The sequence below is a fragment of the Plectropomus leopardus genome, chromosome 15, assembly GCF_008729295.1.
Source record: "Plectropomus leopardus isolate mb chromosome 15, YSFRI_Pleo_2.0, whole genome shotgun sequence".
Classification (NCBI taxonomy): domain Eukaryota; kingdom Metazoa; phylum Chordata; class Actinopteri; order Perciformes; family Serranidae; genus Plectropomus; species Plectropomus leopardus.
In genome coordinates this window covers 8967791-9039879 of record NC_056477.1, presented here as the reverse complement: position 1 = coordinate 9039879, position 72089 = coordinate 8967791, and the positions used below count along the sequence as shown (strand labels likewise).

The 72089-nt window shown below is 38.7% G+C and overlaps 2 protein-coding genes across 12 annotated transcripts in view; one reads left to right on the top strand and one right to left on the bottom strand.

The window, feature by feature from the left end:
• LOC121954387 (pleckstrin homology domain-containing family A member 1-like) overlaps positions 1–17369 on the bottom strand; it is a 19946-nt gene extending 2577 nt beyond the window's left edge. For 2 of the 8 annotated variants that reach the window (XR_006106571.1, XM_042501857.1), the window contains exons 1-13: positions 17289–17369; positions 12368–12581; positions 11395–11451; positions 11236–11281; positions 8190–8287; positions 7596–7727; positions 6406–6546; positions 5330–5398; positions 4693–4757; positions 4494–4557; positions 4234–4323; positions 2831–2904; positions 1942–2016 (exon numbers count right to left, since the gene is read on the bottom strand). Coding sequence is in view for 7 of the 8 variants with exons in the window: in XM_042501857.1 (XP_042357791.1) it covers positions 1942–2016; positions 2831–2904; positions 4234–4323; positions 4494–4557; positions 4693–4757; positions 5330–5398; positions 6406–6546; positions 7596–7727; positions 8190–8287; positions 11236–11281; positions 11395–11451; positions 12368–12508 (1052 nt within the window). In the remaining variant the exon portion in view is untranslated. Of the gene's footprint in view, positions 1–1941; positions 2017–2830; positions 2905–4233; positions 4324–4493; positions 4558–4692; positions 4758–5329; positions 5399–6405; positions 6547–7595; positions 7728–8189; positions 8288–11235; positions 11282–11394; positions 11452–12367; positions 12582–12663; positions 12765–12887; positions 12923–17288 lie in introns of those variants that run through there. The other 6 variants (XM_042501855.1, XM_042501858.1, XM_042501852.1 and 3 more) reach the window with 4 other exon arrangements.
• A 2677-nt stretch (positions 17370–20046) lies between these two features.
• Positions 20047–65337, top strand: phactr2 (phosphatase and actin regulator 2). 4 transcript variants are annotated; one of them, XM_042501718.1, is made up of 12 exons: positions 20047–20304; positions 46875–47060; positions 48134–48208; positions 49009–49149; positions 52779–53280; positions 54057–54229; positions 57101–57257; positions 57600–57655; positions 60056–60117; positions 60562–60699; positions 62776–62852; positions 64026–65337. In XM_042501718.1, exons 1-12 carry the CDS (start codon positions 20169–20171, stop codon positions 64039–64041), a joined length of 1719 nt encoding a protein of 572 aa, XP_042357652.1. In that variant the 5' UTR covers positions 20047–20168; the 3' UTR covers positions 64042–65337. The 4 variants fall into 4 exon arrangements, with proteins under 4 accessions (XP_042357652.1, XP_042357654.1, XP_042357653.1 ...); XM_042501720.1 differs by lacking the exon at positions 20047–20304 and adding an exon at positions 28335–28362; XM_042501719.1 differs by lacking the exon at positions 20047–20304 and adding an exon at positions 36454–36641.
• Positions 65338–72089: the final 6752 nt, after the last annotated feature.

Genomic DNA, 72089 nt, shown 5'->3' with positions numbered 1-72089 from the left:
CAAATATAAAGCATTAAGACATCAATACAATATCAGTGTGAACTTTAAGATCCTGCATTTTGACACAGTTTCTCCCTAAGCAGCACCGTGATACCTGGCTGCAACTTTGCAGGCTTTTAGGAATTCTGATCTGTAAATCCACAAAGTATCCCTTAAGCATCCCACGATTTAATAATCAGTTTCCTAGCACAACATCCTACTGAGAACCACACGTATTAAGAGATGCTTTGTGCTGAATCCAAAGGTCCAAAACCAAGCTCATGCTGAATTTTAGGGGCCGTTGAACAGAGATTAAATAATAAACCACACTGAACATGTCTCATTAGTCCATTGTTCACTTGAATAGTTCTTATTAACCAAAATATTCACATGTAAATTAGGGATGTTCCAATCAAGGTTTTTGCCCCTAATTCTGATCTTTGTCATTTAATACTGAGTATCTGCTGATACCGAGTCCTGATCTGACACTTATATTTTCCTAGAAAACACAGCTTCACAGTGCACACATAAAAACATTAAAGTTATTAAAATAAAGCCACTATATATTCTTGACAACTAAATGGCTCTGCAATGCATTAAGAAAAAATGCCCACATGCAAGCCTTAATGTTTTTCTGTTTTGTTTCTTAATAACAAGAAATAAAATAAGAAACAATCTAAATTTTCTTTGACCTTTCACTGAACGCCTCCCTCTAAGTGACTATTCTCAGTGTTTGCTGCTTCAGCTTCAGTCTGACTCACCTTAATGAACTGTATGCTATTGAGTGTTTTTCTATTTGTCATCTTAACATCTTTTGCATAGATTATTTTAAGTTTAATAATAAGTCTCATGATTTCTGATGCACTTGCGGGGGCGTGATGGGTGAGGTTGTTGCAAGCTCTGCATCGCTGTCTGTCTGTCCTCCGAGCAGGGCAGTGAAACACCATGCGGCATAGATGAAAGCAAAACCAGTGACTCTCACACTGAAATGGAGTGCACATAAATTAAGTAAATAACATAAACAAACAGTCTTTGTTTAATTTTAACTTTGTTTTGCTGTGGTTTATGGTGTGTGGTTGTCATAGGCGGGGCTCAGCCTCTGCTCTTACACACACACACGGAGTGGGAACAGACAGCAGAGAGTTGGAGAGTTGACGACAGCTACACTCGTTGCATTGCTGTGCGTAAGAGATTCATTAGTAAGAACACCTGTGTGACAGCTGACGTAAAAAAAAAGGTTTGGATTGAGCTCTATATAGTTCAATACAGTCAATACAGATCAGTTAACCCTTTGAAACCTGAGCAAATTGGCTGGATTTCTTTTAAAACATGGGGAGAAGGCAATGAGCAACGAAAGAAGAAATTATCCAAAAACTAAACAAAAAAACCCCCTGAAAATTACCTGAAAGAGAGTAAAAAAATAAACTAACAAGAAAACAACCCACAAAAAGTGTTTGAAAAATTAAAAATAATTATCTAATACAATAACAAATATGTAATTATGATCATTATAGTTTGACATTTTCCCCTAGCTTTATTAATCTTCTAATTTCTTGAAAGTTGTAGAACATTTATGCCAAGTTGCTCATTGCTATTTTTCTCATGTTTTTGAAAGAAATCGCTCCAATTTGCTGAGCGTTCAAAGGTTTAAATACTTATGAAAGGCGTCTGAAAGCAGCTCAAGAAAAGTGATGTTGCTTCAGGTTTCAAAGGGTTCAAAACTGCCTTGATCGACCCTGATACTGATCTCTGAGATTGGATAGGGACATCCCCAATGAAAATAATATATACACATCACCATGAAAACCAAAAGATTGTGACTCTGGACGTGTGGATTCAGCATTGGTGAGTCCTCATTTAAAGCTGTTAAAAAAACATTTAACACACAAAAGGTATAGGAAGTCAACAGCACTGACACAAGTATCTTATTAACGTGTGTATGAGAAAGAGAAATAAACATACAGGCAGCGAACAGGAGGGAGGAGGAGAGACAAGCAGGATGTCACACATCTAAGACAGGTACACAGCTGCAGCAGACTGCAGAGATAACAGAGCATGAAGGGAAGAGAAACAGAAGGTGTGAAAGACACAGGTACCCAGTAATAAAGACAGAGATAGAAACAGGCTTTAGGTATTCATAGCTAAGCTGGTCAGGTAGGTCATGCTGTGAGTGTATGTTTATGCATGATTGTACATGAAATCTTGTATATTTATCTTTTCTGACACTGAAGCATCATCACTAATGGTGATGACAGGTGAAAGCTGTGCAAGTGAAGCTATAAAGGAGAGAAGGAGGCAGTGACTGCAGTTCTTTCCGATGGTAAGATGGTCATATTCCAGCTGTTTAGAGTCATTCTGCACTTGTGCAAAAATATTACTTTTAAGCTTTTAAGGAGTCGAGGTGTTCTTGATTTCAGTTGCCATGCTCGACAGTCACCGCATGCGAGAGAAGCTAAATCAAGCACACCTCAAATCTTAAAATTCCTCAACACATTTTCTTTTCAAAACTAGAACTGTCTGAGCGCACTGAATGAAATGAGCTCAAACTTTGAGCTGAGCTTAAAGTGACAGTGCGGCAAAGAGGAAAGGAAAGCAAAGGAGGAGGAGAAGTGGATGAGAGAAGCAGCGAGGACGAGGGCGTGAAGGGAGGAGCGCTTGTTGGGTTATCACAGCCATACTTAGGATGTGGTTGGTTCTTAGAAAAAAAAAAAGGAGCATCAGATGTGCAGTCAGATCTGATCTGCTCTCATCAGGTCTACAACCACAGAGGGCCAGCCAGTGAGTGGAAAACAGTATTAAAAAAGGTGAACTTATAGTTTAAAGGGGGGGGGATTTAGACGAGCTGACATACGTGCTGCTGCACTCCCCGATTCGAGACGTATACCTCTGTATACAGGGGTTCGACAGCCGTCTGGCCTGCCGCATCTGCAACAACACAGTGCAAAGCAGTATTAGAGCAGATGGGCTGTCTGCCCACAGGGAGGAGAGGAGGAGAGAATGTGACAAAGAAAGAAAGGAGAAAAAGGAGACAGAGAAGAGGCACAGGAGAGGAGAAGGGGGTGAGAGAAAAACAAGCAAGAGAGAGAGAAAGACTCAGAAGGGAAGAAAGAGGGGACTGTAGAGAAACAGACAGCGCAGAGGTGTTGAGAATAATTTCAGTCTAACCAGAAGGGACCAACTGCGTCAGAGGACACGGTCTCCTCTGCAGTCAGGACTAAGGAACTGGCTGATTTCTCTCTCCTCACCTACGAGTCTGGCTGCCTGTCTCTTTGCATGCAGGCTGCTGATTGAGCTTATTTAACAGATTTGGTGGTCTGTGTGAGTGCACCAGTCCGGCATCATTTTGGTGGTGATGACGTATTGGTTATCTTACAAACTGATGACCTACTTTAGTTTAAAATCGGTATAAAGGCACCTGATGGCCTGGGGGTTAAGGCGCCAAACATGGGCTGTCCCCAGTTTGCATCCAGCTGGGGACCTTTGTCTCTCTCTCTCCCCTAAATTCCTGTTATCTGTCAATTCTCTAATAAAAGACACAAAATGGTCAAAAAAGAACAAAAGCCTTCTTTGCTGTTGGGTGGTGACAAGGAGGGATGAGTAAAATGTAGAACAGGCCAAGGTAAATACCACAAAAATAGATTATAAAGTTATTTTATAATCCACTTTCTTTGCAAAATGATGATTTTTCCTTGTGGCCTGGTAACAAATGTTGCCCTGTGCAAGTCCTGTGTGGGGAATTAGGAACTGCTGGTGTCCTGGTGGACTAAAGAGCAGAATTTAGCTTCACCAATCTTGTTTTTGGATTATACAATTACAACTAGAACAGCTGGACTCAGTATATTTCAAACAAAATGAATAGTTCATAGGGAAAGCTCATCTGAAACATACTGCAAAACTGCTGTTTCTGCTACACTGCATCTGTTTAAGATGAAGTCAAAAAAGGTTTTCTCTGCATTCTTTGTATCTTGCTGCTGTATGAAATCTTGTGAGAGCAAGAAACTGACACAAATCAAGAAATGACATGAGTGAAACAACAGAGACAGGTCTTATGAAGAAACTTGACTGGACTCCTCATACTACCAGATGTCACTCAGTAAGTCCGTCTCTAGTTCTGCACATGCAAGTCAAAGATAAGTCATTTTCTTTGTCCACAGGGGCATCTGAGGTCTCTAAATGTATGACTCCAATCAGATATAAGTCTTCTTATAATGACTTGAATCCATATTTTGTTGTAGTGTAGTGCAAGATACATACTGTAGCAGCAGACCTTCCAGGCCCCCGCTGGGCCACAATGGCCCCTGAGACAGCCTTGATCCAGCTGTGCATCTCCTCTGGGCTGTCCGCCTAGTAAAGCCACAAACAGAAAGGACAGTGAGGAACAGAAGAGGACAGTTAGACAGTACAGACCAAATGTAGACAAAAAAGACAGTCAAGAGAGCAACCACAGTGTTTGTCAACATTGTACACATTGTATGACTGACTGTACATTCCTTTTACCACAAAAAATGTCCTACCTGTATGTAAAACGTCCTTGATGTGGTGACAACTTCAAACAGATTATCTCTCATCATAATGTCACTGAAACCAAAGTGGAAAAGTCAGATCATAATAATCTCATCTATATCTTGATCTAAATCAGGAAAGGTAAACACCATCCCCCTGGACAAAAGACATTTTTTGTACAATGGGAAAATGCTGGGACATGTTAAATACCTCTGTTTGCACTCCTGGACTTTGTGAACTTCCTTCAGTGGGATCATTCTCAGAGGCTCTTTCTCCTAAAGGCAAGAAAATACCATATAATAATTAAAGAAGTAAAGATGTCATTGAAATATACAGGATAAACTGCATGTGTATTACAAATGCTTGTCTAGAAACAAGGACATCTTGCTGAGTTCTCCGTTTCACAGGGACAGAAGATAGTGAACTTTCCTAAAAGTAGCAAACTGCAACTAAAAACCCTGATAGTTGTAACTTTCTTGACCTGGCCATTTGATACAGCAGACAGAGAGTCTGTGTCCTTGGGGTCTGTTGATAGCCAAATACACAGATAGAGCTGTCAAATAAGGGCAGAACCGGACAAGGACAGGTTATGGGACGTGAAGTATTATCCTGAGGACAGTCTGTGTGTGTTTTTGTAAGAACGAGTGTTTAGGAGGGGGGGGGGGGGGGGGGGCAAGGCATGATAGGACATGCGAAGTGTAAGCACTGAATTCCACAGACTGCAGATAAAGCATGTTGGAACTCGGGACTCTGTTTCTGCTGATCCTCTGCCTCAGTCTGTGGGAGTACATTCAATTCACAATAAAAAACATTCCTTAAAGGCTTCACATAACTGAAAGTCAATTACCAAATCTGACTTGAAGTAACTCATTGAGTTTTCCTCCAGTAGGAAATAGCGCCGTTTCCAGTTCCTCATCTGGGGGAAAAAAAGGCAAAAAGTGTTCAGAACTTTTGTAGAATTTCCAGGCAAAATAAGACATTTGCCAAATTGCTACAATATTCAAAGCAGTTTTAATTAAATAATTCCTACACAATTTTTTAATTTTTTTTATCACCAATTGTTTATATTATTTTATATTATTATTTTATTCTATCCCTGTTTGTTTTTGTTTACTTTTTCTTTTTTTAAAATTTAATTTATTTATTTTTATATATAGTCTTTATTTATAGAGGGATATATAGGGATATATATCTTTTCTGAATATGGTCTTGACATGTGATGGGACATCAACAAATTATTATATTATTATTATTATTATTATTATTATTATTATTATTATTATTATAACAACAGTGGTTGAATAGGGACAGTGGAAATAAAAGATTATGTAATATCATTGTGACACAGTGTATCCTGAATATAAATGTGTACCTCTCCCTCTTTTATTATTTTGTGCTGTTTTAGATTCTGTACATATGTGTACCTGTATGGATGTAGATGTTTGTCAGAGTTGATTTTAATGTATCATTTTACTTTTTGTTAAAAAGACAATAAATACAGTTTTAAAAAAAATCCTACCCATTTCACAGTGTCTATATATAGAGGGTGGTTGTACATTATCCTGAACACATATAAATTACAGAAATTGTACACACTAGCATTTTCTGAGGCAACTCTTTGTCACAATCATGCTGAAATCACATCATCTGACATTCCACAAGTCACAAGACTTTACATTCCCCATCACATGAAGGTGCTATTTGTGGATGTCAGTTTGATTGCAATAGTGTCATTAATCATAAATGGTGTTGCGTCACTATGGTAAAGCTTGCTGACTGTAATGCATTTCAGAAAAGTATGTTGCTGCACTGTAAGTAGCCAGAAATTTGAAAGAGACAAAATTATGATTGAACTTTCTGAACAGTAGCAAAAGGCAAACTCAACTAGAACCAAATCAACACAACAGAGGGGCAGGTACCCACCACAGCTCCCTGCTTCACGCAGTAGCCTGACTTGATGACGGTGTGCTCCTGAGTCGGCCTGCCCAGGAAGTACGGCAGCTGGCTGTGGGACCGGTGCATTGCCTCACGCTCCGCTCTGTCTGCACCATCACCGCCGTCATGCTTGAGGGGAAAGGGCACCGGAAATATTGTCAGTGCAAGTTTCAAAAACATTTCAAAAAACAGACTAATTTATGTTGTGGATTCAACTACCTCAAAATACATCAGCCACAATCCATGTTAGACTTCTGAGTAAAAGGTAAAGTAATTAGGGAAATTATTAATTGGTTCATTACTGCACATAAAAAAACAGTACATTAGTGACACAAAGGAGATTTTTCCTCAGATGTTAAAATGAACACATACCGCTTACAGTTAAAGTTTCTACAGCTGTAATTTAAGTTCTTTTTCAGGATCGATTAGAGTGTCAGCAATTTGTACTATTATTTACTTGATTATGAGGTGATAATGAAAAAAAATGCCCATTATAATATCTCAGAGCCCAAGGTGATGTCTTCAAACTGCTTGATTTGTTTAACCAACAGTCCAAAATCCCAACAAAATTTACTTACATATGAAATAAAACAGAAGAGTAGCAAGAGTAGCACATTTGTAAACCTGGATCAAACAAATCTGGGGCACTTTTGCTTGATGAATGACCAATCCATTATCTAAAAGTTGCCAAATGGATCAAATATCTCTGCTCTAATAGTTTTACGACAATATAAAGACGGACTATATTATAGCTTGTAGAGCTGCACATTATTTGATTGGCTGTCAAATATTAAAATAATTTGATAATCTACTAATCAGTTTGAGTATTTTTTTTAATTTAAAATAAAAGTCAAAATTCTCTGATTGCAGCTTCTTTAATGTAAACTGAGTATCTTTGGGTCATGGAAAAAAAAAATCAAGATATTCGAGGACATTATCTAAGGCTTTGGGAAACACTGAATGACATTTTTCACCAGTTTATGTCATTTTATAGATCAAGCAACTAATCAATTAATCAAGAAAATAACTGACAGATTAATACACAATGAAAATAACTGTTTGTTGCAGCCTTAACAGTTTGTCACTGTTGTGTTTCCCTGCAGGCATCAAAATCTTTGAATACATTTTTAAACATGCAATGACAGTATATGGTGCACTACGTGTGTGTCAATGTTTACCTGTGTCTGAGTGACAATGGGAACTCCTCCTATGATTTCTGTCTTATAGGAGACTTGTTTTTTGGGCCCTACGACATCTGGCAAAGCCTTTTGGTTCTCTGCATTCTGCTGCCCATCAGGCAACTTTGGCACCTTAGAAAAACACACACATCAGACTCCAGAATTTTGAGGACAATTTTTAATTAAACACACCAATTCTGAACAGAGAGATAAAATAAAATGAGGAATTCAGCTGTCCTTTTTCAATAGTTAAAATACAGTATGTAACCTCTATGTATGCAAAAGTTGACAAGTCTTAAACACGTTTAATTTCCATTTCCTTTCTGAATGGTTGTGGCTTCACAGAGAACAATGGAAACAGCCCTTTATCCCAGCACTTAATACAACAATACAGCATCCTGTTAGTCATGCTCTGACTCACTCCTATCTAGTTTCTTGACAGTCCACTCACTCATTTCGAAGAAGAGGAAGAAATAAAAGTTTCTCCAAGTGATAAAAAATGAGCCAAAGAGAACAAATCGGTGCAGCTGACTCAGAGATGGACTGCGTGTGGTGTGTTTATCTGCACGTGCTGTGTGTTTGTGTTTGACTTACAGTGATCTTGGTGGCTTTATTGAGCGCGTTGACCCAGTCCACTAGATCCTGCTGATCGTTGGCCTGCAGGAAGAACTTCCTCATCCCAGCATTGATGACTAATGAATTATAAAAAAAAAAGCAGTGGGAACAATGAAAAGGGTGAAAGTATATTCATACAGCCAGACTACATTCTCGACACTACATCAATAGTTTCATTCTGAGTCTAATATGAATCACATGCAAATATGGACTACAAGTACAAAGCAGTACTATGAAGTGCGTGCTAACTGTGCTTTTGGCCTTTCTTGTACAGAAAATATGATGAAGTGTCAGTAGAAGAGATCCACAGACTTCTCTGGAAGTGTAAAACAAGTGAGCCAAGAGACTCTCCCACACACTACCAGCAGCATTCCCTCCCCATGTGGATGATGACCCAGCTGTCTCAGTCTGCCGCCATCTACCCACATCTAACCATGACAGAGAAAAAAAAAAGCTCACAGCTACCAACCACCAAATATTCACACCCATGTGAACATGAGCGTACCCCATTTTCAATCACAAAGAAATTTTTGGGTCAAATGCTGATTAGCTATGGATCAGGATTTAGGAGCTGAAAGAACTCAAGTCTCATTCTCTCACTCTCACTCTCTCTCTCTCTCTCTGCCATAAATCCTTCGATTCTGCTGCTCAAACCATCCTTGTGTCTCCTCCATTTCCTTTCGACACCATGGGAATGAATTACATTAAAGCTGGACTGGTAAATCTGGCGGGGGCGAGCTGTAAAAGGCACTGGGAGCTCAAACTCTGTGGCACAATGAGGATCATTCTTCCTCGCTCTGTGTGTTTGGTCCAGCTCTTAGACAGATGCAAGACCTCTCCCTTTCTTTTTTCCACTTCCCTGTAAATAAATCTGTCTGTCTGGTCTCATTTAACCTTCAAATGTGTCCATTGTGTTTTAGGGGGGGGTAAGATCCTCAGTAGTGGCTAAAGGGTAGTAGTCTTCTGGGCACTGGGAGGACAAATCTGGGAGGAGAGGTATCAGATCTGACTCATAGTTACACATTATAAAACAATTTGTGCTGCTGAGAAATGCAACCAAGCACCAAAGTTCACAGGCTACACCACTTTCAATCTCTTTCACCACACACACAAGCCACAGACCCATATCAATCAATCACAGACTGCAATAAAGTCTCTACTGTAAAAAAAAAGATCTCTTAGTGTGACATCTATAACCTAACTTTTCAGAATATTTCTTCGCCCTATGTTTCGTCCGAAGTTGCTAGATGCAGGAAGAGGGGGAGCAGCAGGATTCGTAGATATTAGCAAAACATGTGGCGCACAAACGGCAGTTTAAAAATAACCTCATACATCCCCGAATCAGGTTCCGATTAGGATGCCGACATCCTGTCGAAACCTCAACAAGGCAACTGGTGTGCACACACAGCCTGAAACACACACACACACACAGTCACAGTAGTCCACACACTAGTATTTCCTGCTATTGAAGCGGATGGAAGAGGAGGAGAAGGGCTAGTAAACAATAACAGGGAATGGAGGTTTACTGCTAAATAACCTGATGATGGTTCATATTTATGCAACAGTTTTCCTGCCTGTCTTGACCACACGAGGTGAGAAGACAAGGACAAATGTAAAGATAAAACAATACCTTTGTTGCATACTAATAAGATCACGGGTTCAATGCATTAAAAAGGGTTATAAGCTGCCAGTCTGTTTCATCAGAATAGGTAGCTTCAGAAACATCCTCTCACCACACCTTTCTGATGTCTTAAAGGGGAACACAACTTATGATGTCATCGAGTATAAAAGCCTGGAGCTGCTTCATAGACAATAAATGGGAGACTGATTTTGTGGACCCACAGAATGTTTAATATCCTTAAATGAGCTTTAATTTATTATAGTGTTTTCAGTTGTGAAATGGAAAATGTACCCATATACTCAGAACATCCCCCTCGATGCTCTCAGTGTCATCAACAACATCTTTCTCCATTCAATGTCGAGGAAGCAGCTCTATATACTCTATGACATCAGGTTTGAGTTTAACTTTAGTTTTGGATTTGGGAGAGAGTTGTTCATGTTTACTAACACTTCACTGTCTTATAACATAGAAATAATAAGGAATTTTGAAAAAAGGGCATAGTTTCCCTTTAATTAAGGGGAATGTCTCTCATCATTTCCAAAACTAGCATTTCCAAAATAGCTCTTTTCAAGAAAAAACTGACTCTAAGGTTCAGTATTTCAGTAAGTGTATCATTATTAGTTGACGATAATGTTCCTTTAAAGGTAGTAATGCATCAGTATAACAGAAAAAGGTGTAAACAATTAAGATTTTTTTAAAATTTGTTTTGTGGGGTGGGGAACGCATTTATGCTTCTCTGCAGTGCAATATGACGACAACTGTAAAAACAGGACTGCTGGGAGAAATATCCTTTACATGAGCCTTTTAGAACATGATTCAAGAAAATTTTATCTGGTGCCTACACAACCACCCCAATGATCAGGGTGATAAAATCTGAAAAGGCATAAACAATTCTAAAACAGTTCAACCCAACTGACAAAAAACTCAGATCATCAACTGCTGTGGCCTCCTGCATGTTTGTGTGTTTGCTAAACAGACAATGTTGAGCGAGACTGCCTGGTCAATGGTGGAGAAAGTTATGTGGAGAGCAGTGCTTGACCAAGTTTAGAGGGCAGACAAGGACAGCAAACATTCCTCCCTTAGGTTACATTAAGTGTACTCTCCGCCCAGCCAACATATGATTAATCACACAATCACTGCCAATGTTTGAAGGCTCTGCAGGCAAGTTCTACACTTAAGCGAGATGTTAGTTTATGTAACAAGTTGGGTTGCTGTTTAACGTGACAAACATGTCAATGATGTAGTCCGAGATCGTTTCGGGAAAAAATAAACTGGAGAAAGGTTTAAGATACAACTAAATTCTTTCAAAATAGGTCTATATTCTTCTACTCCTTCAGTAAACTATCAAATTATTATTGTTAATGCAAAGAAATTAAAAACAGATTGTGAAGAGTTTTTTCTTACCGAAGCAGAATTCTGCCTTAGGTCTCAGCTTGGTAGCATCGCTGACCTAAAGAAGGACAAAGCTCACAACTTTTACTAAATACTGTAAATGGATGCTGTTTATACATCATCTTATCGTGTAAGTGTCAGATAAGCTTCAGTGAAAATATTTCTTCTTACCTTAGAGATGTAGGTGAGCTTGAGGGAGCCGACACAGTCTGTACCAACCGGCAGGTTCTGTCAGAAGAACAATATGTGTAAAAATCTAAAGTTAACACTATTAAACATTTGATTACGGCAGACAATAATGTGGTGGGAGTGTGAAGTCAAGTTCTGAAGAGCAAGTCAATATTACGGAGTAAATACAGTATACTTTTAATGATCACCATGATAGTTTATTTCAGTTACTTGCTGTGCTTCTGAAACTGCGGGATCCAGATTTAACATCATTAAAATTTAAGCTTTTTCAATCTATAAAAAGAAAGAGACCTGCTGAATTATTTAAAATTTCTCCTGCACTACATGATTTATGAATACTTCATGTAACAGTGCACTTAAAAACACAGCATCTCCAAACCAGCATGATGTACAAACCAAGTGAAGAGTTACATTGCGATAACTGTGACATCGAGGGGTCATGGAGCAGAAAATCATGACTACTGTGGTCAATGCAAATATCACTGCTCACTACATGGACTCATTGAGACTAGAAGACAAAAAATAATCCCAGATTTAGAGTATAACAAGTTAATTCTAACTAATTCAGGAAAATATCTGCTGGTAGCTAAAACCCAAACACACTATTAGCCCTGACCTACTCCTGTTCCTGTAATATGGCCCTAACTGCCATCAGCTAGTATTACATAATACAAGTTCTCCCATCCTTGTATGGCTGTCTAGCGATGGAAACATTTAGCCTGTACTTAGTTTTGTGTTCATAATGAATGACGACAGTTTAGCTAAAAGTGGCCTGCAGTTACCCTGCAGTTGCATGAGAGCTGATCATCCACACAGTTAACTAACGTCAGCTGGCGTGCCCGTGAACTCTCCAGTGTCCCATCAACAAATTAAACATTAGCCTGTGCAGTTACCTGGATGATGCACTCCCGAAAATGAAGCTAAAAGCTAAGCTAACGCGGCCCTGTGTAATTACCTGTGGGTTGTCCATGAACCACACCAAGCTTCCCTGCTGCGTGTCCAGAATGAAGTAACGACGCAGGAACTTGCCACTGCTCTCGTTCTCCTCTATGTCCAAGAAGCCACAGATGCGGTTCTGTCGGTCCACGTAAGGCATCTCGTCGCCGGGACATTCCCTGGCCTGCTGGGGCCAGGAGAGGAGAGGGGGCAAGCGGGACCGGGAAGAATTCCTGAAGGACGGTGAAAAAAAGAGATGTGTGAGGTGGGAGGGAGTAAATGAAGAATTTCTGTTGTCTGTGTGGTGAGCCTCACTCGCGTGACCCGCTCCCTCTTTCTCCCTGTATCTACTGTATCTGTGGTCTCTCTACCACCTGGAGCTCACTACAGTCTGCCAGGGGATCATGTGACACAAACCAGAACCCCGCCTTTATCCTTTTATATCAGCCTCACCCACTCTCTCTCTCCTTCTTTGCGCTCTCCTCTTTTTTTCTCTTGTTACACTCACTACACACTGTCACTCTCTCTTCTCCACCCACCCCGGCTTGCTCTCTTTTCTCCCTCTTCTTTTGCAGTCTTCTCCTCTCTCACTGTCTGTGCTATCTCCTCCCAACTGCTCTCTCATCCGATTTGGCAAGCCTCTGACCAGCCCCTTTCTACCCCCTCCCTCCCTCCGCAGCTGAGCACCCACTTGGTCCAAAAAAAAAAAAAAGCGCCAGTGAGCTCAGCCATGTTCGACACAAAGAAACAACACAAACACCCTCAGGAGCTGCGTGAGGGAGAGAATGTGCAATATTTAACCTGCTCAGGTCAGACACATTACTGAGGACTACAGCTCTCTAAAAATCAACAAAAAAGTAAATGATCTGTTTAGTCTTACAAGTGCAATGTCAAACCCTGTGTGGGTGGGTGCACCATTACTGTAGGCATATTGTCGCATTAGCCTGTTTAAGCTGCTGTCTTTTTGGGCTGAGCCGAAAATATGTGATTGAGATGAGTCTTTGGAAAGCGACGATAAAGACGCTCTTTCTCCAGGACATTATGAGCACTGTGTGGGCGGATGGGGGCACAGCAGGGACAAAAGGCCTGGTTGTTGTGCATGGACTCTGAGCTGAGAGCATCGCAGTTAGCCCCTGCAACTCCCCGAGTCATCACAGGCACGAGAAAGGAGCAACGCTGTCAGAGGCGACTATCTGAACACTACACAAATAGTGATTGTTATGCGAGAGTGAGAGACGTCTCTGTTGAGTTTAGTGATCCTGTAAATGAGGTGCTGTGAGCGAGTTCATCTGCATGTGTGCTCATGTACTTCAGTGATGCAGAATAGATGTTTGAGATAATGCAAAACAGCATCCACACAAGGTGAAAAGAAAACAATGTAAACTACTTTGGCTTTTAATTCAATGACAATTGTCAACTGTTTGGCTAGTTCCAAAGATTCTTGTCAAAAAATATGTATGCCACGTATAGTAAGACAGACACTGAATTTTTGAGGTTGATACCAATAATTATATTTGACATTTTAAAAATCTGACATTTTAAAAAATCGGACACCGATATGTATAGTGTCAAACATTTTAGGAGGTATAATCAATATTTTTAATGATAAAAATGTACCAAATGACAATATGAAACATAAATGAGAATTATCACTTATAATCTGCAGCTCCTCTTGGCTTTACAGTTAGTTTCAGTCAATTATTTAGCTGTCAGTCCTGCAACTTCACTGTTCTGGTTCACTCTCACTTCTTATAGCTTTGTTTTCTTACTCAGCAGGCAGGTGTTTTCAGTGTAAAAGTGCAAAAAACCCACTGTGCACTTCCTGCTGAGCACCAAACATCAGACAGTTACAGTTAGCGACCAGCTGGTCAACATAGTGAAGCATCTAGCAGCTGAAGCGCCACGTATTTCCCTCAAGAGACCAAAAACAAAGCTGAAAGAGGGTGACTATTGAACTTACACTCTACAAGCTGCCAAAAATATGACTCTAAATGAATGCTAATGTTGATCAGTAATTGCCGGATGTGTAAATAATCAACTGTTTGCAAACAAGTTCGCCATATTAACTTGACAGGTGATGGTTTATGGTTGAAAAGTACACTTGGTAGTGCTTGCTTGTGGACAAACATTCTGACACATTTTCTAAATATTTCTTTCTGTACAGCGATTTATTATGTACTGGCTGTCAAATTAAGTTAAAAATATATATGTTTGCTTATATCGGTGGGCATACATTGTCTGGGCGATATACCTATTGAATGCTAACCCAATTCACATTAACTCAATGAATTCCTGTTACAGCAACTCATACAAAGACAATGAGAAAGAATATACATGATCACAACATTACGCAGGATTACTGATTGTAAATTACTGCAGCAAGTCTTTGACTCCTCCACATCCCTGCAATCTCTGTCTTTCTTTACTGTAATGTTTGAGTTACCTCAGCTGTTAAGGAATGAGCCCAATTTGGTTTCTGGCTGATAAACATAACTGTGTGTATTAATGTGCTGGTTTTGGCTTCTAACTCTTATCACAAAGAAATTGACAATATAATTTATCTCGCAGTATTATCTGATAAAATCTATCTACATAACAGTGTCAAACTTATACATGTATTTTAAGGCATAGAGTACTAATAGATTATTTATGATCACATTTTCCCCACTTTTTACAGACTAATTACTTGTCTAACCCATCCATTGTATTGAGGACAAACACACACAGTATTCCAGTTTCTATTTGAGTACACCAGATAACATATTTGGTTTTCTGAAGCGAGGAAATTATGTTTACGTGCTCAAACACACAACCAGGTTACTTCAAATACAGATCATTGCCAGGATACTAGTGTACATTTACAGATGAACTGTCTGTGATCACCAGTGCAAGGTTACCAAGCAGGGTCTCCTGTGTGATGCAAATAATATTGTCAATGAATTATGCTTCATACGAAGCAGCACAGACTAAGTTTAAATGTCTAACAACAAAGAAGGACTAAGGTAGTGTGACATAAGTCAAACATTCCCACGGTAAACGTACTCTTTGCATTTGCTGCAAAGCTTTGTCCACATCACATGGCAGCCAACTGGTCACACAGGACAGGTCATAAAACAACAGTAGGGACCAGCTGGATAGCCCAGTAGAGGTCAATATTATCTTTTCATGATTTAAGGGTTAGAAAGCCACACAACAGCTGGTGATAGTAACTGTGGAGCAGAAAGCTTGTGCTGCTTTAACACTTAACTATTAAATCATTAATCTAGGTGTTGAGGAGATCAAATATTAGCAGTGCACCATGAAGTAATAAAACTTTGTTACAGTATTTTTGTAGTGCTTTACTTGAGCTTTTGTATTTCTTTCAACTTTCACTTTTACTCCACTACATTTCCTAAATAAAATGTAGACTTTTACTTCACTATTTTTCCTCTAAGCATATTTATTACTTACTATAAAATAGGGAAGGAAGGTAGAAGGGGATGGACGGACAGACAAATTAAGTAATAGAAGGGAAGGAAAGACCGGTTTTTGTTCTTTAAATCCTTTAAGTTGTAACAAAAGACCTTGTTTTTCTTCTATCTTCTAGTCTGTTTTTAGCTCAGTTTTCAAGGTTGTGTATGTTACAAAGATATATTGTCAAAGTTTTCAAAATTCTGAATGCTTTCTATATTAACAGCAAACTTGTAGTGACTAAAATTGAATTTTGTTCTTTAAATCATCTTAATTGTAAAAAAAAAAAAAAATAAAAAAAAAAAGACCACCTTTTTCTTTAAGACTATTGTAGGCTCAGTTTTTAAGGTTAGGAATGTAACAAAGACATATTGTCAAAGTTCTCAAAAATTTGACCACTTTTTTTTTTTTTAATTAATAGCATAATTGTACCTTTTCTTTTAATACTTGGTATATACCAAGAATTGTCAGAAATTAATTTTATGATCATAAAATTAATTCTGACAATAAATATCAGATACTTTAAGACTGTTACATATATTATACTCTAAACAGGTGACTTTAACTTCTACCAAATTCATTTTCTGCTAAGATATCTGTACTTTTACTCAAATCTGGCTTTCAGGTACTTCATCCACCACTGAATGTTAGCGTTCACTGCAATATTCATTTTGCATTTGGTTTCACAAACATCAATGAAGGAAACATTGCATGAGAAAAACATTGGGCTACAAATGCTTGTGGATGAAAGGCAATTTAGGGGGCCGTCTACAGGTCAAAGGTGGGACAGGTCATTCCGGCTGAGCTGAAAAGAGTCATTTCTGAACAAAAAGCAGGACATAAGGCCAGCAGGTTTGACAGGCTTTGGCCTTCACATTAACTCGGTGAGGTATGGTCCTGTTCACTACAGCAATGTGCGACTGTGGGTTTTTGTACATCCAAAGAAGGACAAAATATGGAACTTCACTAGGTCAAATTAACTAGTAACAATGACTATGTCTTGAGTCACTACAACAAACCACTTAACCATCCAAATTTAACGCGAGATGACGTAGAAAATCACATTTATCTTTGAGTACAACCTCAAACAGCTAACGTTTTATTAGCTAGCTAATGTCAAACACGCTGACAACATTTGTGTTAGCAGCATCAGCCACCCTGGCCTGAAGTTAACTGGGAGACACGGCTCACTGTTAGCCTGCAACCAACTTGTAAAATGACTCACAAAACATCTAAAATTATATCATTTCACCACCTTAAAGCTCCCACTTTTACGTTATTGTTGAAGCTGCGCTTTACTAACGTTAGCTAGGTTAACGGCATCAGACGTTACGGTAAAGAAGTTTGGGCATAAACGACAGCCTAGCTAACGCTGTCGACTCGTCCCAGTCTGCCTCGTAAAATATAACAGGTAACTTTAGCTGTACTAAATAACTAATGTGCGTTTAGTGGTGTTAATAAATTTTGTTCAACGTTATGAGTGAGCTTACCCGAGTCTTCCCTTCTGTAACGGCTACACTGAACAGTCTCGGTGTTGTCGAGTGTGTCCTCTCCGCCTCAGCCCATCTCCACTGATCTGCACAGAGCCGCTGCTGCTGGAGAGAGCCGAGCAGAGATGGTATATTATGAAGATGATCACTCTGTGGTGAAAAACAAAAAATGTGATTGGGGAGACACGTCCCAATCATACTAAAAAAGTCCCTATTAATATATGCATGAAAAATATTATTTAAGTGTACGGGGTGAACTTGTGGAATCGGCTGGGTAATGAGTTGAAATAAAACATGATCGCAAATCACTAAAAAAAAATATACAAGATTGTGTTGAGGGTGTTTATATTTTGTAACACTGGGGGATATTTGGATTGTAAATAATCCTGGGGTGGATATTTATTTATTTAGTTTGATGGTAAGTAAACTGGAGATGGTTGTTTGCACACTAAATAAATTTGGGAATATATTGACATAAGAAATGAGTTTGAAGAAAAAAGTGAGAGAGGCAGGAATATATAAGTTTTACTTCTACCTACTCCTTTTCAGACACTGTACTTTTGTTTTGTTTATTTGTTCATAATATATTGTCATTTTTGATTCGTAAATGTGATTTACATTTTTGATTTGTAAATGTAATCATGAACATAAATAAACTTAACAGTTTGTTAAATTTACTTGTTTTCGGAGGCATTAGTCATCCCAAGTCTCAGCTGAGGCTGGCAATCGGACACAGCCTGACTCATTTCCTGCCACTTTGTTGTATTTGGGCCAATGCTGTGCTGGGTCTTTTTTTTTTTAAACGGGCCAGTGATGGCAGTATCGGCACTAGGCAACCAGTTTACTTGACCAGATTCAGGAGTCCTATTCATCCATTTGGGCCGGTGCTGGGCCAGGTCATTTTTGCCCAGTGACAGCAGTATCAGCAACCAGAATCGGGCCAGTTTATTTGGCCTTAATCTGGGGCTTCATTCATCCTGAGTCTTAGCCGGGTGAACGCATGTGGGCCAACTCATTTCATCCGGCATGTAGAGTTCAGGCTGGAGCATTCCCCTTTACTACCCTTAAAGAGCAATGAAGGTTTTAGAAGTGGTAGTTTTGTGCAAAAATGCACAAAATTTTCGAAGGCATGTGCAATTGTTGACAGTACAAAGTATTAAAAATTAATATCCAATGTACAGAGATGTAGTTACAAAGATTTTCCAGACAGTTCATACATGCACAGCTCATCTAGACAGATATGAAGATGTAACGTGTTGTCCCAGTGTCTATGGGAGGGAAGACAAAGACAGCCATCCATGTCCCCATCTTGACTCCACAGCCGCAATATTTGTCATTTGAACCTGATGTGTAGTCTGAATGTGTGCTTCACTCCCTCTGAATGTTGCATCATTCATTATTTTTGTTTTGCTTCAGGAGGAAAAAACACTGCAGCTAAATTTCTCTGTGTAGGCCTACACTGATGCATCATGATAAAGTTCCTCTCATCTTATCGTAGCTATCTCATATGAGGCCCAGTGCAAACAAAACAAACACTGCAATTAAGGGCAGTGTGGGGCATGCATGTGTGCAATAAAACCAATAATAGCTATTGATGTTACCATATGTCCCTTATTGATTACTATCCGCTCCATTGACGTCTGGTGTCTGGAAAAGGAGATCAGAGTGAGAGCTCTTTCACATTTATCACCTCTAGGTGCAAAGTCTGAGACGAGCTCTGGGTGTCAACAGAGCGGTGATTTAGCGACATCTACGGTTTAAAAGCTGCAGCTACATTGGTCTGTCTATTTTCCATGATGTAAAATTGACATTTTGATATTGCATAACTTTTAGGCTATTTGGTAAGCAACTGAACAAATGCTCTCTTCCTGCGAGCAAACGCACTTTATTTTTTTTTGTCCAAATAAGATCATCCTGTTAATGCTGTTGTTCCCCTGCATCTCTTTTTATTTCAAGGATTGAAATAACAAAGATTAGGCCCTACATCCAGATGTTTCAGTGAGTGTTTTGACAATTAGGCTACTTAAAAGGCTCAGGTAATTTCTCATGCAAGCAAAAATAAAATTAAAAAAAAATGGAAGCAAAATCAAGTGACGCAAATTCATATATGCAACCAAAGCTGACCTTACATTGCTTCATATTTTCAGGACCCTCTCACAGAAATTGCTGGGTCCCGGAAAAGGTCCATTGCTTTTTAAAAATCTTTCATTTTCCCCCAACCTTTACGGACAATGAAGAAAAAAGAAAGAAACAAAGAAAGAAAGACTCATACCATTTTCAGGAGAGGGGGTTTTCATTATGAAACACATTTTTCTGAAACAACAATGAATACAATGTTTATTTCTACATTTTACTGAGCTGACAATAATCACAATTTTTATTTTTTTGTTTTTTTATCATGAAACAGGCAATATTTTTACTAAATCAACAATAAATACAAAGTTTATTTTTGTTGTTGTAATAAGTAAAAGTGAATACTTTGGCTCACAATGAAATTAGGTGGTCATTGTTTTTATTTACGATGAACCTGATGCTGGCATACAAGGGCCACTCTTATCCTCAAACTTAACTTAAAATTTTAAAAAGAGCAAGTTTAGCAGTGTGTCAGATAATGGGCACCTTGTAGTCAGATCACATTTCGAAACAGTCACTAAATAAGCAACCTGGCTGTCAGACATGATGGGCGTTAACATAGCCACAAACACACACACACACACACATACACACACACAGTTGTCTGCTGCAGAGGAAAACTTTGAGTGAGCAGATGAGGAGGGGAAGTGAGGCCGCTGCTGATGTTAATCAGGTTCCTGTGCAGTTTTTCTCGACTTCTTGACACGCTGACAGTCCAACAGACCACTGTGGTCCTGACAGAGGACCATGGATGAGGAGGGGGACACCTACCCGGAGATGAGGCATTTTTCTCTGCTGTGGCCTCTCCCCAGGCTCCGCTCCCACAGTGACATCTCCGGATTTCGCTCCAGAGTGCTGTTCAGACTCAGGGGCGCTCACTCAGGTAGGATAAAACTGAACTACAAGGCCGACTTACCAACTAATAATGGAAATCAAGCCATAGGATCTTGAAATTGAGTAAATAAACATTACTAAATGTAACCATAGGATGCTCAGTTTAAAGTAAATTAACCATTCAGGTGACATATTGAACTGACTCTGTCTTTTATCGCCAATTAAAGTATCTCTTATTTCTTTTTGGTGTAGCAAGTTATACTTGTTGCTCCTGGCTAGACAGAATCTCTATATGACTAATAAAGCAGCAATGGCTTCCTGTTTTACACAGAGGAACTTTCCCCATCTCTCTCTTTCACTTTTTGCCACAAAAAAGTTCACAAACTTTCTTTCTTGTCTGTGTCTCCTCTCCTTTTCATGATTGAAATCACAGTGGATGTAATACAGAGTCTTTAACATCGTTAATCATTAAAAGGAATAATTAATGGCATAAATATTTACTTCTTTAGACGTAGTATGACACACCTACATAAATAATCCCTGGTGCACCTGGTTGTCTCATAAAATGGTATTTATGGAGTTAAAGTGTGAAAAGTGATTTCAGATTAAATTTCAGTAACTTAAATACACAACTACTAAATATCCTGGCACAAACCTACATCACCAGTCACATTTCAAACAAATTCACACTAATGAAAAGTTAAAAAAAAAAAAAAAGTGTCCCAAATCTGCTTCTAATACACTTGAATTAGTCCAACTAAAACACAATAAATTTGTGCTCCAGAAGAAGGATAAGCACTCACTGAAGATCTTAGGGTCACTGATCAGCAATTATGACTTAAATATAAAGGCCAGAGAGCAGTAATAGAAAAGAAAGGAAGAGGAGGCAGAGCCAGGGTGGCAGGTCTGAACGGACTAAAAACCACCCCCGCCAGATCGGGCTGAAAGTATATACTATAGTATATAGTAGTATAGTAGTATATAGTTACAGAATGCAGTCAATAATTCTCAATGTCTTACATTTGCACTCAGTTGAAATCACAGTGTATAAATTAGTTGTAACTTTCTGTAAGTGTCAAAAAGTTGTAAAACATTTTTCACACTTTAACACATTGCAAGACTTTGGCAACGTTGTTAACCAACTATGCGTCCTCAGCAATTTGCCTAAATGTCAGTGTCTAAGTTTTGCTGCCTGAAGACTTTGGCTGACAGACATATATATGTTGTGTCAGTGGTTAGAACCACTTCCTATCAGCTCGTCTTCATTGTTTTAGCCTCCATCTCAGCCTGCAGCGGTGCTCTCCACCCAGTTCACACGCCTACACCTGCTTTGACATTCACTGCAGGCATGATTCATATTCTGCTTTTTCAACAGAGCTGTCTTGTTCTACAGTCTGATTAATTTATCATGCATCAGAGTTGCTGCTTTCTTTTTTTGCTCGTCTTCAGCTGCCACAGGAAGTGTTCAGTGTTTATGGTGAAGTTGTAATTACAGGAAATGATCATGGAGGGGAGCAGTTCGGAAATTAGATGTCCGAAGTTGTTTATGTCTCCTGCTAGTTTGGATTTTGAGGTTCATGGCTCAAACTGGCCAAGAGTTACTGGGCTCACTCTGAAAATGAAAGAATTGATTGTTAGATTCTTCACACACAGTCCTTTCATTATCTTTTTAAAAAAATTATAAAGTATTATTATCATTATTATTATTATTTTATTTATTTATTTATTTTCAAAGTCAACGTTATATATAGTATGTATTGGAACCACAGTTCAAGATTTCCCAGTTGACCCAAATTTAAAAAAAAAAAAAAAAAACTTGTAAGATTTAATCTACATATAGCGCTGTGATGTTCAGAAAAATAAACAGTTTGTAAATCAGGCAATAGGGGGAGCTAATTCACCCTTTTACAGAGGAAAACCATGTGCACTGAAAAGGAACCTCACAAAAAGTACGTGGCGACATTACATTTTCCACACAGTATTTCTCTCTGGATAAAAACGATGTGAATACAGCAATCTTTTTTTTTATTATTATTTTTAACTTATAGGGGTGTATTTAACTCCACTGATGAGAAATTTCCCTTGCCCAAGGAAAATGCCCCTGTGGGGAAAATTACCAGAATTAATGGCTGAAGGGAGGGGTGTCTTTTTCATGTCTATGCAGTTTATTAAAACATGAGACTAAAGAGAAAATATAGTCTGCTGCCTTGAGAACAAGTCAAAAGGATGCACAACAAATATAAAGTTTACTATTTTAAATAAAAGTGATCTTTCAGAATTCTTTGATGAGCATCATCAATCCATCCTCACTTTAACCGTTGAGTCACCTCTTCCTTTTATTTTCAGGGTTATGAACAACTTGAACTAAACAATAGCCACATACCACAGCTATAAATACTGTGGTATGTGGCATATTTTTATATAAAATACCTGTCCCTCTACAAATACATATTTAAATCTAAAGAGAATAATTCTGAGTGAAAATAATATGTATTTGCATAATGCACATAAAAACTAGAACTATCTTTTGTTGATTTGACCTCATTGTGATGTCATATATTTAAGGAGGATGGTGAAGCTGTGTAGAGACCCCACCCTGGAGTGTAGACGCAGGTGGTGGTGATGATGAGACGGAAAAGATGCTGAGGATCTCGATGTGAAGGGGGATGGGCTTCTGATGAGCTCTTCCAGGGCCTTGGATACAATCACAGCCTAAACATGACATACTATATTATGGCAGCAAAAAGGGATTTAACAGATTTAAAGTTTGGCAGTAGCAACATGATTGTTTGATAGAGATCCTGGCATAATTGTATTATCTAACTTGAAAAGCAAATGCCCATCAGCTGATTGGAGGAAGTGAGGGGAGTGAGATAGAGAGATTTGTGAATTGTCAGTGATTGAACTTAAATGTATAAATTCACAGATAAATCTTTGATCTTCTGGAAAAAGAATTTAAAGGGAGGCACATTTTTACAGTGATTAGGAGTGGCACTATCACCTCACAGCAAGAGGGTTGAAAGGTTGAAACCTTTACTGTGTGCATGCTCTCCCCGATTTAGCATGGGTTTTCCTCAGGTATTGGTGAGATTTAGTTTGTCAGCTGCAAGGTATGTGAAGACCTTAAGCATTGTTGTTTGTATTTCAAAGATTTTGTTAAATAGCCAGATGTGTTAGTGATTATATGTGATTTTTAGTGATATTTTCAATTACTATTCTAAGGAGTATAAGAATATGATCAATCAGTGCGTGTCTGCTTACAAACTTATGCACTCACACATGTGCATTTGTGTATGTGTCTGTGGAAAACAATCAATTTGGGATGTAGGCCGAGATGCTCTATGCCATCTGTTGTAAATAGCATGCTGTCGTCCGGATGGGCGCTGTATTCTCCTGTAATTACACAGGCAGAAACAAGAAGAAAGGGGAGAGGAATGAAAACAAGAAGAGAAAAGAGGGTGAAAACAGAGAGGAGCAAAAATGGAAAGTGACACCAACAAGTGATATATTAAGACAGAAAAGAACAATAAGAGACAAAAAAGGAGACAGAAGGGAGGCAAACAGTGGAAAGAGAGAAGAGGAGGTCAAAAAGGATGCAGGGACAGGATGATTAAGGAGGAGGAGAGGACAGATGAAAGGCTGAAGAGAAGAAGAGGACAACAGAGGATTGTCAGCTTGCTGGTACTCTGCTCCTTGTGGGTACTCTCCTTGAAATAACATTGATTACATACCCTTTCAGTCTGCAATAAGTACTTGTTAAAATGTACTGTAATGCAGAGAGCAGCCCTTCCCCCTTCACTGCCCACACACAGTCTATCCTGAGTCACAGCGGCAGCTGCTTTAACAGCCGACGACATCCCCAAAAAGTTCTGGTTGGTTTTCCTGTATAATTAAAGGCTCTATCTATTATTTTATCCACACATTGTCACCATTTTCAGCTGTTGCCACAAGTCATTTTCAAACTGAATGTCTTAGTGTACAGTTTTACATGTATTTTGCAGATGGTCTGGTGGTGGTGGTGGGGGGGGGGGTCCTCTATTGACACTTTTTTGATAAACAAGCTCTATTTTGATGGTTTTTATACTTCGGCACTGTATTTATTTTAAAAGAAGAAAAGGAATCCCAGTGTATACAGCAATGTTAGCAGCTCTGTGAGGTGGTCCTTATGCATAGTGGTGCTTTGAACTCAATGCAACGTCAGCATAATAATATACCCTGAATGTAAATGTGCTAACATATAGTAGGTCTAATGTTTCACTACATTAGTTTAGTGGGTTAGCATGCTAATATTTGCTAATTAACACCAAACACAAAATACAGCTGAAGCTGATGAGGACGTCACTAATACTTATAGCAAGGCTGGGGAATATGGAGAAAATCAAATATCACGTTATTGTTGACCAAATACCTTGATATGAAGATATTGCTAATGATAATGATGTAAGGTTGATAATTGCTGCTTTACACAATGAGATTGTTGTTAAATAATTGTCAGTAATGTGGAGACAATGACTAAAAGGCAAATAATAGAGCAGTCTGATAAGACAATTACACCAATTTACCTATATCATATCATATCATATCATATCATATCATATCATATCATATCATATCATATCATATCATATCATATCATATCATATCATATCATATCATATCATATCACAAATAGCCTAAGAGTAAAAAATAAAGTCAATAAGGAGGACTGGCACACAAATGTTCAGCCTGCTTTTTGTGTCTAATTTGGAGAACTTATTGTCCTGCTGTTATCTCATATCAAACATGCCACACAGCACAATAATATTGGCAGGCAAACAACAGGTGATTGTAATCTAATAATTAAGGTGATTGCATGATGACACACAGCTGAGTTGTCTGCATTTATGTTGTCTAGGCTCCCTTCAGTCACCTGAACACATTCATATTTAAACACTTTTGATAACTGACTTAATCGTGATTTGTGATTGGCTGCCTGGTTTTGGGTGGACTGTATGTGTTGTTCTCACATTTAATGGTGAGAAAAGAGGGTTAATACCCCTTGACTTTGTGAGGTACTGGCACTGTCATGGTATTCATCCACCTTGTTTCTTTTGTGTGCGATTGTGTGTTTGTGTGGGTGGGTGAGTGTTGTTAGAGTTGATAAGCCAGTTGTTTTTCTTCTCACTTGTTTGTGAGCCGTTTCATTGGCATGCATAAAAGTTAACGTCTCACTTTCTCAGATTCTGTCCCCCCCTTCCATCTGTCTGTCAGTTACTCTGTGTGGTTACTTGCTAATCCTTTAACTCTATTAATGTTTGTTCAAATGCCTTAAACAGGATGTTAACATTACCCTGGAGAGCATCAAATAATGCTGCGTGTACACAGTCTGTGTATGTGCGTGGTGAAAATTTAACAAAAAACAAGATTTTTTTTTTTTAAATTTTAACACATTAGATAGACTGAGAGAGGATAAAAGAGGACAAGAGGGAAATTAAAAGGGGGAAAAGGAAATGAGAAAGAATAAAATAGGAAACCAGAAGGTATACAGTGCAATTAAATAAACTGAGAAGAGAGAAAAGGATATGGCATGATAGTAGCCGCTCTTATGCGGTCATTAACATAATGGTTGTGGGGACATTATGTCTATTCTCAGTCCTGTTTAGTTGTGCTTACATTAGCTTACATAGACAATCACACACAGAGATCCATGTCTCTTCAGTCCATCAGTGTATTTTATAATGTCCTACTCCACGTATTATTTCCACAGTTGGAACTTCAGCAAAACAAGAAATATAATTTCACAAAGAACAGGAAATTAAATATCAACTGAGCTCAGAACACATTCTGTACCCAAATACCAGTGCGGTGCTATAGAGTGAGCCGCCTCATCCAGCATCAGACAGTCCCTGGCATACAGATGACATATTTACTGTGCTGAGTGGCTCTCCATAACACTTGAAGCATCAAGTGTGTGTGTGTGTGTGTGACAAAAAAACAGAAAGAAAATGACCATCTGTTGGCCCCTTCGTCCTTTTCTCTGTGTACCTGTGTTCTTTCTATCGCTCCTTTCTAAGGGTTTATGTGTATCTATTTATACTGCATTGTGATTATTACTGACGTTACGTTTTATAACCCATTGGTTTAATATTGTTTTTATCATGGAGTAACTGTGGCGCCACGGTCTCCAGGTGTGTTCTCCACTCATCATCTTTGTGTTTAAAGCCCTGGCAGAACAAATAATGAGCTACTTAGCAACGATCAACATAAAAATAAAAAAAATTAAAAAGGAAAATGAATGAATGACAAAATGCAGAAAACTTTAGATTGTATAAAATAATGGACATAGTTAACGTGAGGCCACCCATTGGTGTATGGGCTGCAAAGACTTTAGGAGTGCTGTTTTAAAGCCGAGAGTTTGGCATTATGGCCAAGGCATAAAAGTCAATTCAGGGAAATCACAGCAGTAAGCTAACAAAGTCCATAAATCCGAGCAGAGTCAAAAACCAGATAAGCAAACATGAGAAAAAGGCTGGAGAGCCTGAACACACTAGAGCAACAGTGACAATGTGGCAACTGAATGGAGGAAACACTGGGCTTTAAATACACAGGGGCTGATTACTAACAACATACAGGTGATTGAAACAAGACACAGATGAAACACATGAAGCAATCAAAAAAGGTGGCAAAACTCAGTAAAAGTAGCACTGAACACATTTCAAATAAAAGTGGACACAAACACTAGAAAAGAAACTTGACAGAATATCACATCACCATCTTAGTTCTTTGGAGTCAGAAGTGATCATATTTGGATGAGAGGCTCAAGATGTGGAGGAGTGAGCCTGTCATTTAAGCAGCCACACCTTAATGCTTGACCTTAGGCCTTTATGAATTTACTCCCCTTACATTTGTCATGAGTGTTAAAATCAGCTAAAGAGACCTAAACCATTTGTTTTCTGTACTCGGCTGTACATGTTTATTTCTGCTGTAAAGTTAGGTGTTTCACATGGCAGTCTATGGGGATTGACTGTTTTTGGAGCCAGCCTCAAGTGACTGTTTGATTAACTGCAGTTTTTGGCACTTTTGGATTGGTTTTAAGGCTAAATGAGTTGGTAAGAATTTTAGTCACTAATCATTATGAGGGGCTTAATTGACAAGCTTTTTTAAAGTCGAATCTCACAAATTAATAACTGAGGTTACTTTTTTTTTGCTGTTTTCTTTTATTGTGTATTTATTTATGTATTTTACTTTGGATCAGAGAAAACATGGGATACGAAGTATTCACCTTGAGGTCTTTATATAGAATAAACAATTAAATGAAAATATAATTCAGTAATAAAAATAATTGTTGAAGCCTGACTTAAAATTTAATAAAAACGACCTTAATATTAATTTAAATGTTATTAATTTACTTGCTTTGCTAAAACATTATAAGGTGCTGATCGCCTAGGGGGATAGAAAGCTTTAACATTAAAATAATCACTGTGGGTGGACATGTCATTGCCACATTACAGATAACAATCATGTCCTCTGTTTACCACTTAACTATCCTATTAAGAAGTTAATTTATATCTGTTAGAGATGACTGTCTGCAATAAAAATATAAATAAGGAAAGATGAGGAAAAGTCAACACTAAACATACAGCACACCTGCTTATTTGATGCATCTCCCTTCTATTTTCCTCCCCTCCTCTCCTTATTCCCTACGTCACTGTGGGACCTCAACACAGGAGGGAGAGTGAAAAAAATGGTTGAGACTGGAGCCAGACAGCAGCCAGAGGAAGGAGGAAAAAAATGACAAGCAAGGAGATGGAGATAAACGCAGGAGGAGATGCAGATTGGGGAGGGAGAACGAGGAACTGAGATGGAAACAAACATTAACTTTTAATGCTCTTTATTGGAGCGAGAGGAGGGAGGGAGGAGGGACGAGTGAGGAGGAGACAGTGAGGGAGAGAGGAAGTAGACAGTGAGGGAGGATAGAGAGAGAATAGGAGGAGGGAGACAGTGAGAAAGGGAGGAGAGGGAGTCAGTAGGGGGAGGGAGGGAGGCAGAGAGGTGGTGTGTCGGGAAGAGGCAAGGATCAATTCACAGTGCTGCTAATATTCCCTGGGTCAAGTCATGGAACATGACGGTGAGTTTTCTTCTCATATAATCAGCTGTACCTTTCTTTTTCTTTATGCTTGTGTTGTTCAGTGTCTTATTGACTTTGTGTTTATGTTAGTATGACAGAGTGCAGAGTGGACACACACACACACAGAGAGAGAGAGAAAGAGAGATCATTCCCAGCACACTGCCCTTTTTTGTCACCTGTTAGCCAGTGATTGTTATACAAGTAAAGTGTACACACAGTTTCTCAGTTTATATTTATGTATGAGTTGTGAACCAGCCTGCGGTCAGTGTTTAGTGTGAAGTCAGCTTTGTATTAACACAATCACTTACACACATTAAAAAGGGATCACAGTGCAATTAAACAAGCACACGGTCAGTGTTGGTGGCTTTGACTGTTTTGCAACATGAGCTCATTTGTATGACCCTCCGACCATTGTTGTAACAGATCATTTGACTATGACTGTGACCATTTGACAAACGCAGAGAGAGTTACTAGCACTCCTTTTCATAAATCTAAAATGAATTTGCACCGTATATCAATGACAGCAACACACACTCATGCATTATGTACAGGAACACTACTTTAAAGACGACAACAACACTGTGTGCAATATTAATAAGAGGCTAATGCTGCAAGTCGAACACTTAATAACATTAAGGTTGGCTGTCTTCACTTAACTAGGCTCCTGGTGTGTTGTGAGGGGCCAGTTCTGCTGATGACACTTTGGCAATGCATATGAGGCAATGATGATTGTGTGCTTAACTTTAAAAGCAATTATTGGTTTTGTGAGTCTGCCCACAGTTGCATTATAGCATTATAGTTTCTTGTATGACTAAGACATGGCAGTAGCTTGATTGTCAGTGTTTCTACAGAATAATCCCAGGTGGCACTTGGGTGTATGAGACTAAATGACAATGATATGTACGTCAGTGGGTGTCACACTCAGCTGCAGGAGGCAGGCAGGCTATATCGGGCCCCTGTTATCTAATATAGTTTAATTACTGTTTGTAGAGGTTGTCATCACATATCACGATAGTCAGAAAGCTCCTGCTATTGTCTCAGGTAGCTTTACAGCAATAGTTTCAGTTTAATCTGTGCTCCTTTGTGCATGTGTTTATTGAGATGAGGTCTATGGTGTTAGAATGGGCACTCAAGAAATGATTGCTGTTGTGGAAAAAGCCTTTTGCAAGGCAAAGCAGCATCTGTGAGTGTGCACACTTGCTTATGAATGTTACGTGATGCGAGTGTGTGTCAGCTGTGAGCACGAATGGTTGGTCTTAATGCTCATCTCGTGTTTTCTCTGTGCACTGTTGATCGTATATGGTATGTGTCGTATTTAGGGTGAGGCTGCATTCAGGAAGCAATGTAAGGTGAGGCAACACAATGTGCATTATTTGCATGTGGCTATTTGACTAAAATACTATACCATTGCACACTGTACTCTGAACCAAATGCAGAAACTGGACCAATCTGTAGTTCAGTGTATAGCTCATCAAGGACTGCACAAAAAGCAACGGATGTGCAGAAAAAGGTTACTCCTAACTTCACTTGTGCTGAAGTAAGGGATGTAGGTTTCATTTCAATACTTGGGGGTGTAAATATCAAGCAGGGTGTTAGGGAGTCCTCCAAAAGATTTTTTTTAAGCATCAAGAGCTTAATTTCTTGATTTTTGATGAATTTTTGTGCACCAATGTCTGCATTTTCTGCATCAATTTACGATATAAATGTCAAAGTGAAAATCCTCTGCTCCTTTCACATTTTTATTGGGAGAGGGAGGGTGTGTGCTCCCTGAATTCCCCCGAAATCTATACCAACAACTGAAATGATAAATACTGTGTCAGTTTGGCAGTTTGCAGCTGTCTTTGTAAGATATGTCTGTTTATCTCTCTCATTTCATTTGATGTGAGACTTGCCCCGGTTAAAAACAACATACTTTTAGCTTGACAGATGGATCTGCAATACTTGTTTGTCAGGTAGATCTGTCCAACTTTTTTTTTTTTTTTTTTTAAGAGAAATATCCTCACATCAATGCAATGAATCACTGAAAGTCTTACTGGCTCGAAATTTCCATCTTGGTTGAGAAAAGTTGGTATTATTTTATAATGACTGCTAAATCTGCATATTATTACACTGTTGCTGTAAACATGAGAGAAATGTGTCAAACCCATGAAAGGCTTGCTCGCGGTGCTGCCCCAGACCTCTTGAGCCACACTCTGGTAACAAACCTCAGCAAAGTAAAAGCTAGCTGGAAGCTGGCCAAAGCAACCATCATCAACCAGTGGCGGTCTGCTATAACACAAACCATTCTGGGTCTCCATAACAGTAATACTGTCCTGCTACATGACACAACTGAGCAAACATGAGTGACGTGCCGAGGACATCTGTTTTTGCGATTGACTCCAGTAAATCAGTGATATGGCCTTATATAGTTAGAATATGAAGGTGTAGAGGTAATGCAGGCTGCTGTTTGTTTGCCCTCTGTTGGTTGTCCTCTTATGGCCTCAAGTCACACACTTCGAAAACACAACCAGGGCTTGTGTTTTCTTTATGAAACTTGATGTAACTATTATATTTTCCTGCTGCTGTGGCCTTTTATTCTTGGGTTATTATTCAAGACCCCATTCTATGGTATCAATCTTCCCTCCTGCTCCTTCTGTCCCTGTCTCTGTCTCTTTCTCTGTCTGTCTCTCTGGAGCTCGCTTCATTTCAAGCTCTCTGGCAGCCTGTCTGGCAGGATGTCAACTATTGATTTATACAGGCAACATTTTAGCAATGATGGCGGCTTATGGGTTGTGCCAAATAGAATACAACAAACAGGAGATCAGGTTTCAGACAAGCTGGCTGGCATATGTGAAGAGGAAGAGAAATGACAGTAACGGCTACTCTACTGTTGCAATAAAAGACTGCACTTTATATTATCAGATTCCTTTTATTAGTGCAGTGTTATAACAGTTGAGAGAATAGACAATGTCAGGTTTTTAAGGAAGAATAATTGAATATTTGTTGGTTTTAGGTACAGACCATAGGCTTCCTTTAATATTAAGTTGCGATTTTAGATTTTTATCAGCAGCCACAGCTGTGAGCATCACAATTTATTCTCAAAGCAATTTCATGCCCACTCTGTAAAGTGATAAATGACAGTCAGTGATTTATATATGGTGGCTACACTGCAGAAGCACCAAGAGAGTCAGACTTATTCAGAGCTGAGGTTGTCTTAGGGTGAAATTTTAATGTTAAAGCCCCTGGAAACTAAAAATTCAAATCTTTTTCTCTATAATTTCTCTAACATGCAATATTCAAGACTAAATAAGCAACAAGTCTTTTGATTACATTTTACTGTTGCACTGTTGTCTTTTGCAATGGTTTCATTACACCCAACTTGATAACTAGCACCAGCAATTATTTATCTAGCATGATAATAACATAATTATTATCTTTGCGGTATAACTGCATGATGAGATTTCACTGGTTTTGTTCTGAGACCTTTTAAAAGCTCAACTTGGTCTGCTTGCCTTAGCGAGTCTGGTCTTTGCTGAGTCACACTTCACTGTTATGACAGTTTGGTTCAAACTGTTGTTGTGGTGCAGAGTTGTCCTGTCCCTCACTCTTGAAAAGGTTGGCTGCTCCATAACGTGGAAAAGTGGCGAGTGTGAGTTCACACATTTAAGATTCATGCATGTAAGGGTGGTGTGCAAGTGTAACTGCAGCTCCTTCTTTTAAAGACATCACTGAATGCACAAAATCACTCCTTGTCCTTTGACTGCGACAAAACTGTATCCTGGCAGTAACTGAGTTTAATAAATAAATCAAGGGGAGGGGAGAAAGGCTCCGAAAAGTAGCACTTAAACAATTATTACCCTCTTGTTCCGCTGAGGCTACTACTTAATATTTGATGACTCCTTTCCTTTCTTTTGGCCCTCCTCCTCCTCCTCCTCCTCCTCCTCCTCTCCTGTCTTTCCTTTTGCTGTTACGGTCAATGAAAAGGTCAGACTCCCTCCCCTGATCTCTTGTTATTTAGTGTCAGAAAAATGGGGCTCGGTTACTGAAAAGTGTGACTTTGACATTCAAATTTCCATACTGCCCTCCTGACTTTGAGTATGTCCCCAAAGATCTCCATTTTGGATATTGTATTCTTGCACAGATTTACACTAAAAGCATGGCATTGATCTACACACATTGACACAGTGGATTAAAGTCACTGAAGCAGTAGAAGCCAAAAGGATCAATAGTGGGTTTTTGACCGGAAGTTCTTAAAGAAACATGTTATCTCTATCTTTGGATTTTCTGTTGAAAAACTTTGACTTTCTTGACCTCTTTATGTCTGCCCATTTCTTTCATGCAAACACACATGGACTTTTGGTCATCAGGTCAATATCTTAAAGTGAATACAGTAAATACCAGGAATTCTGAGAGCCATGGGCTGATTATAACATAATGAGTAACTAGGTACAGACATGCAGGAAGCCTCCAAAGCTCACTTACACATGCAAGAAACGCAAAGTTTATGGCGGTTTTACTTCTTTTTTTGTTGGCATTGTGCATCTCTTTTTTTTACTCATTATACATCTTATTGTGTTTTTTTTCCTGTGTCTCTTTGTAGTTGTTTTTTGACTCTTTGATGTCATGTTGTGCAGCAGGGCCCCTGACACTTTGGGCCCCTGGGCCTGTGCTTCGTCAGCTGTTCAGTCATCCATGCATGCTGAGTGCATCGAAAATAGTCCATTAAATATCAAGATTCTTCTCCACTGTTCTTTGACACACGTGTAGTCTCCAACAAATTCAACATGCATCGCTGATACATCAAGTTAATGTCATTACCTCCAAGTCAATACTAACACAGTCACTTTCCTCTGTTACCTTTTCTAAGTACTTCCACTCTCCTGTCCTGTCTTTATCCCTCCACCTCTTCACTGACTTCCTTCCTGTCTCAATTATCCACTTCCATCTTATTCACTAACGGCAATCCCGTGTGGTCATCATGGCAGATCCCAGGTGTGAATGTCTATTAAGGGTCACATTATTGTGTACTACACAAAAAGTGGACTCAGAGTCTTTGCAAAGGCTCTCAAAGTGCTGTCAAATATCAAGGACATTAAGTATACTCAATATGTTTAATAATGTCAGAAGATCTTGCTCGTTGCATTGGGATGAGAAGATTTAAATTAGCCACAGTCAAAGTGCACATTTAAAAAAGAAATGCAGCTAATCATGTGAAGTTGCAGATGAGTCAGTCGATCATATTAAGAGGTGTAAATGAGGCTGAATAAGCATCAGAACAACTTCAGTCTGCAGACTGCTTTGTTCCCATTTGAATTGCAGCAGTCTATAGCAAGAATGTACCTTTTAATGTGACACTTTTTTGTGGCATCTTACACTTTAATTGCTTTGGGGAGAAAAGGAGGGGTGCACATCAGTGACACAGCAACAAAGGATTTACAATAAGAATGAATTAGAGTAACTAAATGATTTATCACCTTTTGGAGTTGTGTTGTTAACACTAGATGGCAGTCTTGTCCGTAATGGAAACTCGTTTCACTTCCTAACTGGCAAGTTTGATTTGATAATGTCACACATGGTGAGTGTGGTGTGTGTATGTTGTGTGTGTGTGTGTTTGTGCCCTGACTGCTGTCTCGCCACCCAATTCTGTCAAGCCGGGCTCTGAAAGACCTCAGCTGACACTTTGTTGACAGTGATGTCAGATAAAGCTCTCTCTCTCTCTCTCTCTCTCTCTCTCTCTCTCTACTGCTGCCCCCCTCCTACTCTCACACACACACACACACACACACACACACACACCAGTTGACTCCCACAGTCAGTCTTGGGCCAGAGCGGTTGGCTTGGTTTTCCACAGTCACCAGTGAGAAGTGGTGATAGCTCATGAGTCTAACATTAAACAGATATTATTTCTCTGTCCCACCATGAGAGGATTTAATGCTCCGAAACCTTCTGAACCACTCAAAGATGGATTCAGGGTCCACTCCTCCGCCATTTTTCAAAATAAATCGCCTCCATGGCAGAGCTCATACTGTACTGACCCTCCTCTGGAGCCACAGACACTGTCCAGAGTCCCTCAGCTAATTTATCCTTCATCGACTGTGAGCTTAATTTATCGTGCCACACTGGGGTCTGTCGATTCCCTAGTCTGATCCTGCAGACATCTTTAAATATTTCATATTAAAGCAGGAAAATATTTATTTTATTGTTGTCTTTGTGGAATTTCTACAAAATAACACTTACACACAGTGACACTAAAACCAAATCTTATATTTTATTTATTTATTATTATTTTTACACAAGACACTGAAAGGCTTTGGGACAAGATATGAAAAAAGCATGAGGTAAAATACACAAATATCACATATTAATGGGGTTCATAATGAGATAACTTAAATATAAAGTACAATACTAAAAGAAAAGCCAAAATTCAATAAACTTATCAGGAGACTAAAAAATAGTTTGGTCAAGTGACAGAAAATTCATTTGCAAATATTTTTTATAACCAATTAAATGTCTGTTTCCAGTCTTTTGGTTTTGACTGGTATCAGAACATCATCTTAGGATATGGGAAATCATGATATATTGAAATTTTATTAACCAAACAATTGCTTGAAAAATGAATGAATTGTTTAAGCATTATGTCATACCTGCTACCTTAACAGCCATCATCCAACCACCCCTTCTTATCTTTTCCTGCTTTAAGGTGTGAGGACTGAGGTCCATTTGTTGGTCTTGGTGATATTAACACACACAGCCTTTATTGTCTACACACTCACAAACATATTTTTGCTCAATACAAGCTATTAGAAATTGATTTAGAGAGGCGGAAGAAAGCACTCAGATGCCTAACTTATGTAAAAGTACCAATGCAACATTGCATTCAGAGTTTTATGTAAAACATAAAAGTATTATAAGCATGATGTTCTTTCTGTAAAGTAAAAGTAAAAGCACTTTTTATGCTGTAAAATGTCCCCAGTGACTGATATATTATCAGCACTGAAACCAAAACTAATGAAGTTCCCTTTTCTTTTCAGTTTTCTGATAATATAACACAGGTGGTCAGTGCTGTTACATCAATGTGCAAGCAGCATTTTACTGTTCTAACTGCTTTCTTAGTCTATACAGATTTTAATTTCTATCGTAAAATGCACATCAATGGTTGGTTATTGGTCTCATGATCTAATAATAATCGGATTCAGAATTAGTATTGAGATTATGCACAAATGAAAACATAATTATGAATATTATATACCATTTTTTGCCAATAGATGCCCCCAAATCCTGCACAGTAGACCTTTGAATCCAATCTATAGTACTTGAATGTAGCTACTTTATAGGAAGGGAAGGAGGACTAGGAAACTGACTGCCATTTTTCTTTTTCTTTTTTTTGGTAGCATGTACGGTTTTATAATTTTTTTTTGGTTTACAATTTTTTTTATAGTTTTACAGTTATTTATTCTCTTGTATGTAAGTCCACCTCCTTAATTCAATTGTAGAGCAATCCTCTTTGTAAGATGTGTTTACTTTTTTATAGGGTATGTGCAATTTCCTCATTTTCACTTTTAACTGTTTATCTATCTTTCCTTTTATCTATACTGTTGATGTGTATATTATGTGTCTTGTTGGTTTATAGTGTATTCTGCAGCTGCACTCAGCGCTTTTGCCCAAGACAAATTTCCTTTGAGACAATAAAGTTTATTTTATCTATCTTATCTTACTTAGTTAGTTTTGGATATTTCTTTTGAATGCATGACTTCTTGTAGCTTTAATTTGATGCTTCAGAAGCATAGCCTGCATTCATCTTCCAGTAGTTTTTAGGATGCTGAATGCAGGACCTATGCTGACAGTGGAGTAGTTCTATGTTGTTCTATGGGTTTCTTCATAAAAGTGATAAAAATATGTTCGCCTTGCATCACAGTGCCTTGGCCAGTGAGAAGTGGTGGCTGAAGGTGTCAGACCTCTTCACCCTTTGACCCCAACAGCGCCTCTAATCTGCAGCTGAGAGGAATGAGAGGCATTCTTCAGCTGCTCATAGGAGGAGGAGGAGGAGGGAGGGAGGAGGGAGGGGAAGTTACGACGTAGTAGCAACTCAGTCAGTCAGTGAACCAAGTTTCCAGCGACTCAGCCATCACGGTCTGAAACTTTTTTATGGTAATGCACTCACTCAGCGGCTGCGGAGGGGATTTATGCGGCGTTAGGAGGCGGTGATCGCGGGTGTAGCTGTGGGGGGGTGGCTCGGTCCGACCCGGAGAAGCTGAATATGGGTCAGACTGCTGTGTCTGCCGTGGCTCAGCCTGCGAACGGTGAGTGTGTGTGTGTGTGTGTGTGTGTGTGTGTGTTTGTGTGTGTGTGCGTACGTGTGTGTGCGTACCTCCCTCTTGTCTCTCTCTCACACACACTATTCCGCTATCTTTATTCAGGATGTCTCCTTATATCTGCTTTAACATTTCTGTCGGACCCTCGAAACTTCCTCAACACAAAGAAAGCGCCAACTGATCTAGTGCTAATAGGAAGTTACCTCACTTACATGTTAAAATAATTCAAATAACCTATTATTGCATGAATTTATTCAGCGTTGCCAATTTATCGCTGGTTACCCAACGGTTGTAAAAGTGGTGAAATGGGCAGTGTTAAAGCAGGCTGCAGCGTGAGAGGATGTGTTGTGTAACCCAAGAGTTGCATTGTAGCTGCTGGGTAATGAAGTGCACTGTTCAGTTGATGAGAGTTTATGTATTTAGCAACCAGTTTGACATGAGTCCAGACGAACAGCTTAGTTTGTTTTCCTACCAGAGACCAGAGATTGACCAGAGGGCAGAACAGAAGCCTGCAGCTCTGTGCAATCTAAGTGGATTTTCATTTAGGACCCTGATTATCAAGACAGCATCATGTAAGAGCCTACAAGTGTGCCTGCTTATTTTTCTAAAGGCTTCACAGGAAATTGAATAACTTTATAGATCAGGTTTCTAAAGATCAAGATTTAGATTTTGGCAAGGTGTAGCCCACAGGTGCTCCCGAGGGCAGCAGCCAAAGATTATTTCCATTATCAATGATCTGATTGCATGTTTGGTTTAATAAATGCCCATCACAATTTCCCAGAGCCCAAGATGCTCTTATCAGATTGTTTTTTTATGTCTAACCAGAATTTCAAAACCTGTAAATATTCAGTTTACAATGATTTCAATAGAAAAAAACAAACGCTAAATGCAAATACTTTTAGGGCTGAAACCACATAATTTTGGGTGATTTTTGCTTTAAAAAAAAACAAAACAAAAACAATCAAATTTAAAAAAAAAATCTATTTTCCATATTGATTATTCCGCCAATTACATTTCATTTATATGAATTATTGTTTGGCCTATAAAATAAAAATTGTGAAAAATTACAATTTTGGGAAGCCTAAGGTGATGTCTAGATGTCTCCTTTTGCCCAACCAAAAGTCCAAAATCTAAAAATATTCTCTTAATTATCACATGAGCAAAATAACAGCAGCTGGTTCACAATGGTATCATCAAGTATTTGACCCATATGCTTGAAAAATTAAATTAGAATCGAAATAGTTGCCCGTTATTTTCTGCTGATTGATTCTAATCTATAAAGTGGCAAATTGAATCAGCATTAGACTCAATCATTTCAGGTCTATTTGATCTCTGTTTGGATATCCCTTCCATGTTTTACACAAAACAGTCCATAAATAAAGTACCCCAGTATAAAAAAAGGTCATAACCTATTAATTATATTCTCAGTCTCAGTTCCTGTGAACATCATGCAGGTTTTTTTGTGATTGTTGAGGGCTGTTTCACATCTGCAGTATGAAAGTGAATGCAGTTGACTGCAGGTTGTCACCTGATTCAATAGAAAAACAACAATTCAATATGCACCACATGACTAAGAACCACTGCATTAGAAGGAACAACCTTTTTTGGAGATTGTTGATAACATAAAGAAAAAAAACAACACAAAGTATCATTTTCAATTCTTCTTGGCTCAGAAAGATGAACATTATTCTTCATAAAAGTTTTCCCTCATCTGGTGTTTTGATGACGGTGGTAGAGAGTAGCATCAGTCCAAATTACATTATTTTCATTCATAAAACCGTTCACTGACCCCTCGTGTCTTGTATTGGGATAGAATTTAGACCTCAATCGGCCTATGTTGAAATGTGTCTGTTTAATGCAGCTTGAAAACTGTTGAAAGTTGCCATTGAATGTCCAGCCAAATTCTTAATGTTGTTTGTTTCCTTCTTTTATTGGATTTTTCTTGATTTAAATCATGATTTTGCTTTCTAAAAAACAAAAACAAATGCTCCGCACTTTTTAGAGCTTTTTAACAAATCACACACTGTTCCTCAGCGAAAAAAGTTGCCCGGTTTGTCATATCCATGACTCCACCTGCTGAGGAAGGTCATGTCATACAAACCAAATGATTTTTCTTGTCCACTGATGTTTTCAAGAATAAAAACTTCAAATATTAAATAAATTTGCCAATTTCTGGCTGTATATAAAGTTGTTGGACTGCTGCTTTTTCTTCAGGCAAAACTTAACATGTTGCATTTGAGTTGTTTGGCTTCTTTTGTTAGAGAAAGTCAGCATCAGTTGTCAAAAAACAGTCAAGCCTATAACTGAAGGTACAAGCTACTAAAAAAGAAAAAAAGCGCAGATGCTTGGTGAGATTTTTTCCCTCACAAAAAGCCTTCAAAGATAAAATCTGACACTACAGTAGCACAGGAGGGTGTGAGAACGTGCTGTACCTCCACACTTACAAGTCTTTTCTTCTTTTTTTTGCCATCTGTAGTCCTCTTAAGCCATGGAAGTAAACATTTCACATTTGTTCACATTTTTTATGGGTACGCGTTAATGTGGTGAGGCACAGGAAGGGACGAAGGACTCCGGATGCAAACAAAACTGGACGTTTTTTATGACGCTGTCAGCAATTACAGTAAAACCAGCACTGTTATGTAGCACACTTAAGCCAACATGCATAGGAACCTGCAGGCTATAATAATGATGTATATGCCCTGCATAACTGCATTAATCGTTGCATTATGATGCTGTGTTGTGTTCAAAATGCTGAATCTACAGTACTTAGAGGGAAGCGATCCTGTCAGGGTCAGATCATTAACATTCAACTGATATGAGCCATAATGAGTTATGACTGTGTTTTAAAGCACTACAAAGCTGCAGTTTGATTTCTTTTTGGTCTCTAACTCCTGACTTGATTCAGTTGGTCCTGTGAGGATCATGAGTTTAACAGTGCTGTGCTTCACTGGCCTACATTGGAGGAAGACTTGGAAGAAATGACCCAAGTGTTAAAAATGCAGCGAATGCCCAGTGTCGCCCCTCCCTCCGCTCACATCCAACACCTCTTTTTGCCTCATTTTCTTCTTCTTTCCTCCCTCTTTACCACATATTCTTTTCCCCACCTCAGTGTCCACCCCTGTGCTTCTTTCTCCGTCTTCTCCTCTCTTTTGTCTCTTTTTTCTTTTGCCCCCTCCATCCCTCTTCCTCTGTGACGTCTGGTTCTTCCCTCCCCGGTGACTTGCAGCGAAGGAAGGAAGCCTCTCCCTTTCCCCTCCTCCTCAACACATGTTCCTGCCATAACATCCAAAAAAAAAAAAAAAAACAGACTGGCTTTGTCATTGCCATTTTTAACATTACATTTAGTTTCTTGCATTTATTTAGCTGATTTTGCCAAACAAAGCCTGTGTGTAATTACTTGACTTCACTGCCTGCTGTCTCAAGTTGTGTTTCTGATGATCCCACTCATTTCCACAGCTGCTTTATATCCAAATCCTGACTCACCCCTCTAGCATGACATCGCTAGTCATCCGTTTCAAAATAAAACGCCTCGGTGTGAAATCCAGGGTGGAATCGCGGAGTGGAGTCAGCAGTTGTGATAACATCCCAGAGTTATCCTGAGGTGGATTTGAGCCACATTGGTGTGATTAAAAACCTCTACTCAGTGTTACTTTGCTTTTCTTGGACGGAAACGTCTGGCCTGAAATGCAGGATTTCTGGAAAAAATGCAAAAGTTTGCAGTTCTTGTGAAATTAGTGGATTTTAATTTTCATAATTGAGCCAGGTTTGCCCAAACATAATACTTACAGTTGTATTAATTTGCAGAATAATAACCTAAGGCCCTGAATCATCGTTTCTTGTTTCCCCATAAGTGAGGATGTGTAGTTTACATATTTATTTTCATTTGACACATTGTAGACTATGAGTTTTCCCGTCTGAGGCTTTGAGGTTAATAATGTATTCTTTCGCAGTCTGTTTGCTGATAGTGTTTCACGTAGTCACTTCCTTTGGTTGCAGACAGTTGATTTCTATATTTATATGTCAGGTCCTGGAGGGGGAAATGGTTTCATTGTGGTTAAGGTTTGGTTAGGTTAAGGCATATCCAATAACTGGTTAGAGTCACAAAACGTTAATGGTTTGAGTTAAAATAAGTACTTTGTTTAAGGACCAATGTTGTCATGGTTACAATAGTTAAGACCTGGTTGAGGTTTGGGAACGATCGTGGTCATGCTTTTAAAAAAAAAGTGCTGATTGTCAGTTGTAAGTGTAAAATAAAGTGCGGTCTTTTACGTCAGAGTCTGATGTTTTGTTGATCCATCCATCTAGCTCGACCTCATTATGACCTCCTCGCTCTATAGCAGTGTCACCTGACTTCCTCCTTTGCTCCTGTCAGACTAACTTTGTAACTTAAGAAATACAGATTTCATTTTTGGGCCCTTTCAGAAATGACTAATGCTCTTGATTTCTTAGTGAGGACAGTCTCATTTTGTGCATAATTCATCTATTTTCTTCATTTTTGTCAAAGTAGCCAGAAAATTCACACACAGTCCTAGAAATAAAAGTTATAACTAGAACCATATAGAGTTCTTTGGCCTATGTCCATTAAAGAACCCTTTTGGTTCCTGGTAGAAACTTTTTATAAAGGTTACAAGTAAAACTCTCACAGGGTTCCACTTAGTGCCCAATATTAAGTGTTATACAGAGAACCAAGATCTAAGAACCATCTATGAGAGGTTCAACAGAGAACTATTTTATACTGTTGTGGTTCCACCAAGAACCCTCTCCGAACCTGTCTTACAATCACATTTTTGGATATTTTGTGAAATCACTAAAACTACAAGCTTTATTATTTCAAAGCATGCAGTGAATTTCAACTAGGATGTAAACAGCGACTCCACCCATGAACCAAATGACACAGTGTTGGTTCAGTACTATTGTATGTCATGAAATGGTGGTTAAGAAATCAACTACGAAAACAGCAAAATTAATTGATTAAGGGAATCTTTTAATACATGCTTTCAACAATCCCTGAAAAACTCTTTCTCAGGAAGAACCCTTTTGGAACACTTATTTGTTTGTGGGTGTAAATATCTTTTTTTTAAAAAATGTGTCTGAGGATGTTACATAAAAGCTGAAGTAAATGTCACCTCATTTTTTAATGAATAAAAATGCTCTTCGAGATTTCTGCAAGGGAATGCACTGTAAATGGCACGCGTGTCACAGGAATGAAAGCTTATGAAAATATCTGTTTCCCGTATCACTACATGACACACATCAGTCTCAAATCTTCCCGTTAAGTGTTTTTTTTCTTTTCTGTGTAACACAATAATGATAAAACAAAATAAGAATTCAAAATAAGAGCGTTGATAAACAGCGCAGAGCTGACAGGTAAAAACACGGCAGCAACAAGCCAGGCGAGGGCAGAAACATGCATAAATAACAAGGAATAAAACATAAAAAATAATAAATAGATGGATAAAATGGATGATGCATTCTAATAAAAAGCCTCTCTAAATACCACTCATCATCCTCAAAAGACTGATTAAAGTCTTTTAGTGTTTTCTTTTCTCTGTTCTCTAAAGTCAACAATAATCTGTCTTTTGCTCCTCTCCACCGTTTCTCTTTTCTTTCTCCTCTTTCTAACTTCTCTGCTCTGCAAGTAATAACTCTGTTCATTGTCCCTATTTGGTTCCCACTAGAGCTTTAATAGTTGGACTAATGGTGATGATAATCGCCGTTACTGATTTTCCCATCATTAGCTGCACAAAGCAGCTGCTGAAATGCACCTATTGTTGCGATTTGATATCAACACAGGAACAGGAAATGAGTGTGTGTGTGTGTGTGTGTATGTGTGTGCGAGAGAGAGAGAATTAAATTGGTGTCTGGGGAGGGCATGTACTGGGCTCTGCTCTGCACTTTTCCATGTCTTCACTCTTGGTTTTCATGCTTCTAATTGCTGCCCTGTTGTGTGTATGTTGTTTTGCTCCATCTCTCAACAGTCAGGGTCATAAGGTGAAAAAAACAAAACAAAAAAAAAACATTGAGAGAAATTATACTTGGATAGTTTTATTGCCTGCAGTAATTTTTGTAAAGCGTGCTCTAACAAAAGAAACATGCTGCAGTCATTTGCATTCTATCCTTTTTCATATTAGAACCCCACTTTATAATTTAGGACACAACTCTTCAACAAACCACCAAATCTTTCAAACCAGGGGTGTCAAACTCATTTTACTTCATGAGCCACATGAATCTGAATTTCATCTCAGGTGGGCCAGACCACTACATTCATTGCATAATCTAAAAATAACAACATCCCTTAACTGTTTCCTTTCTTTTAGTGTAAAGATGTACATTATGAAAGTGTTCATACATTACAAAACAGATGATGAACAGCCTGAAGTGTCTTTGGAAAAATATGTGCTATTTCAACAATATGTCAGTTTTTCCACATTCAGTCAGTCCACTACTCACTTCGCCATTCATCCTTATATGTGCATTTTCCCAGACATTTCCACTCCTGTGTAGTAATGCTGGCATCACTACGCTCGACTAAAGTGGAAGCTATTGAAGAGGCAGGTTAAGTTGTCCGCTGCCTCATAAAGCTAATACAAATCAAACATTTTGTTAATGCCTTTGCCATAGGGTTCCACCAATGTTGGTATGAGATGGAAGTCTGATATAGATTATTTCGTTGCTTAAGCTGCTATTTAACAATATTTTGCACAATGCTCAATTTCTTTAGATATGACCACCATAAATATTCATGCTTTTTTCAGAGTTGTATTTTTGCCAGGTTGGAATAGCCTCTGCAGCATTTTACATATAGTAGTCTAACTCTCTAACCCTTTTTACACAGAGACTGCATGATGGGGCTGCTACAAAGTCCCCTCTTGATGCTGCCTTTGCTTTTTTACACAGAACCAAAAAAATAAGGCATCATGCAGCCCCAGCGTGTGATTTTAGACAGCATGCCAGCATCCTGGAAGCAAAAAAGGCGTCACCAGCATGACATTTAGTACAACAGCATTGGCCTCTAGTGTGACATATAATGTGTAGACAGCACTTTTTTTAAACAGTAAAGCAGTAAAACAGGTTATTTACTATGTCTGTTACATGCTTGCTTGTCTTGCTCCCTGAACTCATTTTCTCCCCAACAGAGGACATTGTTAGTTGCTGCTCTTCTTCTTCAAGTTAGCTGCTAATGTTGCTAGCTGCTTTTTAAATCTCTTGTGGTTAGCACACATAACACGTTTTCAAAACATCACACCATTGCGGTCCTGTCCTTCTGGCTGTCCCTTTTACACAGATGTTGATTTGGGGCTGTTACTATTTCTGTTGCTTTCTCATAGGTGCGACATCTCTGTCCCTACATTCAGCAACTGTACCTTTCATAAAAAACAGTGAGGCAGAATAACAATGCGTCATTACTGCCTTGAGCAAACAGTGTAACTTGCTCCTGAAACCTGGCACCTCTGAACCTTCACTAGTGCATCAATATAAGGACACCCAGCAGGCCAGATTGGACCCCTTTGCGGTCCAGTTCTGGCCCATATGTTTGAGACCCCTGCTTTAGCCTAATCCTAATCAATACCTTGATATGCCATCACCATGCAGCAGTCATAAGTAGCAATTTATTCTCCTCATATTACCTCATGTCCATCAGTGAAGTGTATTGAGCAGCAGATGGCCAACAGCAACATAAACTGTTACAGAGGCAGCCAATCAACACAGTATTGATTGTTTTTAATTAAGCTAAAGGCCAAGATACAGTAAAGCTCCATTAGATGTACCCAGTGGAAACAAAATATATTACACATGGGTTTAAAATTATGTTTTTCATTTCCTGGAATTGCATTTCTTCTTTTCTTTAATCTTTCACACACAGGTTTTCTCTTAGGCAAATGGCTACATAACTACTAACTCCTTATAAATGTGCTGAACATCTGGATCATCTGGCCAACTTTGCTGGATATGTTTTCATCTGTTTTTTGCTGACTACGTTGCTGAATAAGCCTCTTAAATAGAATTATGAAAACACTGGACTGTTGCCTTCCTGCCAGCCATTATAATGTTTTCTGTCAGTATTGAGAGGTAGCTGAGGTCGGCTGGTCTCTGTGAAGTTTTGGCGTTATTTGATTGTCACATCTTACATCATCAGAAGCCATATCACACATATTAAGTCACAGCATAACATGCAATAAAAAGACAATATCTGCTGTAGTCAAACAATGTTATATGAGAGTAATACTAAATTACTGGAGTACTCCTTTAACAAATTTAATTTTAGGGACTTAATTCAGGGCACATGTAAACTAAAATAAAAACTAAAATACAGCTGTCAACCTGCTGTTAAAGCTCCCTAACTTACCAGAGCAGCCACAGACTCAAACTTCAGTTCCTCGCTGCTACAAAAACTTTAAGGGAATTATTTTTTTGTAGTTTCCGTGCACATATTATTATATTTAGGAAGAAATTGCTTAAGGTTTCATGCAGAGATTATAAACGTTAGATCCCTGCTGGGCACTCAACAGTCAGGAGGCATGAGCGATTCAGCAGCGGCGGTTCTGTGGCTGAAAAAACAAAAACCTTCCTTTGGTTGAATCTGAGGAATCACACACCACCTCTCTTTCCTCTGTAAGGTTCCGGCATAGTGTGCACACACATGCACACAAGCACACAAACACACACACACACACACACACACACACACATCATCCGCACACTGTCTGCAGTCTTCCAGAGGGTTCACAGGACTTCTAATCTTTCAACAGGAAGAGGAGGAGCTGTAGAAGGACAGGGATCTAGCCAAGAGACACACACTCATACTGCAAATTCTGCACAGGCAGGGATAGAAATAATATTCTTCTTCTTCTAGCCATTGAAAGCTGAGTGCAACAAGTGACTGATGCAGCAATTTACAGCAGTATGTTCTATGACAATAGTTCCCAGTCTGCATTTTCAGCTTTAACTTTCCTTAATCCTCAAAAACAAAGCACATACTGAGTCCATACATCTCTGAGCACTAAGCCGTTTTTAGGGGAATTTAGAGATAAATATTTCCAGTATTTCATTTAAGTTAGGATTTTTGTGTAGCAGAAATTGTTGTTTTCTTATTGCGTCCTATCTTGTTAAATATCTTGAATTGTGTGTATCATGAGTTACCCTGTGATTTTTTCCCGAATGTCATGTAACAACAGGGGTAATAATGAAACTAGTCAGTGTTTTTGCAGTATGAACAAGTGAAAAGGGGGCTTTGTTTGCTTGAAATGAATCTGGACACACTGCTCCAGAACACATTTAAAGGGTTAAGTTTTGCTGTTTCTCACCCTGGACCCTATTTTTTCATGTGTTTGTGTCCAAGGGGACTAATGAAAACAACAACTTTGAAAGCCCTGACAATATTATGGAAACGATCCCTACGGACATGGACGTTTTTGTTAAAGAGTAATGTCTGTTTTGTTAAATCAAAAAACAGCTCCAAAATCGCCAATCCCACCAAACTCCATTTAAATAAAGAGCCATTTAACCATCGTAAAACACACTTCATTCTAAGCTGACAGATAAAAATGTAACTCACAAAAGCCGTCTTGTTTTGCCTTTCCGCTATTTCAACAATTACCGACTCTGGTTTGGTTGAAAAAAAAAACAAAAAACACCAACCCCAAAACAACTTAATGTACTTAATGAGGACGTACGCTGACTTTATATGCGCAAATATGCCATATATATCTTTATTTAAATGGAGTCTGTTTGGTTTGTTGATGGGAAATTTGTTGCCTTTCTGGTTAAACCAAAAAGGATCTTGCTCTTGAACAAAAAGGTCTATCTCTGTAGGGAGCCTTTCCATAATGTTGTCGGACACTTAAAATAGCAATCTGAGCCTGTCAGTGGCAAAAAAAGCAAAAAGTTGCAAAGTCCCAGGTGGTGACATGTCTGCCTGTTTGCTGCTGTAAGCTACAGGACTTCTGCTCAGTACTGGATCAATTTTAAATATTGTTGTTCCCATTTGTCACTTAGACAGAAAACTATCAGATGTTCAGGTTGAAAAATACCAAACTTGCCCTTTAAGTCCAGCATTAGCTGTTGATATGAGAGGATATAGACGTGAATTATCTCTATCAGAAGAAAAGAAGCTTCTCATGCTGCATAAAGAGATCTGCAGTGTGTGAATGAGTTTTTATCATAATGCTTATCTGATATTTGATGTTTTGTATTCCTGTGTGTGTGTGTGTGTCTTTCTAGTTGATGGGTTGGAGAAATCATCATCACTGGCCAGCTGCGACGTGGTGGTGGACAGCGCCACCAATACCCAGAATGCCCCTGCATCACGGCAGCAGCGAGGCAAGCTGTCGTCACTGGGAAAACTGTTCAAACCATGGAAATGGAGGAAGAAGAAGACCAGCGACAAGTTCCAGGATCTGTCCAAAGGTGGGACACCTTGTGTGTGTGTGCGTGTTTTAATGACGTTGTATAAACTTTAATCAAGTGTCCATAGGACATCACGGCTTGCATTTTTGGATTTGTTCTGAACATTTAGTGTGGACAGGAGAGCAGTTGCTCCCAGTGGAGCTTTAAAAGGAAAAGAGTGAACAGTTTGTTTTTAGCTCTCACTGATTTATTCCTGAAGTGTTGGCTCGGAAACAAAAAGGGACAGAAGTAAATACAAAAAGCAGAGACTCTTACTCGTCCTGGCTGCCAGGTGCATCCTTTGTTCGTTGTGTACATGTTAAAATGTTTGAACCTATTGATTTAAACCACGCATTCGTAAGTTAAAACAAACATAAACATTGAAATCCAAATGCAACATTGTTATGGAGCATTTGCCATTGTTTGGTTATTGTTGTTGTCTTATTTATGGAGTGCACAAAACCAATCTAAGCTTTGTGTTTTGGACTGCATCTTGTGATTATTATCTGGCAAAATGTCATGAAATAGTGAAAATGCCCATTATTGTTTCCCAAAGCCCAAATGGTGTCTTTAAATTTCTTGTTTTATCCAACCATCTGTCCAAAACATAAAGATACATGGTTTATTGTCATGTATCTCAAAGAAAAGCGGTCAAGTGTTACACTAAAGACGTTTTTTTTTTTTTTTTGACATTTTGTATTGCTTAAATTGTTAAAGACTATTTGTTTGATGATTGATTAACTAATCGTTTCAGCTGTAATTGTGAGATCAGCTTTGAGCATGCTTATTCTCTGTCAGCTCTTCCTGTGAACAAGGCAGATTCATTCTTTGCAGATTGCTGTTTTCAGACAAAAACAGCAGTTATTTTGCAGCAGCACGACAGAATCATCTCAGTTCCTCATCTGGGACTCGATGTGTGGTGCTGTCATGTGCGGTGCTGATTTAGCAATAAGAAGGGGAAAGACGCTGTTGAGCAATGCATTTGTAGAATTCTGTGTGAATAGAGAGTTTTTGCTTGAAGACAAGATACATTTAAACCAAATACAACTCTCCTGCTGAATCACTCACTGACTGCTATCTTGTTCCTTCTTCAGTTCTGGAGAGAAAAATCTCCACCAGACAAACGAGGGAGGAGCTCATCAAGAAAGGAGTTCTCATCCCTGACCAAGGTTTGTCTCATCATTCATTCACATGTTTCTCCTTTCATTCATTTATTTCAAATATCCAAAGTTCGAGGTTCATAGTTCAGCTTTGTTGTTATTATACAAGACATGATTACACAATGAAACTGAGGAGATTTTAAACAATAAAACAATAAAATAGAATATATAAAAAGATCAAACAACAAGAAACTTTAGGAGAACAAATTTCCTCGCCACTGAGCTAACTTTGTAAAATGCAAAATCTCAGACATTAATATAATAAGTTTTTGAGATAAAAAACAGAAAAAATGATGCTGTCATTGATCATTGATCATTAAAAATGGCCTCGATTTGCCCATGACGGAGCTGTCTTCACTGCTCCAAACATTCAGTTACATGTGTGAAATCTAACATCATAACTGCTCACTTAAAGGAATACTTCATCAACAAAACTTTGACTTGGATTATACTGCATGAGTTGAGTGAGAGTTTGTATATAAATGTTTTGATGTAGTTTTGCTGTTGTTAAACATGGACCCTGATTATGTCAATTCATGAAGAAACGTCACCTTTTTTAGATTCAGGGTTCGCCATGAAGGCATGAGAGAAACTTTGTGATTGTTTGTGTGAAGAATCAGCAATTTTTTATTAAGTATATACCTTTTCACTGTCCTTTACACTTTAAGTTCAGCTTTATCAAATGTAATTACAATTACTTGTTGCCTTTAAAAGCAGAAGTCAGAACTCTACTTTCGAGCTGCTGAATGTCAGTGGAAAGCGTTTCCAAAGGATTTCAGTTACACTGTTAACTGTTTTTTCTCCTCTAGATGAAACGATCAGCAGTGAAAATCTGAATGGCCACGCCACTTCTAGCGTGACATCAGAAGAGGTCAAAGTGGACATTGAGTCTCCAGAAACGGTGCAGGAGGAGCAGGCCACCGGGCCCGCCAGCAGCGAGGACAAAACAGGTAACCTCCGGATGAGTTAGGGTGATGAATTTACGTGATCTAAAGCTAATCAGTACTTAACATTTGGATTTCTGAACTAGATTAGGCTTTAGACTTTGGACAATAGTTTCTTACTGGTATGTTATAAAATTCATTTTGTTCTTGAATGTGATAAACATTTCCATTTTCAGAAGTAGAATTGGATATTTTTACGTGTGCATACAAGCACAATTATCCCCAGGGACAACACTTTGGTTTTGGCATAAATTATACAATGTGAAAGGCACCACTTTGATACTGATACAGAATTTGTGGATTGAATAAATTGTCACACCTACACAGAGAAGAAAAAATGAGGAAAAAAGATAGTTGGAGGGCAAAATAAAAGAAAAAAGATGAGAGAAAACAGTTACAAAGAGGCTCTTTCTCTGCAGTTTTATCATAAATGATCATGAAAATATTTAATGCCTCAAGCATACAAATATTATTTGCTCCAAATTTAAAAATATTTTCTGGAACATGGAGATATTCTGTATCCAGGCTGGTAATAATATGTTCAGTAGATGACAAAGATCATGTTGTATGCAGCTTTTTTTAGATGTTGGTTTCTCAGAAGTCTTTTTCCTCTCGTTTGTGGGATGCATTTGTTTGGCAGCAGTTTCCTGGCTGACATTAAATCCTCTGTGGGATCTCTGTCAGGGTCTAATGTGTTCAAATAGATATTCCCATCATATGAGCCTGCAGCAGACGTTCACAGTCTGAACGGAGCTGTAGCCATCTCCTAATGCCTCCCTCTCCCTCAGGAGACAGGCCACTGTTCTTCTGTCTGATGCCGCTTAAGTGTTGTGCTGTTCTCATCTAAACCCTGTTAGCATTGAACTCAGAGCCATTTGTTTGTGCATTTGTCAATAATCAGGTAGGCTCAGGCAACAAACACTGCAAACACAGTAACAGGACACACATGCCTTCACAGTGGAGGATGGGGAAGATAAATGGGCGCATTTTAACTGTCATATCCCGAGCTTTATACATTATTCATGTTGATGCCCCAAGACAGATCAAACATCTTCTTTCATCATCATCAGCTCTGCCCAACTCACTTCTTATCTGTCATTATCTCTTTCTTGATTTCTCTGCATGTTGAGCATCTAGTATCTTACTTCCAGTTTCTATTTTTAACCTCTTAACACCTTCCTGCTTCCAATGATCTGCTCAGAGAGGTCTGATACTAAACCCCTCGCCCGGGCAAAGCAGGTGCGGCCTCGAGACGTTCAAGGTAAAAAACAGCAAAGCGCCACTCTGCCCGCCTCTTCCAAACCTGCGGGTGGCACTGCAGCCACAACCAAGCACAAAGACGGCGCCTCGGGGACTAAAAAGACTGCTAAAACCACAGGCAAGACAGGCTCATCCGCTCAAGCTAAATCTAACCCGCGGAGCACTAACAACACTAGTCGCGGGATTGGTAAGTTTGGTTAGTTTGGACTGAAGCCAGTTTGCCTGTCGGTGTTCTTGCCTGCGTGAATCCCTGCATGGAAATGTGCTTGTGTCACTGTTTGATCAGGATGACTATAAAACCATCTGCACCTGTAAACCATAGAGTCATGTGAATTCCCTCTTGATAGTGACCAAGTAGATGAGATTTCAAGTGGTTGAAGTATATTGTTTCTGTTTCTGAGAAAGCAGAAGTGAAATTGTATTTTTTTCAGCCGTGTGAGCACCCAGTACAACTCTCTGTGAGTGTGTGTGTGTGTGTGTGTGTGTGTGTGTGTGTGTGAATGAGAGCACATGAGTCTGACAGAGGTCAGTGTAGCATGGCCCTCATAAATTGGGCTCCGACAAGCTCACATGGTTTTTTATTGATGGCATGATGCGAGGGCATGATCATCACCCTGCATCCCTGCATCCTCTGTGTGTGTGTGTGTGTGTATGTGTGTCTGTGTATGTACTTACAGCATGATGAAACCAAGCAGCACAGATTCTAGATCCATGACACTGCATGTGATGTTCATGAAATCTTTTCTGAGGGCCTCTGTGTGTGTTACATTTTGAGTTATTGGGGAAGTGGGAACAAAAGTTGTTTCATTACTGTTTAAAAACATTTCAAAGGCATTCCTTTCCTCAGGCAGCTTTCAGCAGCACACAAAGACACTCCACAGACATTCAAAACCACTTCAGTCACTAATACCTAATCTGGTATTATATCTTCTATATTTGTGGCAGTTTTAATAATACGACAAGAATTGGTTATTCAAGTACCAAAATATTATGGCTGCCAGCATGTTGCAAGAGAGTAATCTTTTACTGCTTTTAACCAGAGGATTTTTTGGAATCTATATGTACCATAGATGAGGGGGAAATGATTAGAATCACTGACAGACAATTGTGAATGTGCATGTCATTTATACACACAAATGTTTATACATTCCTGGCATTTTATAGCGTAAACAATCAAATGATTCATTCGAAAGGTAATTTATGACAATAGATTAAACATATACTGTGCAGGAATTGTCAGTTACTGTCCGTAAACAGTATCACCAGCAAAGTGAAAGTGAAAGACAACCCCTGCTTGGCATTTGGCCTTGCTATATTCACAACTTTTAACCACACTTTGTCCACTAATTTTGGAACTTCCTCTTGGATGCATGCTGCTTATGGTCTGAAACCTGGTGGCTACTTTTTTAACAAAGTTTATAAAACTAGGAATGTCCCAAAAACAGCAAAATAAGAAAAAAAAAGAAAGAAAATACAGGCAAATGGCTCTGCATATACACCACCACTCACTTCTAGTGTGTCATAAGTGATAGTTGAGAGAGATTACTTTGGTATGAGTCTGTGTTGTTTTGTATCAAAATCCTGCCTTAGTCCATAGTATGTCCATATTATACCTTAAAGTAATAAAAACATTCATAGTTGGAGCTTTACTTTACATACTGAACTTACAGTTAGTGTTTTTCTGCTCACATACTGCAGAGCTCTACATAGTTGCTTTGTGAATCACTCGTCCTGTGATTCAAGATTCAAGAGGTTTAGTTATTCCTTAGGGGCAACTGGTTTTCCCGTAGTAGCAATAAAATATAAGAGTGCAAGATAAAAACCATACATAGTAAAAAAGACACGTCAATACAGGAGAAAAAAATGTAAAAAGTACAAAACCCACTAGATTAGGGAAGTAAAAGAGAAGAAAAAGGTGAGTTTCTGCTTAAAAGTAAATATCAGAAACCAAAAGAGGAACTTATATATTTTATTTATTTTTATTTTTGGTTTCATGATTAGATGTTTGTCTTTTTTCTCCTCAATACTAATTTTAACAATATGTGCATGACTTGCTGAAAGAAAAGGGATAATTTCTAATATTTCCCCAATTACCTTTTTTCTTTCTTTTTAAAAACATAAAGACAAACAACACATTTATAAAACACGTTTGACTGCACAAAAAGATCCCATAATGTGATCAGAGTTAGGCTTTAAAGTAAATACTAGCATAGGACAGAGTGTGTAAAGATAGAAACCGGTTCACACCGATAGACAAAGAGAGTTTTTGTTTATGTAACCTGCATATCCTCTGTGGGAGGAAACTGGAGCACCTGGTAGAAAGAAAAAGTCTAATTTTTCCCTTCTCTCTTTCTCTTACTCCTGCTTCTCTTCAGCCAAATCCTCCCATCCAAAGAAGACAGGACTCACATCAAAACCCACTCCCGCCTCCGCCTCCACCTCCACCCCTCGCTCTCGTGTGTCTAGGGACTCCACAGCACAGTCCGAGGGGACAGATGCAAGGACCAACCGCAAATCAAACACTCCCTCCTCTTCCTCTATACCCCAAAATACCCCCGCAGAGACTCCTAGCCAGCCCAGGGAGTTAAAATCCTCGTCCCTTTCCTCAGATGCCTCTTTTAAAGCCTCAGGCAGTGAGACAGAGGGAGCTCAGGCTGCTTCTAAACCTGCTTTAGAGCCTAAATCTGATCCCAGTGCCTCTGCTACGGGCGAGGATACCCACAAGGGTACTGAACCCGCTGTCCAGTCTCCCCATATCAACACGTCTACAGAGGACACTTCCTTCACAGAGGAACAGACAGAGAGGACGGGAGGGGATGGAGGAGAAGAGGAAAAGAAGAGCGGACAAGCAGAGTCTGCTGTGGAGAACAGCCCGAGGTAAAAATGTATTAAGGACATGAGAGCTGGTGAAACATTCTTTATGTTTGTCTTCTCTACACATGGTTTCTTAAACGTACAGAGTTCAATCATCAGGTGTACACAGTAGCTTCACTTAGTCACAGTTTAATTCATTGTGTGCATTAATGTCAAACATTAGCATTTGGTGGGCACAGCCTTCCAGGTCTTAGGGTTAGGCAAGACATTTGTATAGCACATTTCATACAACAGGGCAATTCAACATGCTTTGCAGAGCAATAAAGTAGAAAACATAATAAAAAAGATTTACAATGAAAGATTAAAAGGAAAAGATATAATAGGTGATATTGATTACTGAATGATTAACAGTTTTAAAAAATCACCATTAAAAATTGTTTTAAATTATTTAAAATCAAATTTAAAAATAAGTTTGCAGTCACTATCGGTGACAGTGTAAAAAAGGAACATTTTATCTTTGACTTAACAGTGGTCAGAGTCTGGGCTCGTCTAACATTATCTGGGAGGTTGTTTCAGTTTTGTGCTGCATGATAACAAAAATCTGCCTCTTGATGTTTTTTTCTAATTCTTTGGACGGCCACTAGGCCGGCCCCAGATGTCCTGAGGCTCCTAGAAGGTTTATATGTCACAAGCATGTCAGAGATAAGTTATATTTGGGTGCTGAACCACAGATATTTATACACAGGCAGCACAATAGTGAAATCAGTTCTCTGAGTGACAGGTAGCCAGTGTGAAGTGTTAGGATTTAACACATGACTGTCTTGTTGCTTTTTCTGCAGGTCAGCAGACGGCCAAGCTGAGAGGTCACACGGCCTCAGTGTGAACACGGAGCACGCCGAGGTGACGGTGATCCCCGACCGGCCGAGAGACAGTCAAACAAGTGACTCTGACTCCGACGGACCAATCCTGTACCGCGATGAGGAGGAAGAGGAGGATGACGAGTACACAACCAGTATGGCATTAGTTTTGTAACACATCACTCAATACCTGCAGGACGAACATTTCAGAAAAGCTGCTCATGGCTACACATCATCACCTGTGACTTGATGTGTGGGTAGATTGCGTGAAGCATTTCATTAGAATTTGGCATTTATTTTGTAAACGCTGGCTGAAAAGTGAAAGGAAAAAGAGGAGGGGTGTACTGCAAAGTAAGATTAATGGTTTAATGAGGTATGTTGAGCCTATAGCTGGTTTTCTGTGTTACAAAGGCGGCATTCTGTTAACCTGGCTCGATCACCATTCATGCTGCAGATCAGAGACTGAAAGTGCCTTTTATCAAATGTATCACTCAATAACTCAATAGTCAGTCTGTGAGTGATTCAGATTCTCAGCTGAGGGAATACTTTATACTGTATATGCTAATTTACTGAGCTGCAGGTACATTGCATTTGTAATGCCAATGAATGAAGCCATGGAATGACAGCACAACAAACTGTATGGATCATGTTGTGTTTTATTTCAGAGATGCAGAAAATCTGAGCAGGAATATTGTTTTAATTGCAAGGTTGTTCTGGGGCAGTCTCAGAACTAAATTTTGTTTTTGAGTATAAAGTTTTAATCAGCTGCGTCAAGTTTCAAGTTTATTAGCTGCCGAATGTGCAGCTGTCGAATTAGAAATAAATGCTCCGCTTTGAAAGTGCAGTGATTGATAAAATAAATATATTCACTTACAAATTTACACAATTAGTTACGTTCAGCCAGCATTCCTCTCTTGCCAACAACACTTAAATATTTTCAGACGTGCAATCTGTCAATTTTGTGCAGTTGTAGAGTCAAATGATGCACCAAATGCCTTTTATGGGAGCAGTAATCTCTGACTGGGTTTTAGGGTTTGTTGAGCCAGCTTGTAATGATTTGTTGTAATATTTGGAACCCAGAAGCAGATGCAAAGGCAGAATAAAAGTTCAGCGAGTTTAATAGTTGGGCTGGTTACTGGCAGAAGACAGATTGGTCAAAGTGGAGTTGATGGAGACCGTGGACAGGAAAGCTGAGGCGAAATGTAAGAGGGCTGAGCAGGCAGAGCAGTTTTTTCTGACTGAGTCCTTTCTAATCTTTCTATCTAGTTGTTGGTGAGTGCAGACACAAGGAGTTGATGAAAAAGTCATGTTTCAAAATCTAATTGAGAACACTCAAGCTAGAAAAAGTTTGGAGTGGCAAACAATAGCTACCAAAGCAAAGAGCAAAGAGCAAAGAGTGGAAGTGAAGCTTGGGTTCTTATACAGAGGCTGATGAGCAGGAAATGAGCTGCAGGTGTGAAGTTTTTGCCAGGTGCTTGATTGCAGTAGCTGTGCCCTCCAGAAACACACACACACACACACACACACACACACACACACACACACACACACACACACACAGAGAGAGAGAGGGGAGGGGGAGCAGGGGAAGACAAGGAAAAGTGGAAAACACTGAGTTGTGTGACACCAGCTAATGTAAAGAAAGCCCAGCTCCATCAAACCTGCTTCTTAGCAAACCCCTTAGGTCTAGATTTTTATTTACATTTCACAGTTATACATGCTCTTTACAGTTCACTGAGTCTCTAGTTACTTAGGTTCCTCCTGTACTTTCACATCAATTGTACATTTTAACAAGTCATAGTCATGTACACCTGCAGTTTGTTGTATAAGTCAGGCTGACAGAGTTCTAAGTATTACTTAGTTTAGCATTAGAAAAGGAGAAAACAAGTGATCATTTGGAGGGTTTCCATTAAACCTCAAACTGTGCAAATTGAAACAAATCAGTTAAAAAAACCCTCCCATTTATCACAGAAAAGTTTTTACGCTTTTATGAGTATAAAGTTTTAATCAGCAGCTCTTCGCTTTCATAGGTCACATGTTGTACAACAGTCAGTCTGCACAGGTAATAAGTTTTTAAATAGCTATGGCGATGCACTTGTCAGTAGAAACTGGCTCCCTCTGGCATGATGCAGCACGTGCTACAAGAGGTGTTATTGCATCGCATAACTCTTCAAAAGTTCAGCTGATCAAAGCTCTTTTTTTTTTTTTGGTTCGGCAGCTTAAACTTTCTTTGTACTTTCTACTTTCTTTTATACACTGTTGGTAGTGTATCCCATAATAAGGTATTTTAGAGATTTTTCTGTTTTTTGATAACAAATGTAAATGTAAAGGAGGGACCTTCATGCAGAACAAAGTCAGTGGGGAGCGATGGATGTTTTCCTCCTCTATTTTATCAATTTTTGATTCATAATTTACATTTAAAGTTTTGAGGCAGTGGTTCATTTTGTGTTGTGTCAGAACCCTCAAATGCTACATAATAGTTTAAATAGTGATTTATCAGACGTTAAGAATATAATAAAACAAGTGAAATTTAATCGCTTTATCGATAGGCTGTGAAATATTGTCAAAATATATATGCAATATGTTGCCGTGAGCTTTGCCTGAGGAAAAAACTCATTTGGTATTGTTTGAAATAAGCAACGTTTTTTTTTTCAAATAACGATTTATTGATTAATTGATTGTTCATTTTTCAGATGAATTAAGGAAAGTGCTGACAATCTGCTACCTTAGTAACAAAACAATATATCACAAACTTAAACATCAAGAACAGTGGACTGTTGAACAGGAAGAGTCCTAAAGGGTGGACAGCTACCTCCTTTGACTTAAAAAATCCCAATATATTGTCTTTCTTACTGTAGCGCAATACCTTGAATCATAACATCTGTATCGTGATATGTATCGCAGATTCTTTCAATTACACAGCCTTAATGTCAACAAGTCACTGTTACTGTGTTGGCATCTCAATTGTCCATGCAGGTTGTTTCAAGGCCCTAAAAAGCCTGTAACTATCTGTGTCTGCCTTCCAGGTGCTTTGGCCATTAAGATCCGCCGACGAGACACCCTGAACATCAAGCTGGGCAACCGACCCAGCAAGAGAGAGCTGGAGGAGAAAAACATTCTGCCGCGGAGCTCCGAGACAGAGAGACACGAGCTCCGCCAGCAGATAGGCTGCAAACTAGTCAGGTACACACACACTCAGCGTGCTGTGAAAATGTAGTTAGGTGTCAAATTCGCTGGTAGATTTGGCTGAGCTGAGGGGTAATAACAGAGAGTGTTAATTGTTTTTTTGGCGTAGCTGTGGGCGGTGTACTCGAACAAATGATGCACAGTCAAATCTGTGCTGAAGTTTAGTTTGGTCTTTTCTATCTAATGAGGCAGAAAGACTAGATTTAATAAAAGTTTGGTTTTTTTTTACAAATGTTACTGTGATGATTGTTTTTTTGGTTTTTTTTGTAGATGTAATGTTTAAATTAGTTGTTGTTGTCTGCTTGTAGAAAGTATGTGAACACATATATTTATTCTCAGGCGCTTGAGCCAAAGACCCACCACAGAGGAGCTGGAGCAGAGAAACATCCTCAAACGTAAGTTTCTGAAATGCACTACTGATCTGAGCGGTGATGTGATGCATGTTTTTAGTAATATTCAATTTTTTTTTTTTTAATTAAAAAAAAATGGTTTTTTTTTAAACATCGCCCATGTGCCAAGTGCAAACTCTCGGTTAGGATTCCTTTTTTGTTCCCTCATTGTCCAGAAGTAGAAGTAGAAGAAAACATGAAGATTCTTATTTTAAGGTGATTATACACTAAAGAAAACATACTTATTATATTCCATTCCTGCCTATATACTCCTTAAATCCTACACACTGGACATTTTAGAGCTTGCCAAACACAGCCTAGGTCTTATCTCTCAAGCTTGAAATCAGTAAACAATATCCCGGTGTAGAATTAGCTAAAAAAAAACAACAGCAACAACAACAACAACAAAAAAAACGCCGTTGCTGCAGTACCACTACAGGTTTCGAAAGATCCATATTTTTACAACAGAAGCACTGTTTAGGAATTACAGCTGATAAAAGTAGGAACATGGTTAATTGAATCTTTTGGATAAGTGACTCATAAAATGTTCTTACCAACTCTGATTTAATTCTCTTTGAAGCTGTTTTCATGTCCATTTTTATTCTTTGCACAGAGAGAAGGTCCAAAAAATTCAACAGTTAAATCATGTGTCTGTCTAATACAATGTTCCATATTTGAGAAAGAAAATAGATCCTCCAGGTTACAACAGGTTCTGTTATGGCTATAACAGCAACATATTGCCAGATACAACCTTGTGTCTCATTAATCAGATAAATTAGGCAGATATGTCTGTCTAAATTATGAGTTACTGTCTATTAGGAGCTGTGTGTCTCCTAAACCGAGCTGATGTGGTCAGACACACCAAGGTCTGTGTTATTTTGCAGACTGCCTGGAAATTGGGTTTATAGACTCTTACTGTATTTTCTCTCCTTACTTTGGTCACAGTAAATCACATTTATGAAAGTTTAGTTGGTTCAGGTCAGTTAGTTGAGCTGCATTGTGCACAATACACACAGTAGTCCTGATCAATATTAAATAGACTGTCAGTGAAATTGGTGTGTAATGCTACCAAGCAGCTTTGTTCTCTCTGCTGGAGAGTTGGCTGACTCGTTTTTGTGCCAACTTTGCATCTCAGAGACCTAAAAGAAGCATTTAAGCTTTGGGTATTAGTTGGTTTGCCCATTGCCTAACTGAACCAGCTCAAACAGCTTTTTCTGCTACTAAAGACTGAGTAAATATGCTTTATGCAAAGTGGAAAATTAGTAGAAAATAGACTGCAGTCACCAAATTCAAATTCTAACACAGAAATCTTTGAATACATAAGTGTTATGTCCACAACAGCTGTGATACTATTAGATTGTTACATAACTTGACAGTGAAACATGAGTACAAAAGAAGTTGAAGTTATCTGAAAACTTTTTTTCTGATTTAGTTTGTGACTGCAGTTTAATCATAACTAGACACTGTCAGTTCCTTTAGAGTGTAACTCAACACATTACATATACAACAGCTGTGAAACTGTCGGGATGAACTTTCGTCTCCACAACTAACTGCTGTAGTGATACTGATCTACTGATAAAAATAGTGTTGAGGGGCATGTGAGGATGTGTTTACTTTTGCACCAAGGGACTGCAACCAGTTGGTTTGCAACTTCAGTGCATGGCATGCATCTGGAGGTGGTGATACTTTTAAGTGTCATTGTTTAAAGTGTAATAAAGGTCTTCACAGGTCCAAAATGAGAAACCCAGGCCATAATGGACAAATGGTCAATGGACTGGGCTCAGACTCAGTTGACTGAAATAAAACATTGATCCGAAAATGTACGGGTCCCGAGTCGGGTCTTAGCGTGCAGGGAGACCCGTGAAGACCTGGAGTGCAACAATAAGGTCACAGTCTGGTCATAGTAGAGGTAAAACATAGCCAGCCAATGATGTGTATAACAAGAGGACTAAAGCAACAGAGATTTATTGTGTTTCTTTTCCTTCAGGGTGAAACAGAAAGAAAAAAGTAGTTCAACACAGTTACTCTGATGATGGGAAAGAAGAGTTAGGTGACCAGTTCCTTTTTTTAGTCCCTGATGGGACCACTGAAGGTCAAGGAGTTTACCAGCGTCCCAGGCCAAGTCACCCACAAGCTGCTCACACACATTTATATATTATACATCCATGAAGGCGCCACAGCAGAGAATGCATTACAGATTGAACTTGTGTGATTCGTTCTGTCTCTCTAGAAATCAAAGGACACAATTTCCCCTTTGGCTATTGTTTGTGTTAAGGCAATCAAACCGTGTCACAGCCATGGACACACTTTAATATGTCGAATCACTACTTGCTGTTATAAAGAGAAGCAGAAGCTGGTTGCAGACACAGAAGGTGTGAAATAACTCTTTTGTCTTCCTGCATGCAGAAAAAAATGAGGCAGAGGAGCAAGAGGCCAAGCAAGAGATTAAAAGGAGACTCTCAAGAAAGGTACTGTAACACCAAACACACACACACACACACACACACACACACACACAGACACACACAGGAGAGACAGAAAGAAAAGAACATAGTGTCTATATTTAGCTGCTAATATGTTTTGCTCTTCATGAGTCATGTTAGGAGGCAGGAAACAGACTTTGTGTGGAGAGAGCAGCCCATCTAGTGGACACAGATGGAAGTGACGTTTGTCTTTTAGCTGAGAAGTTTTCTGTCTCTTCAGCTCTTGAGAGCAAAGACAACATCTGCATTAGAAACCCTCTCAGTGATCAATACAGGCTGCAATAATAAAATGAAACATAATGTTAAAGACATGTACAGTATGTTAGACTTCGATATTACTTAAAAATAAAGAGACACATTGTGACAACCATTCTTAAATTTTGATGTTTATGATTTAATTTCTCTCCCTCTTTCTGTTTGTGTGTCTAGCTGAGTGTGAGGCCTACTGTGGCAGAGCTCGTCGCCCGCAGGATCCTGCGTTTTAACGAGTATGTGGAGGTAACGGACGCCAAGGATTATGACCGGCGGGCAGACAAACCCTGGACACGGCTTACTCCCGCTGACAAGGTGCATAAGTCAATAGGCTATGTTGTAGATTCTTGATTTTTCGTTTGATTAATAGATTGACTACTTTTTCCTTTATGTTATCGATTCATCAACCTGTTACTCATCAGTGTGACATATCCCATACATTTGTAACATGAAGTTTTGTGTAAGTGAAAGTGCAAGTGAACTTGATGTGGTATAAGGATTTTAAAGCACACTTCGTGGCCTGAATTCCAAATCGTAGGTATTAATCTGAAGCTGTATTAGCCTCCACTTTTCTATGGAGGCTTTCCACAAAATGTTGGTTGCAAGGATTTGTTCCCATTCAGCCACAAGAGTATTAGCAAGGTTGGGCAATAAGGTCTGGCTCGCAGTCTGTGTTCCAGATCACGCCAAAAGTGGTGCTGGATGGAGCCAGTGTCAGGGCTTTGTGCACAATAGTTGAGTTGTGACGTTCCCCGATTTGGCGCAGGGGATGAGGGAAGTAACAAAACACAATTGGAGTTACGTGTTTAAACAGAAACTGTGAAAGAGAGCTAAAATTTAGCAACAATCCAAAATCAGTAAACACAAAAAAATCACCCTCTGTCCAAAATGGAGTAGCTATCAACAAGTTAAGTGCACTACAATCATTTTCTCAGTCCTCTGTCCAACACACAGCCACATGCTTCTTCAGTCTTTACATTCTCCTGATCTGCAGAGTGAGCGCAGGTGTACACCATCAGGTGCACTCAGTCACTCTGCATGGTGAGGAGGAGAGGAAGGTGGCACCTGGAGAGGCACAAAAAAGGGGCACACCCACCTTTCACCTGTAACATAAGTGCTTCCACACCAAAACGGGAACTAAAGAGCACACTTCTTTTGACTATATAATGCATGTTGCACTTAATGCTTAGCACATGTAATTTATTTTGCTCCATATTAATGCAGTAAGAATAGAAGTGCATGAATGTATCAGATCTACTGAACTAATGTCATCAATGTCTTCATATAACCTCCTCATGGAGGTAAAGAGTCCCTCAGACAGCTTCTCTGTCAAACCGGCCCTCTGCTGTTGATGTTTAGAAATACACAGCATACAAAGATCACACATCTAATGTCTACCACAAATTTTTAATTTTCATCACCTAACCAGTAAGCAGTTCACACAAAAGACCAGGGTTTAGGGGAGAGGGCTGTAAAAACTGAGACAAACAGGGGAGAAGACACACCTATATAGGTCACAGCAGGTGGCTGAATTGATGAGGCACAGGTGATTTGAATTAGCAGGAGAAAGAAGTGTGGTCTTAAAGAGTGTGAGATTGTGGAACAAATGTGAGATTTCAGTGGCCAGTCAAATATAGGGACTGATTAGTCAGAAATACTAGTCCGTTGAAACTTTATTATACCATACCATATACCATATAACTTTATTATTTTATTTATATATTAAAACTTCAATTATTTTATCCATGCACACACGTAAATTACATAATAATACATTCTGATAATTGATATTATTGTTATTATTTTTTAGCGGCAGGACAGACTGTTTGCTATGCCATATGAAAATGCCATTGTAATAATGAGACTATTTAGATAAGAGTTATTTCCCCAAACAATATAAATGTTAACTTTTATTTAGTGAGTTGCCGTCATGCAGTTTTCAAATTGCATGGTGCAAAGGGCACACATTTCATATTTCATTATTTTAAAAACACTTTGGTAATTGAAACATGTGATTAATGATTTCATTAGGCTCTCATACGCATTCAACATCTGATTTTACAGATTACATTGGGCTCTCTTTTGAACATTTTCTGAGTGTTTTCTTACTTTTAGATTAGTTGACGAGTCTAAGTTTACAGTTTTTATTTAATATTTTTTGTATGCTTTAATAAAAACGTACTTTTTGAATATAAGATAAAAACAACTTAAGTGTACCCTAAGAGAACAACAAACAAGACAGGTTTGTTGCTGTCTGCAGTTTGTATGTGGTTAGAGTGGAAAATACAGCTGTGTGAAAGCTGTGCTTTTGAGTGTTTGCAGGGGAAAAAGGTGACCTTGTCCTTCTACATTCATTTTTGTCATCATGTTTGTGTGTGTTTTTGTCCTCAGGCTGCTATCCGTAAGGAGCTGAATGAGTTTAAGAGCCGAGAGATGGAGGTTCATGAAGACAGCAAACAGTTTACCAGGTACTCGAGCGCTCGATGACCTTCACCATATATCCAGCTCTGACGATAACTCATTAGTAATTTATCCTTGTAAATCCTGCAGCTTATTAGCTCACACTGATCGATATTTATAGTACTCTGATCCTCCGAAGCCATTTCCACTAACCACATTAAAGTCATGATAAACACTCCAGTTCATTATCAGCAGGCATTGATTGTCAATAAAGTTCAGGTTCACTCTCTCTTATTAGATCTGTGAGGCATCGTTTCATATTGTAAAGCTGTGCTAAGAGAGCCCGCCAATAAAAGCTAAAACATATTTAGATTACAGTTTTTCCAGAACAACCGAATAATGTTTCACTAACTAATATCAGTTAAAATTTTGTATATACTTTCACTGTTTGCATTAGAAGTTGCATCACTAAGAACTTTCATTTAGTCGAGCTGCAGTACGAGGATACAGGTGCTAATATATTAAGAAAATGTATGATTACACTTTAAGATAGAAGTCCAGCTTTTTACACAGTAACTGAAACCAGTGGCACATTTATTTAGTGCTGCAGTGTTTGGTTATAAATCTTCAGCACAAAAATATCATCACACCAAACCAATTTCATTCCCTAAAGCAACTGGCTGCAGCCCAAGACAACTATAAATTCATTTTTCGAGGGTGGGTGTTTCACTGTTTTTGTGCCTGGTGATGATTCATTTTGGATCAAAATGTAACAGCAGTAGATCATTAAATGCATCACTCAATTAAAAAAAATCTGTGTGCAGATACTAATTTTGCTGTGAATGATTGATCAAATGTATTATTATTTTTATTTATTTATTTATTTTGGTGCTTTGAGCACCACGAGGCGAGTGCCATCTAGTCCAATGATATTGACGAGAACGCAGACATCTCTGCAACTCACACCAAAACAGTCTAGATTGATAAATAGCACCACGTGTACGAGGAACAATTTGTATCATTGATTTTTTGCGGGGGGGGCTGTCCCTTTAATTTGATCAAATGGATTTTGTTGCAACCCATGTAACCATAAGACACACATATATCTTTGCTCTGCAATGATAGCAACTGGAGAAAAGCTCCAAAAGTGATTTGTAATGACGGATTTGTAGATTTTCTATTATACTGTGTAAGATTGTATTGTATTTCCAGAAACTAAAGCTGTGTGTTTGCGTCTTCAGATTCCATCGGCCCTAAGTGCGCTCGCTGCCAGCTAGACGTCAGCACCACAAGCTCTCTGGTCCACAGCTCCCAGCAGTCCCCCGGCCCTCCTGACCCTCCTGACACAGCTCAGTCCACTTTGCTTTGGGATCCTCCTGCACCTGATGATATGTATTTCTGTCTAAAGTGACAGCTACAGGTGTGCCTTAAGGCCTCGGCCATCCATGGACACCAGTGATACATTTGCACATATCTATAGTCGGAACAGTGGTATGTATAGCGATCTGTTTAGATTATTTATTATTGTATATGACCAGAACCTGCTGGTATATGATGTTTTTTCTGTGTTGTTTTGGTTCACTTCAAGACATGCCATGAGAGGTTCCAGGGAGGAGAAACTGGCAGAATTGCCCTCTTAGTAGTGAATGTGGCTCAGTAGTACTACAGAGTTTGTGTACTTGCCAAGGTATGCCTTGTCATACTGCCAAATAGCCATATATGGGCTTCCTCCTCAAACAGGAAGTGGAAGTGATTGGATGGTTGCATGCTGTTGTCAGGGCCTGTGTCATAGATCAGAGGGGAGGAGAGGCAGTTTGTTCAGCTCCGATGTGCCTCTCGGAGTTGAATCTGAAATACTGCTGTTCATTTTATACATATTTTAAGTATATTGCCACTAGAGGGCATTATATCATAAGAGTTATGGACTGTGAGGATGAAGATGTGGATGCAGATGAGGAGTAATAAGTGAGTGTTATATTTATTTCTGCTGAAGTTGAGGGATTGGTGGAAACCTGAGGCTTTAATAGTGAAGTGCAATGGAAATGACTCCCAATTCTCGCCAATTCTAATCCCTCAGCGATCCTCCTGATGATACACGGCAATCATGTATCATCATAAATCTTGTGTTGAGTTATTTAGTGCAAAGCTCAGATCACAAAGTGCTGGACTTGCTGTTTTGAGGATTTTCTTTGACTTCATGCTGAATCACTCAGAGTGCCTTGTTGCCAAAGAAAAAGCAGGAATTTGGTAGTTTGTTGGTCTTCTGCATTGAAAGTTTTGATTTTTCTGGCAAACTTCCAATGATGGTGTTATGAATAGAGAACAGGCACAGAGAGTTTCAGCACTGAAGCAATCAACAGGCTCTCGGTGAAGTCTAGAAGAGCTTTATTTTCCATTTCCGTGAACATGCAATTTAATCTGTTTGCAGCCTGTGAAAGATCCGTACAGAGTGCTTTGCTGACAAGTGGTCCTTTTACACCTTGCTCTAACATGCACCTCGAATCCAGCTGAAGAGATTTGTTTTTAACAACATGCAGATTGATTTGCTCTTTTGAACTTTTTGGGAAATACAATAAAACAATTAGTTGATCTCAATCTGCAACTGTTTTCACAATTGATTAACCATTTCAGTCATTTATTAGGTGGCGATTTAAGGCTGTTTTTATCATATATGACTTAATACTGAAAACTGTCATGGTTTGGAGTTGTTAAAACAGGAGGATAAAATGGGCAATTTGAATCAAAGTTTAACAAAATGGACATTTTCCATTATTTCTGACATTTTAAAGATGGGATCAGATTATTTGATAGTCAAAACAATTCATAGTTGCAGTGCTAAAATGCATCTATTCACTCTCTGGCTGAGTGTTAGATTAAAAGATCCATCCAACGAACAAGCGATTAGCTTAATTTAGCATTAACCCATGAAGCAGAGGGAAACAGCTCACCTGGTTCCTCACATTTCTTTTGTATAAGCGGCAATAACCCATTCAGTGTGTGGTGAAATGGAGCTCAGTGTAGTTGACAGAGTTATCAGTTCAGTGTTCCCAGATGCCACCAAAAAGTTTGAAAGTATGCCACATGCCACGCCACTGGCAAAAAATGCAAAGGGCTTTTGAATATGGGCTTTTCCAAAAAGAAGTTCCTATTCCTCTATTATCACATGGAGGACAAAGCAGGCACACAGGAGGTAATGAAGCAGCACAATGTGTTTCTTTAATATTCAAATGCTGTTTGGGATTAAATTAATATTTTGTGCACACTTGGCAAGATGTTTATACTTCATAAGACTGAATTAATTTTCATTGTCAGGAGATTAAATACAAATAGGCAACACAGTTGGCTGCACAACTTAACTTCACTCTAAAGGATTTGTCTTTTTAAATGTGCACAGACCCAGAAGTTTACTTCAGTGTGTGTGTTTATAGATTTATGGTTTGTTGGCACTGTGGCTGAAGTGGTTCAGTCATTTATAGATTTTCTGCTTCAAATTGTTCCATTTACTTGAGATGTATGTTAATGCAAAATGTAAAGGGGGATCAATTAATGATGGTTTATGTTTGTGTGAATGCCAGAACGTTTTGCTGAGCTATCGGAAAAAGAAAGTTCTTATAAGTCAGAGGTGAAATGCAAGAGGAACCGACATGCACACAGAGAACCTGAAACCTGAAAAATCTTCTGAAAGCTGGGACAGAAAAAAAACACCTTGTCTCACTCATTACCTTGGAAATTCATAGAAATATTAATCAAAAACATTTTCTTTTCCCAGCATATTTAGACTAGAAAGGGGATTTTGGCTGAAAGGTAACTGATGATTGAGCTTGCTGACGTCCAAAGGCTTGTGCCGCCACAACAGTCGTCATGCCTACAAATTGTATCTGGAAAAAGGACTGATTGTTTTTTCTTTCGGCTTCTGAATGTGCGGAGGTTGAAATGTTGTACAGCGATGGAAAAGAACCAACAGTATTCATTCATGTCAATGTCTATGTTGTTATATATATTGATTATTTTGTACATAATGTATATCGAGCATGTGCATACATTGAAATCAATTTTACTACCAATATGATACAATAGAACTTTGATGTGAATGTTTTAAGCTCTGATTTTATTTGTTGTTTTTTTTATTACCCCCAGAAAAATAATAATGAAATAAACAGTTCAGTACATGTAAGTGCAGTTTCTCTGCAGCACATCAAATAGAGTATGCTGGATAACTATCAAGTCTTTCCCCTTTTCCTAAAAAGACCATTTAGAAGACATTATAGCGATAAATCTCTCACTGACAATTTCATATTCTGTCCCACCTTCACTTTCAGCGAAGTCAGCAGGTGCAATGCAACAGGTATTTCATGGATGGAGACTCAGTTTAAAAGCAATTTATAATCCTTTCCGGACCTCACTTTTGAGTTATTTCTTCAGGTGGCCATTGGCCACCTTGCAAACACTAGAAAAACAAATAGTGCTGAAAATCCCATTTAGCATTTTATAAGCAGTATATAAACATGAAAATGGTGACTGGTCATGTATGTGTAAGCAGATGACATTTAAAGCCATTTAAAGCAGCTTTAACCAGTACTTTTATAATAACAGTATATCAAGAAACGACGTGAAAACAGCATAACAGGGGTCACTCCTACGGACATTCATCACCTGAATAATCAGCTCCCCTCAGTTTAACAGAGCTTTAAGTGACATTTAAGTCATTATTTAACTGTCTCGTCCAAAACTTTACTGGTGTTGTTTTTTTACCTGCAGCTGGCAGTTAAAAAAAGCTCTGAAAACCCTCTGTGCACTGCACAGCACTAAAAATCAGACAGACACTAGTTGCATATCTGTGCACCTCTATCTTCAATTCTCACTGAGGAAATGGAAAAAAAATGAAATAAATCTCAAAATATCACAAAAAAAGTCTTCACACTTGGGGGAAATGGAAAAGTTTATGTATTGATAAAAGGTATAATGCAACCTAATGGAAACAAATTCAGCGACTAAATAAACAACTGCATAAGCCACTGTGAGCTCTCTTCGTCTTTCAACACTCGTCTTTTAAAGCATTAATATACTGCTTATAAATAAATAGGTTAAAATAAAGCTGCCTTTAGAGATGTTTTTTTTTTGTTTATCAGGAAGGAGCTCTGTGTTAATACATTTTAAAACACTGGTGAATTTATGATATTGAAAGTACTTCCTTAATCCTGGTCCGGACTGTCACCACATTAGATTTTTTTTCCTGCAAAGCTGATGCATAAATCCATATTTTAATCCAAAATAAGTTAAAGCATCAATACGAAGCAGATGAGAGTTTGGGAGAGCCTCGACAGTACGTGTTTAGTCATAAACAGTCAGTCTTAATCACAAGGAGCAAGCACTGTGAAAACTTAAATGACTGCAGTCTGTTTCATCTCATCTTGTGTGGAACTTTAAAATAAAAACAATAAACCTTCTGAGACCCAAAGAAAAGTCATAAAACACCCCTTGCTTGAAATTTGATTACTATAAGTACAATTTTCCGACAGCAGAAATATTTATATTTCAAAAAAATATGTATTTAGAACATTGAAAATGGGCACTAACTCTTTTCCTGGCTCCTGCTTTTAAATTTGCAGTGCTAGAGTTCATGAAATTGTTCACATTTTGGGAAGTCTGCAGTTGTAATGGTGCTTAAGGCTTACTTTATTACTTCCACAAATAAAATCCCCCAAAGTCAAGTCAGAGAACTTTTTCATGATTATGTTAAATTCACAGTAAGGTATCATAATTTACTGGGGATTGACAAGTGTCAGTCACACTATAAACCCTCCAACTTTGCATTGACAGTCATTGAAATGTATTGATTTTGTTTTTTTGTTTTTTTTTATTGATCTTTGGAGTCATAGGATGATGTCATATATCAGCTACTGTCACGTCCAAACTGTGTATATTGTTTTTGTATATAAAGAATGATGGAGAAAACATTTTGTCACCCTGTTTTTTTTTGTCATGGGATCCACAGAAGTGTATCAATAACACCAGTAATATGGCCGGAGACAGGAGATGCAGGAGTGCAGCAGGTAGAAACACAATTGATGCAGCATTTTTTTATACATTCAAGAAAAAAACAGTTACATAGGACCAACAAGCATGTCAGAAATTTCATTGATTTCCCTTCGTTCTTTTCAATCATTATATTATTGCTGGCTTCATTCCTCAGAGCTGGTTTTAGGAGGCAGCTTTCAGAGTCCTTGAAGACCATGTTTCCTCATTCACTATTCAGAGACATAAAGTGGAGAGACACTTAGTCCCTGAAGGGTTTTATTTTTTAAATACATAGCATCATTCCTCGCAGATTTTCTGAAATACTTAAAAACGATGCCAATTTTTTTCCTCCTCTGACGCAAGGGTGGCTCTGAGAGAAATTTACAGCCTGGAAACTCAAAAGTGTAGCAATTAGTGCCAATTAAGCCTTTTAAGGATATTTAATTATTTTATTAAATGACGAAAGCCTTTAACTGAGCTTTTCTTTTCACCTTCCATGTGCCCTAAATTTGAATAACTGCCGAGGATGGCAGCGCAATTACTCTGAGAAATCTGCAGTGAACCCTGCCTTTTGGCTCTCACTGAGTTTCTGCGGGGTCATGAAAGGACAAACGATTCTGCTTAAAGTGAGATGACACATATGTATTTTATCAGCCATGAGCGCGGTTCAGGGGAACATTGGTCTGTCATTCGGTCAACTAAGGTCCAGACAGAAATATCCCAACAATTGTTGTGGATAGATTGCCACAACATTTTGTACAAACTTCAGAGAGCGCAGAGGCTGATTCCTAGTGACTTTGGTGATCCTCTGAACTTTCTTCCAAAGCCACCACAACATCTACATTTGTGGTTTTTGAGTAAAACAAACCAGTTAGAAGCCAGAAATAAGGCTGGTATTGCACATTTCTGAAAACTACAGTTATGCTACATTTGAATATGAGATCAGTAAAAACTTTACATTTCTTTACATTTCAACAGCGCTATGGTTAAAATGTTAGGTTTAGGTACAAAAACCACTTGGCCGTTGTGAGGAAAATATCATATTTTGGCTTAATATGCCTGGTTTGATGGCACTATCCTGCAGGAAATGCAGAGAAGTCTTGGTCACAAACAATTGCTTTTCAGGGCATTATCCACAGTTTAAAAACAGCGAAAGGTCACTACAAAACATGTTTGTTTACTGGCCAAAAGCTGGAAGAAAAGACTTGCTAAAACACAATAAGTTTTGTTGTTTGTTGGTGTCTAACAGTGTCTGCCAGTCCAAAAGTCAACACACAAACTACATTATTTTAGAAACATTTAGATGGTACATATAAAACATAAAAAATAACATCTATGGTTTGCAGAAATGTAACGTTTGGATCTAACAGAGATCTTCCTCAGGCATTTTCAAATCATCGTCATAAAGCAGAGCAATCAGTTAAAAAAAACACGTTCATCTCTCAGGTGATGGTGATCGGCTTGATTAGGAGTCAATTCACTCTCAGGCTGAAACAATCAGATTGGGCCAATCAGAGCAGAGCTGGCTGAAACTCTCGGACATTCCCTCGTGGGGGACAGAACTATCCCAATGCAAAGAGAACAAAAAATATCTCGACAAATATTTACTGGATTGCTAAGAAATGTGGTTCAGACATTCATGTCTTTTTCAGGATGAAATGCAACAACCAGAAGTTCATCTCGCGCCACCATTCTGTCAAATCTTTCATTTGTTCAGTCTCTTAATTTATGTCAAAATTTGCAACACTTTTCCATGCTTGTTCTCACTTTCAGTGTTCTCGTGAAACTATGACTGAACATTTTAAACCTGCTCAATATTGTCATGTTAGCACTGTCATGTGAGCATTTGTCAGCATTTAGCTCAAAGCACTGGTAGATACAGCCTGATAGAGTCTGATTGCACAGCAGGGGACTGCTGCAGTAATGATGTGTGGTGTTTTTCTCTGTGACAAAAGTAATGTCTTCTCCCATCACATCTTGAGCCAACTACAAATAAAACCAAACGCAAGTCTAATCAAATCCTCTGCATGTTGTAAGACACATCAGTTTAATTTGACAAACGCAAAATAAGATGATTCCATTAAAAGCTGCTTCCCAAACAGGGAGTCGATATTCACATGCATCTCCAGCCTCCACTTTGCAAACACACTGTGACAAACAGGGCTTAGAGCCACATTATCCTGCAGTGCCATTCAAGCTACATTTTGCCAAATGGATTTCCATTGAATATTCAAAGTGAATGGGAAATGTTGTTTGCGTGTTCTGTATTGATATCATTCTGGCTTGCACATAGAATTTGGTGGTCTTAGAGTGTGCATTTTTTTGGTTTATGTGGGACAATCTGTATGTGAATGACCACTGCAGTATCAAAGTATCGTCCCTATCTGTTCAGCCTCATCCAGAGTACGAGCCTTTTAAATAGGATGTGGGCGTAATGGAGTTTGTTCTGAAGAAGAGGACAAGGAAATGAACGCTGGAGACTGAAGGGGACAAGGGACAAAGAGATTCAGGAAGAGGCAGAGATGTAGGAAATTAGAGACAGCCAAATACGTGAGTCACCAGTGGGGCTTCTGCGATAACCTACTGGCTTTGGAATTGATTTTACAGAACAGATGTGCTACAGCTTAAACCTCAGTGACAGGAAAGGTGTGAATTAACATGTTTGATTGGCTGGTTTGCAGCTCCCTTGCTCGATATATATAATTCTGACAGTGGTGTCAATCAGTTTTATAGAGCAAAGAAGGACAGTAAGATAACTGCAGCAGCTGGCGCTTTTATCTGAAGATGCCCTTCTGGACCACAGCAATCATAAGCCTCCTGCTCTCGCTCTTTCACACATACACACATACACACACACACACACAGACATACACACACACACACACACACACACACACACACACCTCTCACCCGACCACGCTCCACCCCCTAAATTTACCTTGGTGGTATTTTTTCCTGACCTGAGCTTTTCTGGAAAATTAGCATACAAAAAAGTAAAAAAAAAACAAAAACAAAAACAAGAAAATGACCTAAAAAGCAAATTAAATAAATATTTTATTAGAATAATTAGTTTTGTGGACAATTTTATTTTATCTCTTTACTTTTGCTAAGTTCAGAAGACTTTCATCAGTTCTCAATTTCTCTCTCTCTTTGTTCAGGTGTCAGAGGTCTTAAATACTTATGAAAGGCATCTGAATGCAGCACAAGTAAAGTGATATAGATCCAGAATTTAAAGGGTTAAACCTAAACTTTAAATCTGAGCTCTTTTTTCAAGTGTTAAACAACCA

What these genes read in the sequence shown, in the direction of transcription:
- phactr2 (XM_042501718.1), top strand. Translation starts at nt 20,169, where the DNA reads ATGGATGAGGAGGGGGACACCTACCCGGAGATGAGGCATTTTTCTCTG. An exon ending in GCAGAGAAACATCCTCAAAC is followed by an intron (nt 57,656 to 60,055) that starts GTAAGTTTCTGA and finishes TCCTGCATGCAG; the next exon opens with AAAAAAATGAGGCAGAGGAG. An exon ending in GGCTTACTCCCGCTGACAAG is followed by an intron (nt 60,700 to 62,775) that starts GTGCATAAGTCA and finishes TTTTGTCCTCAG; the next exon opens with GCTGCTATCCGTAAGGAGCT.